Source organism: Nuphar pumila, chromosome 8, assembly GCF_984573655.1.
Source record: "Nuphar pumila chromosome 8, dmNupPumi1.hap1.1, whole genome shotgun sequence".
In the NCBI taxonomy this organism is placed as follows: domain Eukaryota; kingdom Viridiplantae; phylum Streptophyta; class Magnoliopsida; order Nymphaeales; family Nymphaeaceae; genus Nuphar; species Nuphar pumila.
The window spans coordinates 20411355-20483443 of NC_143256.1; the positions used below are offsets into that span (position 1 = coordinate 20411355).

Sequence of the window (72089 nt, forward strand, 5' to 3'; positions counted from 1 at the left end):
TAAGCTTTTCTACTATTTTTGCCAACTTAACTTTCATCCTCGTATTTGGATCGAATCCCATATCATACATCTTTTTCACAATTGCGACTATATTTGAATATAATTTTTGAAGCACGTCGTAGAATTCATACCGATTTCTAATTCGAGTCTTATGATTTGATGAAGACCGAGGGCATTATCGCTCGAATTCCATTATGAAAATTTTGAGCAAGAATCATTCACTCTGATACCACTTATTACATTCTAGATGGGCTCAATTAGGTCTAGATTTAGTCAAAGTCAAAATCAGGTAAAGTAAAAACTAGCTTTGGAGGCTAATTAAGAAAGGATTTTGATGCATCTCTGATATAAACTAAACCAAAGGCTTGTTGGGCATCTAGGGATGTGTGTTAGGTAGGGTAGGTTGTTGGAGGTCAGGGATCACTAACATAGGATGTTGGATGGCTGAGATGCCCCAACGATAAAAACTACACGTTCTGTTGAATTGACAGGGTGTAGTTTTGGTATTTTGGGTCCTGAACATGTGTAGGGTCTTAGATAAGATTGAGATCAGTTCTAGAGGTTGTTTAATAGGTCTATGAAGGTCCTAAAGGGGTCTACACAATCAGGTATGGTCAAGGTATGTGCAAAAGATTAAAAGAAGCAAAATAGCCTACAAAACAGGACTGCACTTCTCCTTTAGATGTTGTCTTGGTTTAGATGGCTTAAGCAACCTTGAAAAATGTTAGAGACTGGTCCTAAGGTATGATATAGGTCCAGAGAGTGGTATAAATACTTGAGACATATTCATAAGAAAGGATTGTCAGCAGAACCATGACCAACAAAGCTCCTATGCTGATTTCCAAGGTAGGAATCACTCCACAGTGAAGATACGGGCACATAAGGGATTGGGCCCTTAAAATGAATGAAGGACTAGCTTAGGGAGGCTTGGTCTCACATGAATCATAGAGAGGGGAGAGAAAAATATGAGGAAGGAGAGAGACATCTAGAGAGAGGGATGTCCAAAGAAGGAGATTGAGAAACTTTAATTTCTTATTCCATAATGCATAGGAGAACCCCAAACCTCTATTTATAGATGGAAGGCCTGAGATAGAGTTCATATTCAATCAACTTATTTTAAAGCATAAAGACTTCTATTGAAAAATAAAGACAAACCAAGGACTCTAGAGTTATTTCTCTGATAGGACTCCTTCTCTAAAAGCGACTTCTCAAAAGAACAAATCAACTAAGGACTCTTCCATAATTAATTAACTACCGAATTAACTCTAATCAGCTTTTAGGCTGGGAGACGTCCCTTGAGACTCTTCAGCATGGCACGCCCCCTAGGTGGACCCTGCTCCTTAATTGACTTACCTCTTCTACTTGACACGTGTCTTGCTTCACCTTCTCTTACCCTGGACTCTAGATCTCTAACTTGTCACCCATTAGAGAAGTCATGTCATCAACCTATGCCCCACCTAAGCCTAGACAACTCTCACTGCCTATAGAAAAAGGCATGTAGATCCTGGACCTCAGATTCACACCATCTTCTGAAATTTAGGTCGTAACAAGTACAACCATAATTCAAACAAGCGATAAAGATAAACAATTTTCTATATTCAAAACGCAGAAACAAAAATGACATACGACTGGTGTTTCCATGTATAAACAAAATCGAGAAAACTTAACGTGCAATGTTCTACACACCACCACCAACTGAAACTCACATGCAATTATCCAAAAAATTGATAAAAAAATATTAAAATAGATATTATACATGAAAAACAAGTCAACCAAGGGACATAACTAACACATACAACCAATTAAAAAAAGCATGTTTTTACCTGAAAAACAACAATAAAAAACTATTCACCAAAAAACCTAGTTGTCGATAACCTTACAAAAAAAAACTCGGTTGAGTAAGGACGATGAAGTCACTGTCGATGGGTTTACCAGAATATTTGTAGGAGATTCATCGAAAAAATGGTCGAAGGGAGGCAAAATTCAGGGTTTGCCATGGCCGGTGAACCGTTGTTGATGAACCACCGCAATGAGAGATTTTTACAAAGTCATCGACTATCAGAGTATTCTCCTGACTGTCATTGAAAGACCGTTAGAAAGATTGGGGACCACAAGAACCTTAGGGTTGTGAAAATAGGAAATTCAGATGCAAAAAATGGGTAGAGAAATGAAGCATCATTTATATGGAACAAAATTTTGCAATATCAGACTTTCATAAATTTTTTGTAATTTCGCAATACATCGTGCAATACTCTTTTAGATTTTTATAAATTACGGACTTCTGCAACACTAAAAAGTAAAAAGACAGTATATGGGACAAGATTTCACAATACTGGTGCAATGCAAATAAGTTTTTTTGCAATATCAAACTTTGGCATTTTTTTTGTAATTTCGCAATGCGTTATGCAATACTCTTTCAAAATTTTACAAATTATGGACTTCTGCAACACTTAAAGGTATTTTTGCAACACGATTTTGTTGCAATTTTATAATATCCAACTTTTGTAAATATTTTAGAATTTTGTAATACTTCATGCGATACTTGTTTGAAAATTCGCAAAGTATGAACTTCCACAACACTTAAATGGATTTTTGCAACATGTCTTATGATAGTCATCCATAATTTCACAATTATCGGACTTTCACAAATTTTATAATTTTCGCGGGTTTTCACACAAAACTCATCACGAGTTTTACAAATTTTTTAGAATTTCACAATCTTTTTTGGAATATTGCAACCTCCGATGCAATTTTGTTGACGAGCTTCGTGAGTGTATTATTTTAGCATCATGATGCGCATAAATTTAAAAATTGTATTTGCGAGAAGTAAAAACATTCAAAAAATATTGAGAACTTGCAATATTATCCATTCAGCAGATTTGGTAAATTATAGGGTATTTTTTAAAACACGTCCTTTCTTGCTTTTCTTTATCCATGTCGTGAAGCATTGGAGTGTGCTTTTGTACATTTCCAGTGACAAAGGCATGTGGTTCACTGACAGGTTTTGGATGTGCATCTTCATGATAATGGGGGACCAAACTCAATTTCTCTATGAGCAATCTCCCAAAAAACAATGGGCAGACAAAGTGGGTGAATGCTATCTTAGAAGAGTGCCTTAGACATTATGTGATGGCAAACCAAAAGAATTGGATGACCTTGCTCGACATTGCTTAATTCTGCTATAACCTTCACAAGAGCAGTGCCACTAAAGCAAGTCCCTTCGAGTTGGACACAACAGCCCCTTACACTGATAGATGTGGCCCTTTCAGTGCAGGGGAAGTGCTCAACAGCAGTGAAAGTGGCGAAAACTCAAGAGGAAACCATGGAAAGTGCTCATGATTACTTGGATAAGGCAGTCAAGAGGATAAAAAAGTTTGTTGATCGACATAGTTGGAGTTGGAAGTTGGGGACAGTTACCATTGTTCACCTTTTATGTGCACCAGTTCCATACATAATGAAGCCTTATGACTATGCTCATGTTACAGATATATCATGGATGTTTGCAGCTTTATTGTTTTATCCACAGGTGAAACAAACAGGATTTGTATATTTTAACCAGAAGATTTGGGTTCATATCCATAGTCTTTGTAGGGTCATCTTTCCAATATTTGGGTTCATCTCAGATATCTTTAATGTTTATTCCAGTTGATCATTTTATCAATCACTACTAGCTTCTCTATTGTTAGTTTTAAACTAGTGTTATATGTTCTTTATTTTCTGAAGCCTATCATTTTTAGGCTTTTCACTTTTCAATTTGCTTTAAGTTTTTTTTCCTTGGTTTTTTAAAATATGCTATCAATAAACATATTTCACATTTGTTTTTGAAGATTAAATGAAGAATTTATCACTATAGCCCAATAACGTGGTGCTTGTGGAAGTGATGTCCAGTGTATTATCTGCTGGAAGTGATGCTTGTGGCCACATTCACGATTAGGTGCCTGCAACACTTAAGAGCTCTCATTGGCAGCATCTGCCGGTGAACAGGAAAGGCAGACAGGGTGGGGGAAGCATCAGCCTAGCAAGAGCTCCAGCTGGGCTAATTCCTCCCAAATGCTCCCAGGGAAATAAACGGCGGGAAATGGAAATTTGAGCTCCATCTGAATAAATTATACAAATGTAAAACACGGTTGAAGCTGAACGTGTTGAATTTCTGTGCATAAATTAATCAGATAAAATCTCTGATCATGGAGCAAAAATGTAACAATAAGAACCTGTACACAGAAATTATGGTCATTGGGCACAGAAAGGAGAGAGCCTGTCAATAAATGTTGATCCAGATAAGTATACGAAATAGGCTTCATCTAAGTTGGGATTCTTGTTTAGTCTCTCAAATGGTCATCTCCGTCATCAGGAGATTGATCACGATCACCCCTTCCTGCAAAACCATTCACAAATAGCCAAACAGCATACTTATGCTGTAAATGAAACAAAAATCTATAGGAAATTACAGAAAGCAACTACCACTACGTTCAGCAAGTTGATTGATGAAGCTTTCATCTACTTTCAGCATAACAGACACATGACCAACTACCAGTATCAACAGAATTATTTCTGTTAACTCGATGCAGAGCCTACTACGGCTCTATGAAAGTGAAAACTTATGAAGACAAAACTTTCAGAAATCCATAAACTTTACCTTCAGAATCAATATGATGACTCCAATCAGTTGCTCGAGGATTAATCATATGCATTGTCCGAGGTTGAAGCATGAATCCGCTTCCCGCCATATGATCACTACTCCCTCCTTTACCTGAAAACTTTGATGAATCTGACATTGATCTAAAGCTTACAGGTGTAACTGATGATCCAACCATCGATGACGGCAAGTTGCTAGCTGAAGCTTCAACTTTTCCAGCATGGCTGAAATCTTTCTTTCCATCAATCACAAATGAACCAATAATAACCTGTAAATACTGATCAATTAGGGCTTGTACCAAGAGAGCATGCAGAGAGACCAACGAATTAGAGTTCCCCACAATTGCAGTACCTGCACAGGGCTAGCTGCAATCAAAGGACCACCAACACCACCTCCAACAATACGACCATCTGACCCAGATAAGCACACACTAAGTCCACCAGTTCTTGATGATGCTCCACCAATTTCTGAGTGTAGGAATGACCCCGATAATGACAAAATCTCAAACCGGCCCTACAAATGACCGGGTAAAACCATTGTGATTTTGAAAGGAGAATCAAAACACCAACCCCTGTAGACAGGGTTACATGGCACTGCCACACATTTGACATAGTGGACCACATTACACAGCACTACCGCGCATTGACATACTTCCAAGGAAAAGGGCAAACAGACATCCAGTTATACAGTTTGGTGGAATATGATGGTGCACATGATGCATAACAAATATCAACCATGTTTCAACTAAAATTGTGAAACCGAAACAAGTTGGAGAATGGCAGCTAATTCCAATTTATGATGGAGAAATTAGAGGAAATCAACATACAAATATGAGAGGCACATGAAAGAGAAGATGAGCAGTCAGTGAGAAACAAGAATAGACATGAGATAAACAAACTACCAGACGGTTGGGCTCCAAGCCTGCATGGTGATATTCTCTGTCATGATTGTCAGATGAGAACAAAAGCAGACAAACTTAAGATATGAAAGGAATCAGGAAGTGGGAAGCCATGTGAAGAATCACTTCATGAGAAAGAATATTTGACAACATGAAAGAGAAGAATAATGGATGGATGGAAAATAAGTACCTTATTGGAAAAAAAAATTATTAATCAGTAAAAGCAGATGGTGACTAGGAGTCAACCAAATATAGCAAAGCTCAAATAGTATCAGAGTTACAGGTTCCTATTCTAGATATTCTGATTGAAGGTAGGCTTGAATTCAACCAAACCGATTTAGCACAGATATAGAATTTCCATGATATTGGACGAGGTATCCTTGAAACAGTTCCTTTTCAACCACTCTACCCACCATGCCGGCATCAGTCACCACTTTGATTTCCTGAGGGTCACTGGTCCAATTAAAAATTCTCCAAAGCAAGACATAGGAGTCCAAGACATTCCTCCATATCAAATTCAGGCCATGCATGATTAAATAGCTTCTGGAAAAAAGAACAGAACCCTAGTGCAACGATTGGCCAGACAGACTCCCAATTTCTTTAAATTAACAAATGTGTGTAATCTTCCTGAAGATCCAGGCAAAACATCCTAGTGCACGGTGAACACCTCCAACACCAAGCAGGATGCTTAGGGAGTAACTCCATTCCTGACCCATGCCTGCCATGTAAAATGATGAGATCTATGTCATCTGGGTACAGGTGCGGGTATGACAATTCCAAAAAAAGTGGGTACGGGGACACGGCTGTATATATATTAAATATCACATAAATACAAAATAAATTGAATATAATCTAAATATATATGATATATCTAAAATATATATTATATACTGAAAATATAAAGTTACAAACTGAAAATATAATTATGAATTATAAACTAAATACAAACTTGTATGTACAGAAGCTAAAATGGCGTGTCGACGTGGGGATACACATGTCAACAAGGGTACGGAGGGAAAAATGGAGTGTCCGGGTACCATAGGATGAGATTGAAAGGTGCCATCCTTTGAAACCTACCACCACAGGTCATCACTCTAATTTGACAACATTCATATTGACACTTTCTCCATAAGACAGGCAGCTTTCATATTCCTTACCTTTGAGACTCTTGGGAAAGGTTACAAACAAACCTCCCTTCATGCATCAGGCAATGAGATAAGGTACAATCAGGTCTCTTGGCAATTTGGAGTCATGCTGGAAATCCACCAATAATGCCCTGTCTTCCAACCACTTTACATTTTTCAGATTTCACTTTTTTATCTGTTACAATTTGCCTAGACTTTCCCAATAGTCTCCCAAGAAAGACATTTTTTAAGATCTCCCAGAAAACTGCATTACCAATACTGGATATTGTAATATGTGGATGCATAGTAGTACGGCAACATGTTAAGAAGATGATGGGTTCACATTTGAAAACCAATAGACATAAGACGAAAGCTTCTTAAAAATAAATGGATCAAGTGATAAGTTGCTAGATTAAATATGGAAAAAAAATCATAAGTTATCATGGATACTTTTTCTAAGTGTCTAGTATTCATAGATGTGTAAATGCAGATACAAAAACATTTCACTGGTAATGATAAGGAATTTTAAGGGATTTCCACCTCATATGTCACAGTCCCTCCTGACATTGCTGGTTGGCGAAGACTTGCATTAGATATTGATCCATTTGCTGACAGGATACAAATAGCACGCTTGCGTTGCTGCATGAAGGACATAATTTTCTTGGAAACATCCTGTTCATAAACACAAATCTTAAAATCTAGAAGTGTGATAGAAACTCATGTGTACCAACAGAATACAAAATTAAGTTACACAAATGAAACTATCAACATTTCAGTATTCTAAGTTGATAAGCATGAATATAGGAAGATCAGCAGATTGCAACCATAAAGCAGCCCATGTAAACAAGCAGAACAATTTCTAAAACTCAAGGATAAACGAGGAACATATCCATTAATCAAATGAAAGTAATTAGGGACAATGTGTGGCACGATCATCTATAATGGCTGAACTTCCTGCAGAAGGATATTGAAGTAGTTTTGTAAATTACAGTAAAGATTCTACAATAAGGGATGTGTGACCTGTCAAAATGCTTGAAATTTTTGGAAAAAGGAATCAATTACTTGAACCATTTTTAAAATGTTGTACAGCTCAAGCATGCCAAGGAAGCATACAAACAACTCTTGAAAATGAAACACCAAGAAATGATTTTAACACAATCTTATTAGTTGAAATAATGATCATCAAAAAACATACTACGATCAAGAAACATAGTTCACATTGAGAAAAGAAATGAAATTTAATCTCAAAATATAATCTACATGGTTTCAGTTGAAACCAGCAAGCACACAAGAAGTTGAAGTAAACTTGACCTGGTTGAAGTTAGTAGATTTGACCCAGTTGAAGTAAACTAAATAAAGAGAACTAAACTTTCAGAACCAAGGTAAAAGATCTATATGATCCAAAAGTCAATGCAATGGATTAGTACACCCAGGACCCTGTGATAATGCACAAGAACCTCCAAGTCCATACATTAAAATACCTGAGCTAATTCAGAACATCGATTTCAAAACTGAAAAAAGTCAAAGTACAAAGAGTAGAGATCTTTCATCATGGTTGCTATAAGATCATTTTATTATTGATTCTTTTTCAATGTGCAGGAATCCATTGTCACCAAGTGGCGTGGAACCCAACATTCCAAATCATAATCCAAATGCCAAATCGAAATGCATTTGAATACTAACAAGATACAGACTAATATAAGTTTTGTGAATAAATGATTTCATTCATAATGAAGAATAAAATACATAAAAATAAAAATATAGATTACATAAAAACCTCACTACAAAGTATGCTCAAGAACACTCAAAACACCTAGAACTACCTATCACTCTCTCAACCACATTTAAGTACACACGCCCCCATATATATACGAGGTAGTCCCAAATAGAGCTGTTGGAACAGTCCAACAGCTATATTGGATTAGTCAACTCTATGTTGACTAGTCCAAAAAGAACCTAAATATAAGAAAGAAAAAAGAAAAATAATAGTTACAACTAGTTACAATATTTACATATATAATAATATATGTATACACATATACAAATATGTATACATATAGATACATGTATATATATATACATATATTGCACATATACATATTATATATATATACATTTTAACAACATTTATCTTAACACCCCCCTACCTCAAACTTACAGTGTCTCACTGTAAGTTTGCAATTACAAAAGAACCCTTTACATAAAATGTCTTCATTGACTCCATCAAGTTCTACATAGGAGGTGCTCTCGATCTTCAATACAACAACAACAACAACTACGCCTTCATCCCAAAACAATTGGGGTCAGCGATATGAACCAAAAAAGAAATTCATTTTGGGTCTTCCACATGAATCCTTTTCCTCCAATCATTTCTATCCAACGCCATGTCCTCGGTGAGGTTCAAAGCATTCATATCCTTTCCTATCATCTCCATCCAAGTCTTCCTAGGCCTACCCCGACCTCTTTTAACTAATATATTTTCCCATTTCTCCAACCTTCTAACTGGAGCATCATTAGGCCTTCGCCGAATATGTCCAAACCACCGTAAACGATTCTCTCGCATCTTATTTTCAATGAGTGCAACACCTACCTTCTTACGTATCTCTTCGTTCCGAATCTTATCTTTTATTGTATTTCCACACATCCATCTAAGCATCCGCATCTCAGCTACACTCATTTTTTGAATATGATGTCTCTTGGCAGCCCAACATTCCGTACCATATAGTAAAGCGGGTCTAATAGTCGTCCTATAAAACTTTCCCTTCAACCGCAATGGCATTCTACGATCGCACAGCACTCCATTAGCACTTTTCCATTTCATCCACCCAACCTTTATCCTATGATTTACATCTCCATCAATTTCTCCATACTTTTGAATGATGGATCCCAAATATTTGAAATAATCATTCACCGGTATATCTTGCTCACCAAGCTTCACTACACTCCCATCACTACTTCGTTGCTTACTAAACCGACATTCCATATATTCAGTCTTACTCTTACTCAACTTAAAAATACAACCCAATTATACACGAAGGGTCTTTAGGATCTTCAATATCATCAATACTTGAGAACTTTCAAATAGAGTTACAAAACAACCCAATTATACACGAAGATATATATTATAAAACATAAAATAAGATTTAAAAAATAACTATAGATTTATTAGTTATATATTATGGAAAGAGGATAGTCAAACACACCAAAAAAAAATACAACATAGAAAATATCAATAAGGTGAGTCAAAAAAATTCAAAAGCATTAAACATAAAAAAGGTTTAAAAAAATAATTTTGGAAAAACAAAATCATAAATAAGAGGAACATACCTCAAAGATAGTCACAAAAACATATATTTCAAGAAAACATAAATCCTAATTAGAAAATTTGTCCACAAAAATTCAAACAAGCGTGTGTATTTAGATAATCATGCATGCATAACATTCCAAGGTTTTAAAAAAATAAATCATTATATGCTCTATTATACAAAGGGTCTTTAGGATCTTCAATATCATCAATACTTGAAAACCTTTAAATAGAGCTAACAAAACAACCCAATCATACACAAAGATATATATCATAAAACATAAAACAAGATGGAAAGAGAATAGTCAAACACACCAAAAAAATACAACATATAGAAAATATCAATAAGGTGAGTAAAAAAAAATCAAAAGCATTAAACATAAAAAAGGTTTAAAAAACTAATTTTGGAAAAACAAAATCATAGATAAGAGGAACATACATCAAAGATAGTCACAAAAACATATATTTCAAGAAAACATAAATCCTAATTAAAGAATTTGTCCACAAAAATTCAAGCAAGCACATGTATTTAGATAATCATGCATGCATAACATTCCAACAACAACAACTACTACGCCTTCATCCCAAAACAATTGGGGTCGGCGATATGAACCAAAAAAGAAAATCATTCTGGGTCTTCCACATGAATCCTTCTCCTCCAATCATTTCTATCCAATACCATGTCCTCGGTGAGGTTCAAAGCATTCATATCCTTTCCTATCATCTCCATCCAAGTCTTCCTAGGCCTACCCCGACCTCTTTTAACTAATATATTTTCTCATTTCTCCATCCTTCTAACTGGAGCATCATTAGGCCTTCGCTGAATATGTCCAAACCAACGTAAACGATTCTCTCTCATCTTATTTTCAATGGGTACAGCGCCTACCTTCTTATGTATCTCCTTGTTCTGAATCTTATCTTTTATTGTATTTTCACACATCCATCTAAGAATACGCATCTCAGCTACACTCATTTTTTGAATATGAGGTCTCTTGGCAGCCCAACATTCCGTACCATATAGTAAAGCAGGCCTAATAGTCGTCCTATAAAACTTTTCCTTCAACCGCAATGGCATTCTACGATCGCACAACACTCCAGTTGCACTTTTTCATTTCATCCACCCAACCTTTATCCTATGATTTACATCTCCATCAATTTCTCCATACTTTTGAATGATAGATCCCAAATATTTGAAACAATCATCCACCGGTATTTCTTGCTCACCAAGCTTCACTACACTCTCATCACTACTTTGTTGCTTACTAAACCGACATTCCATATATTCTGTCTTACTCTTACTCAACTTAAAACCTCTTGCTTCCAATGTCTGTCTCCATAATTCTAACTTAGCATTAACCCCAACTCTAGACTCATCAATCAAAACAATATCATCAGCAAACAACATACACCACGGCACATTTTCTTGAATTGATCTCGTAAGCTCATCCATCACTATAGCAAATAGGAAAGGGCTTAAAGCAGATCCTTGATGTAACCCAACCGTTATAGGAAAATTGGTTGTCACCCCTCCACAAGTGCGGACATTGGTTACTACTCCTTCATACATATCTTTAATTATACTAATGTACTTGAGATAAACACCTTTCTTCATCATTGTCTACCAGAGAACGTCCCTAGGTACTATATCGTATGCCTTCTCCAAATCAATAAAAACCATATGCAAATCTTTGTTCCTCTCTCTATATCTCTCAATAAGTTGTCTAAGAAGATGTATAGCTTCCATAGTTGATCTTCCAGGCATAAAACCAAATTGATTCTCCGATATCACGACAACCTTCCTCAACCTATACTCAATCACCCTCTCCCAAAGTTTCATAGTATGACTCATGAGTTTTATACCCCGATAGTTTGTGTAATCTTGTATATCACCCTTATTCTTATATAAAGGCACCAAAGTACTCTTCCTCCACTCATTAGGCATGCTATTTGTCCGCCAAATCTTGTTAAAAAGATTTGTCAACCATTCTAAACATTTCTCACCTAAGCATTTTCAAGCCTCGATAGGTATACCATCTAGGCCAACTGCCCTTCTTGATTTCATTTTCTTCAAAGCCTCTGCAATTTCTTTCTTTTGAATCTTGCGCATGAAGTCATGATTCATCTCATGAAAAGGAATGGAGAAGTCTCCAAGATCCTGAGCATGACTTCCATTAAATAACTTATCAAAATAATTTTTTCATCTCTCCTTAATCTCCTCATCTTTGACTAAAACCCTTTCGTTTCATCTTTTATACATCTAACCATACTCAGATCCCTCGATTTTCTATCTCTCATCTTTGCAAGCCTATAAATATCCTTCTCGCCTTCTTTGGTATCCAACTTGTCATAAACCTTTTTATATACCTTATCCCTCGCATTTCAAACTACTTTTTTAGCTTCCTTCTTTGCTATCATATACTTTTCCAAATTCTCATTATCACGACTCTTACTTAGATTTCTATAACACTCTCTTTTAACCTTAATAGCTAATTTGACATCCTCGTTCCACAATGATGTATCCTTACCTAGCGGTGCACCGCCTTTAGACTCACACAATACCTCCTTAGCCACCTTTCTCACGCCACCCGCTATCTTATTCCACATTGATTCTGAATCATCCTCGATGCACCAATCAGCTTCCTTAACTACCTGCTCTACAAACATTCTTTGTTTAGCTCCTTTCAGTGCCCACCACTTAATTCTAGGATTTATCCTATATCTATCCTAAGTCATACAAACTCTGCTAGGGAGGTGCCGCACCCGAGTCGACACGCTCCGACACGGGTGCGGCTTCGGACTCGGCCTGGACTCGGTCAACGCTGAGTCAGACTCAATCAACGAGTCAAGGACGAGTCTGTCCACATTTTGGACTCGGTCAACTTTGACCGAGTCCAAAAATGTCCATTTGTCCCTAAAAAACAAATTTTTATATATTTTTTATTTAAAAAAATATAAAGAGTCACAGTCACAGTCACAGTCACAGTCACAGTCACAGTCACAGTCACAGTCACAGTCACAGTCACAGTCACAGTCACAGTCACAGTCACAGTCACAGTCACAGATTGTGTTGTGTTGTGTTGTGTTGTGTTGTGTCTGTGCACTTTTTAAAAAAATAATAATAATAATTGTGACCGTGCACAGGCACAGGCACAGGCACGGGCACGTACACGCACACGGACACGGACACGGACACGGACACAGACACAGACACAGACACAGACACAGACACAGACACAGACACAGACACAGACACAAACACAAACACAAACACAAACACAAACACAAACACAAACACAAACACAAACACAAACACAAATTGTGTTGTGTCTGTGCACTTTTTTAAAAAATAATATATATATATATAGCCGAGTCCCTGTGTCCAAAAATTTTAAAATTGCACCGCACCCGTGTCGCACCCGCACCCGCACCCATGTGACATAGTATCTATCCCTTTTGCGGCATTGTCTAATTCTAAGATCTAAAATTAAGACTCTATATTGTGTAGCTACACTTTCTCCCCTGGTATAACCTTACAATCGATGCAACAACCCCTATCTCTCTTTCTAAGTAGGAAAAAATCTATCTGACTCGTATTAACCCCACTTTTAAATGTTACTAGGTGAGACTCCCTCTTCCTACACTAAGTGTTTGCTAAGATCATATCATAGGACAAACCAAAATCTAAAATCCTTTCTCCACTTTCGTTTCTTTCTCCTATACCATAGCCTCCATGGATACTCTCAAATCCATCTCAACTAATGCCTACATGTCCATTAAGGTCACCGCCGATGAAAAGCTTTTCTCCATAAGATATCCCTTGTACTACTCCATCTAAATCTTCCCAAAATTGACGCTTAATGGAATCATCTAAACCTACTTGAGGTGCATAAACACTAATAATATTAATAATATCCGTACCTAATACTAATTTAATAAGTAAAATCCTATCACCCTTCCTACGGACCTCAACTACATTATCTATAAACTCACGACTCATAGCAATCCCAACTCCATTCCTATTTCTATTTATTCCTGTATACCAAATCTTATATCCTCGAGGTTCTATCACTTTTGCCTTCTCACCTACCCATTTGGTCTCTTGTAGAAATAAAATATCAATCTTTCTCCTACACATAACATCTACTAACTCTACCAACTTACGAGTTAAAGACCTTATATTTCAAGTGGCTAACCTAATTTTATGGTCTTGGACTAACTTCTTTACCCCCACCCGTCCAACAAAGTGAGGGAACCCTTGCCTATTTGACACCACGCTTGGGCGCCGGTGTGACACGTCGCTTCTGGGCGACGACCTAGCAACCCTTACCCATTTATCACTGCCTCCAGGCCTATAGAGTACAGCGCGTCGCTCAATAGGGAATGCCCCAACGAAATTCTCATATTGGTTTATATTCATAGGGTATGACTAAGTTTTTATGCTGGCTGTCAATGGCCTACCGCAACCCTCCTCCTTTATCCGGGCTTGGGACCGGCACTGCATAACATTCCAAGGTTTTAAAAAAATAAATAGTGTATCATACTAAGCAAATTCAACAATCATGCATACAAAATGTTTTAAACTTTAAACACAGCCCACAAGAGGAGAAGACTAAATTTACACATATATCCAACATGTAGTTATATTTAACACATGAATACGAATCTTTAACTATCAAGAACAAGATCTAAAGAGAACAATTAAACAAGACAACTCACCATGGAGTTAAATCCATACGAGGAAATAAAATATTCATGGAAAGGGTTTTTCAAAGAATAATCATTTTTCTTACAAATGTACAAGGGAAACAATGAGGAAATTCAAAATCTCACATACAACAAAAACAAGAGAAGTGATACTCTGCAACAATAGTTTGGTTAGATAGATATTTTATACAAAAATGATCACAACAATTTAAATTTCAATAATAGTAACATCACTAAATACATTCAATATGTATCAACCTATGAAATCAAGGCATATCATAATGCACGCTAATGGATCATTCAAACATAATTATTTCGCATATAAGGGTAAAGGGTAGTGGAAAGATTAGAAAACACATGAAGAGATTTTTAAAATCCCACATACAACAAAGTTTAATATCACAAAAGGAGAAATGATATTGGCAAATCCCAACAATAGTTTGGTCACCACAAGTAATCACCTCATTAGACCTCCAACTCAAAACCTCAAAATTGAAGTGTATCAGCTCATAGGACAAGAGATCAAACACAAATGTCAGCTATTACCAAACCGGTGACCATGCACCAATAAACTGGTAATCGAAAATAACAACACCAGCTACAACCACAAGAGATGCATGTGCCTCACCTCATAAATGATTATAAAATTGCAAATACCATCAATGGGTCCACATAACTCACCACATTGATAAAAAATATCTCTTGTCTAACAAAAATAACACCCAAATAAGAGATATGAGTGAAGAAACCAACGAGATAAAGAGAGCTTGTAATGAAATCAAACTAATGTCATCAAGAAGACAAGAAAAAAGATTTACAAATCAAAGCAGGGATATTAAATTTTACAAACTTTCGAAACACCATAGTTTCAAAAATAGATAGTCATCGTGGATAAACATAATTATAAGTATTCATCATAATAACAATGGCCAAATATACAAATGAGTGATAAAACACATTTACAGAATCAGAGATCAAACAACCGTAAGTTAGGGCCAAACTATATGCTGACAATCTAAACTGACAAAAACCGAGGTGCACACAACTCACCCCAACAAACATCTCTGGTTCAAAAAAAGCAATATTCATCCAGAGGCCAACCAACTATCATTCAGACCCAAGATAAGTGTCAATACGACATTCATAAACTTGATAATTCAAACTGATAAGATGACTTGAAGTGCACGCATAACTCACCTCAACGGCTAACTTCGACCCAACAACAAGGCCAGAAAGAAATGATGCATCATATAAAATTTTGTGATGGACAAAACAAATGTCATAAGAAGGCGATATAAGCACATGAAAACTGATTTCCAAATAAGAGAGTTTATACATAAGAATCAATTTGAAAAACAAAATTCTCAACCAAACCCAATATAGATAGATAAATCATGTGCACAACAAGATATCAATTGATAATTTTTCATAAATCTTTTGCAAGCAAAGGCAATCAAGATTATATCAATAACATGGTGAATGATCATGACCAATATAAGCAAGCTATATAGAAAGATAGCTCAATTTAGATCATAAGTCTACTATGGGACAACAATGACATGTAACATTAAGGAAAAAACACATATAGAGATTCTCAAAGAACCATATATAAATCTAAGAGCATACATAATTATCACCAATCATGAATACTGAAAGCAATAAGATAATCTAATAACTTATAACCGCATTGCTATACAAAAGCTATGAATTTTTATACCATATACTAAATATCACTCACAATGCATCAAATATAAACCTTCTAAGGGGCACAAGCACAAGAACCCACTAAGGGGCAAAATACAATCCATAATGGGAAAGCAAGTTAATATTATGTCACACAAAATGCATTCAAATATATGTGAACAAAGCATCCAATGCAAAAGTCATTTTCAATACGAATGACAAAGAAAAATGAACACAAAATCCAAGATCATTCTCAAGCATAATCAATCAAGGATGTTTTCAAAGAATTAATTTTGCACAATGAGTGCAACATCTTAAAGTCAACCATTGAAGCCACATAATCATAAAAATATGGGACATGAGCATGTTGATATGAGAGCATAAAAAATATCCATGGTATTACCAAATAATTTAAAATCATGATGACTCAAGGTATATATCATACAAGAATCTAAAGTTCTTAACGAACACATTTTTGACATGAAATTGGCATAATATACCCAAAAATCATGCTTTGACACATGCTTACAGTCACCAATGATCATAACGATAAAAAAAAATACAACAAAAATTAGTATTTTGCAAACAACATGAAAAGCATAGTATTTAAGAGTTTAAGAAACCACATAATGTAATATCTCATAATTTTTCCTATATTTTCAAGTTTATAAATACAATTTTTAATTAAATAATTATATTTTATATGTCTAAAATTGAAAATAATATAAAAAAATACATGTTCATATATGTGGGCTGACGTCAAGTGAATTTGGACCTGGTCCAAGACCCATTGACGAGATCCATATAAATATATATGGGGGTTGACGTCAATATGGATCTGGATCCAATCCAGGATCCATATTGGCTAAGACCCTTGTATATGTATATATATATACATATATAGGTGCTGACATCAATATGAATCTGGACATGGTCCAGGGTCCATATTGACTAATACCCATGAATATATCTATATGTATATATGGGCTAAATCCAAACAGATTTGGACTAGGGTCATGGATCTAGCCCAGAGCCATAATCCATCCATAAACTTTTAAAATAAAGAGGAATTTAAAACTTGAATTTTAAAATAAATATATATATATATATATTAAAAGTAGTCATGATAGGGAAGAGTTCTACCTTTAGTAGAACTCTAACCCAAGTCTGTCTAGAAGGGCGCGTCACCCCCTAAGAAGAAATCTCTTGAATTATAAGAGAGAGGCTAAGCTTCTCTCTCCCAAAAACGTCAAGTAGAAAAGAGAGAGAGAGAGAGAGAGAGAGAGAGAGAAGAACCTCTTCAACGTCTCCTCCTTCTTCCTCTACATTTTCGCAAATCTAAAAGCAAGGTACAGGATCCTCTTACTTGATTCGATAAGTGTCTTAGGTTCGCATGGGTCAAATCAGACATAGTGATTTGATGATTGTTGATCATGTCTAGTCCATCGAAACCTATGCTTTTACTGTAGTTATGTGTCCGGTTCGATAAACCTTGTGGCGTGTGTTGCGTGCACATGAGAATCAGGCCAATGGTGTGTTGTGCACACACACATAACCTTTTTTTTCTATGTTGAAATTAATAGCTAAATCAATGAAACTTAAATCTTTTATTTGTTTCTCAATTATCTAACTATGGATGTAATGTTTCCTTCTCCTCTCATGATTATCGAGTGTAGGATCGCTAGTCAGGGAAGCTTATTAGGGAAAGCCATAGAGAAGGAGGTTTCTACTACATGAATTTTTTTAAAATACCCAAGAATATATTTTGTTGTAATGTTTATAATTTGGATTTGGATCTATGGCATAAGAGACTTGGCCATCCTAATACATCCAAGATTTAGTTTTTTTAAAAGATGTAAAAATTTTGTAATTTTGAAAATTTTACATGTGAAAATTGTATTCTTGGTAAAATAAAGAGATTACCATTTCAAGAAAGAACCTTTGTTTCTTTCCGACCACTTGAGTTAATATATTCAGTTATATGGGGACCAACACCTGTTATATCAAAATGTGGTTTTATGTATTATGTAATCTTTGTGGATGATTTTATGAGACACGCTTGGATTTATTTCCTTAAACAAGTCTGAAGCTTTCTTACATTTTCAAATATTTCACAATTTAGTCAAAAATCAATTCAAGAATGATATTTCCATTTTTCGCACTGATTCAGGAGAAAAAATTTTATCAAAAGAAATTACCTAGACCTATACGGTATCACACATCAAAAATCTTGTCCTTATACCCCTCAACAAAATGGTTTAGCTGAAAGGCAGCATAGGCATATTATAAAAACAACAAGAACTTTGCTTATTACAAACCAAGTACCTAAAGATTTTTGGGTTGAAGCCGTATTAACTGCAGTTTATCTTATTAATAAAATGTCATCTTCTTCTTTAAAAAATGTATCTCCTATTGAAAAAAAATTAAACAAGTCCCAGATTACTCTAGATTGAAAGTTTTTTAATGTAAGTGTTTTGTTTCTACATTGCCAGTAACTGGCCTTTTCATGAACGTACCAAGCATATTGAGATAGATTGTCACTATGTTCGAGAGGAGTATCTACATGGCACTATTGATCTTCCATATGTTACTTCCGAATATCAGTTGGCAGATTTCTTCACCAAACCTTTCGCTGCTCCTAGATTTCACTTTCTCTTGGACAAACTTTCGATTATCCAACCTTAAGTTTGAGGGAAAATATATGTATACAATGTATATGCATTTTGTACATACATACGTATACATATATGTATATGTACTAAGGTTGCCTGACTAGGAAGCGGAAGCGGGAAACGATATGGGAAGCAGAAGCGACAAGCAATGCATTTTAAAATGTATAGGAAGTAAGAAGCGATTAATTTTAAAAAAAAAGCAATATAAGAATTGGATGGAAATCAAAATAAAATGCAAATAAAAACTAAAATAAAAGTGACTTCTTAAATTTCATGATTTTTTAGTGTAAGAATTAAATTTTTAACAAAATCGAAAAAAGATGACTGCCAATTTAAAGAAAGCACATGGAAGTGAGTGTGAAGTGTGGGAGGAAACACGTAAAAAACATGAAAAGTAGAATGAGGAAACATATAAAAGGAATAGATGAAGCATGTAGAAAGTATAAGAGAAGCGTAGGAGAATCGAAATTCTCAAAGTTTCAGAAGCGATGAGTATCACGCTTCCGAAGCGAGTTTCCGAGAAGCGGGCTTCCCACCTATCTAAGAAGCTTCCAGTAACTCTAATATGTATATATATAAGTAACTAGGTTTGTTTAGGTTTTTAACTTTTTTTTTCTTTTTGGTTTGATTTCAACTAGTCAACAAAGGTTGACTAGTCAAACTTAAAGGATGTTGGGAGGGTCGGCCTCTCCCAACATCTCTTTGGAGGCTCTTTGGAATGTGTATATAAAGGGGTGAAGCCCCCTCACTAATGTTATGCTTCTTGCATGGATTCCACTTGAATAAACAATATTTTTATTTGTGAGTGTTCCTTGTGTGCCCATTGAGTGGGTTTTGTGTGAATGGTTTTTTGTGTCTTCATCTTGGTGTTTTCGTGGATCTTATTGTAGCTCTTTTGTGTATCCACTTTGGTGACTTGGAGAACATTATTGGAGGTTCTCATTTCCTTACACTAGGTACCATATCCATAGTTCCTTACAACGAATTTTCCACTTGAAACAGTTTTTATTTGAATCTCATCATATTTAAAATACTGCAAAGTTGCAAACATTATCTTACCTACACTTTGTGATTATTTAGAGATTTATGTTAGGCAGACAAAGTAGGTTTGTTGCCTCTTATAGGCTTATAGCTTAATGTGCATACCCATGTATGAATTCTCAGTGGTACAATCATTTTAGCCTATTAGGGTTCAACTTCGCAAGTGCTTCTGGTTCTAAATCTCAAACAACTTTACAAAGATGATGCCTTGCAGCACTTTTGCATTTTTTATTTTTTCTAACCTTGTTCAACCAACTAAAAACACAACTTTTGTTTCTAATTATCAATCAATTAGTTTCTAAGGATACATAATGCAAAAAGAAAAAAAGAAAATTTGCTGGATGCTAAACTAAAAAGTGCAAAAGCAAGATAAAGAGTGTCTAGCAACATAGCATTATGTACATATCATTACCAATTGAGGTGAACCAGACCAAAATTTTAAAGACATTGTCTTCACCAAAATAAACAAATAAAAGCTGCAGAATGCAAACTTACTTGAAGACACCTTTCAGTGGGACTCTTTTGAATGAATTAATAGTAAATCAGATTTAATCATAAAACATCTGTTTACTAAGAAAATCGAGGAGTTTTTTTAAGAGAATTAGGATCAAACTGGTGTTTGACCGGGTTAAACATTTGACATTGACAGAGAAAATCAAGGTTTCTTATTTTGACACAGTACAAAGAACGTTGATGCAAGCAGTTTCACAATCTCAATCAAAATACAAGAATACAATTACAACACTGATACCCACTTCTCCAGCTGCAACCATGACCACATGAGGTGTAAATCCTTGCCCAGCATTACCTGCATTATAATTGAAAGCAAGATCAGCACGGTTTATTAATTTTCAACTGTCACATCCCAAAAGCATCAACAAATTACATTCCCAAAATACCTCTACTAATGATGCTAGCTAAGCTTCCTTTGACATATTTATTTGCTATTCTTAAAGGTTGTCTCAACATATGTATCTAAGGCTCTAAGCTATAACCACAGATATTTGCATTAGCAATTTACTAATGAATCAATCTATTAGGAGAAATAAAAAATAAACAATGTTCTCAAGATAATCTTAGTATTGTTGTAAATAATAAAGGAAAATTATGAAACTAGAGAAATCAAGAAAATAATTCTTATTAGCGTTTTCAAAACAAGATTAATAAAAAAATGGAATTATCAGTGACAAAAATAACAAGAAAAAGAAAGATATCACAATGTTACAAATCAAGATATTTTGAGATCTTCTTGTCATGATATTGTTGCGACAATATTTTCAGAACAACATACAAATAAGAAAACATCTAGTTTTTATCTTCCAAAATTAGTGGGATATTTTGAACAAGAATATGATTTAGCTGTATGCAATCTCTTCTTTTCTCACTTTCTGCAGCCCGATACTGAGCATCATAAGATAGCTGGAGTTAACACAAACTTATAAAGCCTCCCTATCACATAATAGACAACCAGTTTGTCTCCATATCATCCATCTAATACAAAAAACTGTTAATGAAGTTGCTATAAATCCACAATTCCGTTACAAAATACACCTCACTACCCATGGCTACTCCACTGCAGTACTACAACCCAACACGCTCCTATAATACATGTTATAGTATCGATTGTCTCATACATATAACAGGAAGTATTCTAGGAACCTTTCTTGCAACATGGCCAGAAGCTTTTATATCCACCATCCATGAATACCTTCACCTGGCAGAACCATATTCAAACTCCATCCCCATTAAATAGTTGTTACTAATGACTGCAGATGAAGGAAAAAGAAAATAATGTGATTCGTTAACAATATTACAGAAGTTTATAGATGCTTGTGCAGATTCTTTTACCAAAATTCATTACTGCACAACAGCCCGCAGAGATGAGACCACATGCTAAGAAACAATCTGTTTGTTTTTTACAATGGAAATTGATCTCCCGATCAGTCATAGATCCTTAGTGATATAAACTGGCTTTGTTAAATTCAAAAAAACCACTGCATAACACATAAAACAAGTCATCCAATTATTTTGCAGGGCAGAGAAAGCCATTTAATTCAACCCTACACAACCGAAGGGAAGATAAGTGATGATAAAGGCATCATTCTGAAAAGTCTTTCCATTACATCTTCATGACAGAAGGAAGTCGTGGAACAGAGGGGAAAAAACTTGATAAGTAATACCTCCACTGAACAGAGTCAATTCGACATTTCTTGGGACCGTCCACAAGAATAGACTTCTGAACACGAATTCTCTTTATTTCTTTGAAAACTTGCAAGTAAAGTGAACATATATTCCCTTTTCAAAAAGTAAGTGCGCAAATGAAATGCACAAGCGTTCACTGCCTCCAAGCCACATCATGACGCTCTGAAGAGGAAGAAGCTTATGAAGACACAGGTCTCAAAACTCATTCTCTACCAACGAAATCATTTCTTAAGTGGATCAATATAATTGCAGACACTCGTATGGAATACTACATTTCTTCAGTAAAAACAACCAACTCAACAAGTTTCATGTAACGCGACAATCAGAATTGAAAAACGATATTTCCTGCAACTTTTCCAACAAATACTCGATTTGTTCAACAACCCACACTGCGCAAGAAAACGATTCCTCTGAAAAGTCCTCAAGCCATGCACGATAATGAACCATGAAGGTATCCATTTCATCTACCAACAACCAAGTGCTTGAAGTCAATCGAACAAAGAAATACATAAGCCAATGCTATTGTCAGCCATGCAAAGGAAATTGATAGAAGCCAAAATTTTCATCACCACATAGCAAAACTCTCAAAAACAAGATAGGGGTTTCAATAAGCTTTCACAAAACAAGAAATGAGTGTTGAAAAACTCTAAAAAAAATCAATGGGTTGCCCCCAGAGTGAACGAAAAGCGTACCGAGAGCGACCATTTGAGCCTTCTTAGCGGAAGAAGGCTCTTTCTTGCGAGCAACGGAGGAGAGAGGAACACCAACCGCGGCGGCGTGCCTCACGGACCCATCTGCACCGGGACCGTACTTTCTGGGCCGACCTCGTTTCCTCCGGACGACCTCCGCAACGGTGGTGGTGGGTCTCCCACCAGCCGAGTGAGGGAAGACAAGGGCAGCCCCTTCAGAATAAGGGGAGGAGGAAGAAGCATTTGGGTTGGAGGCAGGAGACCCAAATATGCCATTGTTGGCTAATGGGCCTACCTGGTAGTAAGAGTTGAGGCCGCTCTCATTGCCCTCCATGCATGGAAGAAGAGAGCTATCTCATTAAAAAAAAGAGGAGCACCAGAAATTGGGGGCAAATCCTTTTCTTAGTTATTTATTATACTCTCTCTCTCTCTCTCTCCCTCTCTCTCTCCTCATTTTTTGGGATTGTGAAAGAGAGTCTCCCTTATATTTTTTTTTATTAGTAGAGGAAGGATAGAGAATGTGCATGTTTGGGGATGGTATTCTTTTATCACTAGATATTTGTTTTTATTTGGTGAGTAAAGTGCTGGTGCATTATTTTATCTTGAAAGGGTGGCATGGAGGGCATCTTAGGACGATTGGAGACATTCCAAAATAGGAAAAGCCTTGGTTGGGTTGCCATGGCTTGACTCCAAACAATATCCATCTTCTTGAACTCCAAATTTTCTTGCCTATCAAATTCATGAACTTGGATATTTTCAAGATTCTTCTTTAGTGACCTGGATAGTGCATCCAATGCCTAGACTTGATTTGGATTGTTGATTTGCACTGTGGATGAGAGAGAGAGAGAGATTCAATTATTTGTGATGATCTAAGTAACTGAAAAAAGGTTGGTTATCGATATTATTTTATTTTTCCAATCTTGATCAACTATCTCACTTAGTTAAAGGCTAAGAAAATCATGTCATAACCAAGCGATATAAAGTATAATCAGATTAAATCAAGGATTTTTTTTTTTTTTTGTAGAATCTAAGGGAAAAAACCCCTCTTCACCGACCACATATTGCCTGGGCTTCGGCAGCAAAGAATGCTGCATGTAGGTTTCGGACTTGTGACGACAAACCCAATGCACTTTGTTCTTGTGCTTATGCCATATATAACTTCTTAATACACCTTTTTTTTTTCAGGATAATTACAGAAAACTATCTCAATCACTCGCCAGCTCATTGGTGTAAAAGCACCAGGTCCCTTTACCAACCAAAGAGCATAGTACCCAATTTAGGCTGGAAGGGACCCACACCTGTGGGTCTTGAAATCGTAACATCCCTTTGACTTGGTGATGTGTTGGCACTCAACAAGATAAGTGGAGCCCTCACGGCAACTTTCCAATAAACCAATTGCATTATACATTTGCATTGTTTTTTTTAATATGCATTTCCATGCTACCTAGCCTTGGTATACACGGAGAAACCCAAAGCCTGGTAGTGGGTAGATCATAGACGACCCCTCCCCCCAAGGTAGGGGTGGACTCCATAGTGGGCGTCAGCTTCTTTAGGAAGGTGACACCCACAGAAATTGAACCTTAACCACCCATATGATAGCTAAGCCCCCAGGTATGGCTAGGGATGGCAGTGGACCGGGGGAAAGCGGGGCCTTGCCCCGCCTCGCCCCGTTTGGACCGGGGATGAAGGGTATGAAACAGGGATGGAGGCGGGGACGAAGGTTAAAATCCATCCCCGTCCCGGGGTGAAGGCGGGGATGGACGTGCACTTTTCCCTGCCCCGCTCTGCCCCATCCCCGCCCCAACCACTTTTCCCGGCAATATCCCTGCCCCGCTCCGCCTCATCCCTGTTTGAACTGGGGATGGAGGACATGAAACGGGGATGAAGGCGGGGGTGGAGGATAAAATCCATCCCGGCCGGGGATGGAGGTGGGGGTGGAGGATAAAATCTTGAGGTGGGGCGGGGGGTGGAGACCTTGTCCCTCGCCCTGCCCCGCCCCACTGCCATCCCTAGGTATGACAGTCGATTGGGGGAAAACGAAGCCCCAACCCATGTTGTCCTGTTTGGACCGGGGATGGAGGATATGAAACGGGGATGAAGGCTAAAATCAAAACTCGTGCAAGAATGGACTTGCGCTTTCCCCTACCCTCCCCCGTCCCCAATCCCCCTTGTTAGAATAACTAAAATACTTTTAGGGATTGCAGTGAACCCGGGATGGAAGACATGAAATGGAGATGGAGGTTAAAATCAAAACCCATGCAAGGATGAAGGCGGAGATGGAGGGCAGGATTTTGAGATGGGACGGGGGTGAAGACCTTATCCCCCTTCTCCGCCCCCTGTCCACTGCCATCCCTAAGGCCCCCGTCCCCTTAGGCCTGGCCTTGGTATATGTTATTTTCCTAGAGTTTAACAAGATCCATAAATTAGAGTATTTTAGAACTTCAATCATACCGTTATCAGCGCTACAAATGTAATGAACGACAAAGAAACACAATTTTTACTAGTCATGGTCTGCTTCAATCTCTAAAATCATCAATGCAAGATCTTATAAAACATTATAAATCAGTGATCCCTAAAATTTGACCAAGCCTGCTTGGGTACAATGCTAAGAGGTTCAAAACCTTTCCATCTTGGTCAAAGTTGGATTAAAGCCTTCCTGTTATAAGCAGAAGACTTGGATTATTTTTAGTTCTAGCAGACAAACAATTGTCATACTTTTTTTTGAATTTATAATCCGAAGAAATTGCACCCGGCACGAAGACCTGGTCGCACTGACTCGGCCTGCCGTACCTACGGATAAAACTCCAAAGCTAGGACCCCTGCCCCAAATTGGTAACAGACAAATGAGAATGAACGTTGTATGAATTAATTGTTTCTCTATCAAAAGGCATTATCTAGTGTATAACTTAATGTGAAAATAAAAAATAGTTAAGAAAATAAGTGTGAAGCAAGTGGATACTTCAACAAACATCACAACTGGATTAATGTTAAGCACATATGGAGATTGGGTACTGATGCTGTTCATGAAAGTTTGGTTGTTCATTCTACAACGATCATTAAATGCAATATTTTCTAACATGCACATATAGGCCAGAACATTTAAAAGAACCCATGAAGGGGCATTTGGTTGCACATCATGCATAAGTATGTCCCAACATACGTGCTATATTTTCTATAAAATTAGATTATACCTAACCCTTTTTTTTTGCTGTAGTTTTGTCCCCCAAAAAAAGAAATCTATGCAAAAACTAGGAAAAACTTGCCAAACACAAAACTGATAAGACAAGATACACTTTTTAAATACACATTTTAAGGGTTTAAGCCATAATGATCAATACAGGAAGCTAGCATGAGAACCATTATGCAATCTAAAGTGGTAAGCTAAGGTCTAAGAGAAGTGCTAAAGAATGAAACACGATGCACAGAGTGTAATTGTAAAATGTTAACAGATCAAGAAAGAAGTAATTAAGGCTCTTTTTGGAAACCTTGCACAGATATGGAAATAAAAATTTCCATGTGCTGCCAATTAGTGTCAAAAGTGGTGTTGAGGATGGAGTTGCCAATAATATCCTCCTGAGACTGGTGTTAGGGCTAGAAATGCACAAGGAACCAAGCCGGCTAAGGCTCCAAATGAGCTAACGAGCTGAGTCCGATCAGACGATCGAGCTCGATAAGGCTTGATCGGCTCGATCCTCGTAAATGGGTTTTTTGAACCTGTGAACTCGCCCACCCCACTAGGCCCAGGATTTAAGCGTTAACCTTGTTCGAATTAGGGGTTTCTTCCCCCTCTGTGTTCTGCCATTCACAACCTCTCTCCACTTGCAACTCCTCACCCCTTCGACGGCTGACCCATGCTCCCGGCCCCTCGCATGAGTCACCTGCCTTCGTCGAACATCCAAACATCGCAAATATCTCAATTACTTTACATAAAAAATCTTAAATTTACATTAAAAAAATTGCAATTTTTTTTTAAAACTTGAACTAGCAAATCTTACAAATACTTGAGTTACCTCGCATAAAAAATGTAATAGCGTCATAAAAAATCTGCAAAAAAAATTCAAACTTGAACATTCTCACTGCGCAAATACCTGAGTTATTTCATGTAAAAAATCTATGAAATTTATTAAAACTTGAACCGACAAACCTCGTAAATACTTGAGTTACCTCACATAAAAAATTTATGAAATTTGCATAAAATAAATGCAAGCGAACTTTCTTTTAAACTCGAACCTCTAAACATCACAAATACATGAATTATTTTGCATACAAAATTTCTAAATTCACATAAAAAACTTATGAATTTTTTTAAAACTCAAACTGAGAAACTGCGTAAATACTTGAGTTTCTTTGCATAAAAAATGAAATAATGTTGCATAAAAAATCTGTGAAATATGTTTTAAAATTTAAAATGCATATTTTTTGTTGTGATTGAGATGCCAGTATCGTGTTTCGATCAGAGTTATTTTTGTTAGGGTTATTTTCAACCCAGTACCAACATCTTAAATTTGTTGCTTCTTTTAAAGAACAAAATCTAGGGCTTTTTGTGGTTCCCAACATATGGTTTTCAAAATCCCTTCTGCACAAATTTTGAGTTTCTCTTATCTCCATTAACTTTTTCAATGATTCCAACGAGGTTGCGGCATTCTTCCCATTGACTTCTCTTATTAGATTGAAAGGTTAGTTCTTTGTGGTCCCCAACCTATGGATCCTAAAATCCCCTTTGCACGTATAGTTTAGGGCTTTTTTTTTTAAAGAATATAATGTTTGTTTTGAAAATCTGTATTTGCTTTGAAGATGTTTTATCACATAAAAAATTAATATTTTTGCTTCTTTGAAGATACTTGCCCATTATTATATGATTTTTTATTTTTCTGTGTATGTGTAATGGGACTTGGGTTGACCGTGCACAAGGTGTTAATGTGGGTAGTTGGTTTTGCAAAGTGGTTGTTGTATATATTTTATTCTCAATAGATGTATATTTCATGTGGTTGGTATAGGTAGTTAAGATGACTTCAGTAACTGTTAAAGTGCACTATCGTGACACTAATGATCATAGTTGAAAATCTTTAGTGGTCCAAAAAAATATTAGCTTTAATGAATTAGTGGCTAAGTAGTTTCGAAAGACAAGACAGAGTGAAGAGTTAATGAGCCTTCGGTATACATATTCATTGTCCATAGGTGATGAACCAGGCTGGGTAGTTATTTTTTACGATGATGATGTAAAAGAGATGTTATTTAATGACAACGTTTACTTAGTGATTCATATAGTGCAACAAGAAGCAGTTGGAAGAGATGTAGAACAATCTATTGAGGTTAGTGTGTTGTAGAACATCAAACTGCCCCAAGCAATGAATGATGTTGATGAACCAAACATGCAATTGTCTTAAATAATAAACGATAATAATGTTGTACAAGTAGAGAACATGCATTTGCCTGAACCAATTAGGAATATAGATGTTGGACCTATAGACAATGAAGAACTTCAATGAACAATTGAGGGTGTACATCAATAGAGGATCACTAGAGAGGATGTTAAACTACGTGGGTACCCCAGTTCTAGTGATTTGCATCCTAGCAATGATGCACAAATGACATGTGGGAAGCCTAAATGTTGGTATGTTGTGTGAGTTTTATGAGCATTTGTTGGGCTTTATAAATGTTTTAAGTTTATACTCTAATGCTATAAGGTTTATTAGATTCTCAATGGATAGGTTCTCTTTTGCAGAAGAGCAATTGGCAATCTTTGATGCAGAGGCATCTCAGTTGTATAAATAGTTACGTAAGAAAAGACTAAAGGATTACGAATAATTTCAATGGCTAGCAATAGAGTCCAACGATCAAGAGGTTGCTATCGGCAAAAGGTTTAATGATGTCAAGCATTGCCGTGAATTTTTTAAAAATCATATGATTAGGAACAATTATAAAACAAAATTCAAGAAAAGTTGCAACACAGAGTAACTATCGTATGCATGCAAAAGAACTTGTAGACTAAGATTGATTGCACCTCGAAGATCTATTGCACAAAAGTCTGGGAAGTAGCGTTCTTTTCAGTGAAAAAGTCTTAAAGCGATTATACATACGATGGATCATTAGGCAACCTAGTAGCGGAAAATGTGTCTTTCAAGTGGGTTTCATGTGTTATTCATGGACGGTTGCACAAAAACCCGGTGATGACTCCAAGAGAAATCATGAATAATATAAGTTGGGAGAAAGGTGTGGAGCTTAGTTACAAACAAACATGGCATGGACAAAAAGTAGGTAAGATGGAGATATATGGTTCATTTGAAGACTCCTTCAGGTTGCTTCCCACCTATTGGTATCATTTAAAGATGAATAACTGAGGATCGAGGACGATCATTGAGACTGATATGTGAAATCAATTTATGTACATGTTCATATCTTTTCATCAATGCATCAATGAGTTTATTAAAGGATGTCATCCAGTTCTTCTGGTAGATGACATATTCCTAAAAGAAAAATACATGAGTATATTGTTGTCAGCACATAGTATTGATTATTGCAGTCAGATATTTTTGGTTGCCTTTGCAGTTGCAGATAGAGAGTCAAAGGATTCATAGGCATGGTTTTTGTCACACATAAAGTGATAATTTGATCGCTACAACATTGAGAACCTTAGAGCTAAACAACGGTAGACAGTCATCTCAAATAGACACCTAGGGCTACAATATGTAGTCCTGTTTATATGGCCTGATTGTTATGTTGGATATTGAATGAAGCACTTGACGAACAACTTTAAAATTGCTTTTGGCTCATCACATGTACCGCTTTGGTGGAGCACAACCAGAGCATCTACGACAATATAGTATATATACTTTCTTGACGAGATCAACTAGCAATGCAGAGACATGTACACATATGTCACAGAAGATGTTGCAAAGAAACATTAGGCTAACAATGAGTTTTCAGCTAAGAGGTACATATGCTTAACCTCTAATGAAGCAGCGAGTTCCAATGCGTGGATTCTTACAATACATGACAAGCCCCTGATTTCTCTTATTGAAAAGCTTCGTCTCATGTTAATGAAACTTTATGAGCAAAGAAGGAATGATGCCCAACATAAAAGAAAAGCTTGAGAAAGGTAAGAGTATGTGTGCAAGTAGTGCATTGCCTCAAGCACCGATATGAAGCCCACAACCGAGATTTTGGTTACACTGTTAATTTCATGAGTCAAGAGTGCAACTGTAGAGAGTGGAAAGTTAGTGGGATTTCATGCAAACATATGATCACATTCATTTTGTATGAAGGCAAACAACCAGATGAATATTGTGACAAGTGGTACATTGTTGATTCATATCGTGCTGCATATAATAGCTATCCATTTATGCCAATGGTGGATAATAAGCCACACTTCATTCCTCTGAACTCTATTCCTCTCTTACCACCAAATATGGGTCCCAAACCAGGGCTTCCTAAGAAGAAGAGACGAATAACAAACAAGGATGTTGTGCCATACAAGTGCAGTATTTGTGGTGAGCTTGGACACAATAGGCAGAATCATATTAAATCATACATTTATTCTTTAGTTTATTATGTCATCTGTATTCATTAGTTTTTTCTTTAATGAAGTTTGTTTCTTTATATTTATGTAGTCTTTATTGATGAACAATTTCAATGTCTTATGTGTTGTATGTATATCTTAAGTAGTTTGTAATGAGTATAAGGAGAGCAACATGGAAAAGGTGACATGGCAAACATCAATCCTATAAAGCCCCATCCCCAACCCCAGTTATTCTGCTCGAGGTACAAGATGTGCAGAAGACTGACAAGGATCCAAAATAATTTGATTTTGATGAAGAAACTTGGATGAGAAGTGATGCAAGTATGAAGTTTGCATGTTCATTTGTTTGTTCTTTTGTATGTGTACTCATTCGAATATAACATACATGTACCACATATATAGCATTTAGCAAGATTCATGGAAAGACTTCAAGTAAAACATAATCATCTCATGAAAAATGAAGAAAATCTGCCAAAAATGATTTACCTTACTCCCTATTTCTTTGTGAGTAAGCACAACCTTTTGTTTTTGTTGTATTACTACTGAAAAACAAAAACTAACTTGTATATGTTGGCTGGTCACAACAATTGCTCACAACTCCCAAACATGAAGAGGAGATAGTTATATGCTTAGACGATAAATCCTTGCCTTACATTTGGTTTGAAGCTGACAAGGTATATGTTTATAATATTGTTGCATAAGTACCAAACTTAAATTATGGGTGCCCAAGTTGTTTTTTAATCTCAAATTATTTTGTAGTTCTTATTTCCTACCAACTAGAACAATAATCATTGGGTTCTTTGGCAAATAGACGTGCAGGCGAAGGACTTTACGCTATGCAATTCACTTTGCACCACAACATGCATAGATGATAACATCATCTACATAGTAAGTTATGATTACTAACAATAGTAAGATTGTTTTCTCGTACTCAGTAGGTTTAACAAGTTTAATGTTTTGCTGCAGGGTCATTTTTTTACGAGATGTATGGGCTATGATTGTTTCACACTTGAGGATGATATCCCTCAGCAAGATAACGAGTAAGTACTTTGTTTATATATTTGTTAATTCAATTAATTTTTTTACATGTTATTGATTTGGATTATGATTGTTATAGGAAACACTGTGAACGTTTTGTGATCGCCTACATGTCACTCTTGTGGCAGGGAACATAGGAGAATTTCACCCAGGTACATGTTTAAATGTTCATGTTTGTGGTGAGTATCAAAATGCTAATAGTTGTTTTTATAACAAACATAAACCCTTTATCAGGTTGATATAATGGATGACATAAAATAAATGATCACTTACTACAAGCACGTTAAAGAATTTGAGTTAGCAAAGGTAGTTGAAGCAGAAAAAGCAAAGGGAACCACAGTAACACAACTATTGGGATCAAACAGTGCAAAGCCATAGGAAACCACAATCGTGCAGCCAGCGCGAAAGGTAGCGCTATTGGCATCGCTAAAAGAACACACTCTGTTGGTGGCAAAGGCAGTGTGAACAAAAGCTCCGCGGTCTGCAAAGGCAAAGAAAGTATAAATTGAAGCTCTGATAGTAACATTCACACAAAAGAGAGCGGTTGAGGAGGAGGATAATAACAAATTGTGGGGGCAAAATTGATAATATTTTCAAATGGAGATATTGAGATAAAGTAAAAGTGAATGTATTTTAAATTCTGGATGATGTTTTAAATGTAAATTTGACAGATTTTATGATATTTTTTAAATTCTAGATGTTCTTAGGTTTGTATGTTTAACTTCATTCCAGGTTTAATGTTCAGTAACAAGAACATGCACAAAATGTAGGAAATTAGCATATTAAGGAGAAAAATCAGAAATATTGGTTATTGATCATAATTTTTTTTTGCGGACTTTCTTATCATTGTTTGTAAATGTTTTTTGTGAGGTTTGTCAGTTCGAGTTTAAAAGAAATTTCGCAAAATTTTTAGGAAACATTATTACATTTTTTATGTGAGGTAACTCAAGTATTTGTGAGGTTTGTCGATTCAAGTTAAAAAAATCGCAGATTTTTTATGTGGTTATTATATTTTTTATGCGAGGTAACTCAAATATTTGCTAAGTTTGTCGGTTCGAGTTTAAAATAAATTTTGCAGGATTTTTATGTGACGTTATTACATTTTTTATGCAAGGTAACTCAAGTATTTGCAAGGTTTATTGAATCGAGTTAAAAAAAATCACATATTTTTTATGTGACGTTGTATATAATTAAACGATGTTTACAGAGAATGTGGAACTACATAACCAAACTAGTGTTATTGATGTTCACCATAATATTGTGGATAACATTCAGCCTTTCAAGGTGGATGACATAACTAGGTTTGTTGATTTGGTTCCACTGGTCATAAATTGAAACTATTTTGTTATTGACAGTAAAAGGGGGTAATCTTCATATGTTAGCTGTATAACCACATATGCTTGACACGAAACTTTTGGATAATATTTTTGGGATCTTTTACTTTTGTTTGTCTTCTTTGGTTATTAACTTTTGTTTTGTTCTCTCATCCACGCGCTAGTGTACTGCTAATTTTTTTGTTTTCTTGATTGCTCAGTTTTAGGGGCTTGCATTTGGATTAAACTTCATTGTTTCATGTGAAACTTGTCACCTGCATGATAATGTTCATCTATTCTAGTTGTCGATGCACATGTAAACCCCATAAATTTTCGATATTTTTTATGATGAATAAAGGTAAATTTAATGCTAAAATGTTATTTGAACTTAAGGTGAAATTTAATTATAATTTGAGATTTAATTTGGATTTAGAATAAATCTCAAACTAGGACAAACAACAACAACAACAACTACGCCTTCATCCCAAAACAATTGGGGTCAGCGATATGAACCAAAAAAAGAAATTCATTTTGGGTCTTCCACATGAATCCTTTTCCTCCAATCATTTCTATCCAATGCCATGTCCTCGGTGAGGTTCAAAGCATTCATAAATCTCAAACTAGGAATTCATTTTAAATTGGGTTTTTATTTTTAATCGGATTTAATTTGGATTTAGGTTGGACTTAATTAGAATTTAATTTGAGTATCAATTTAGTCGGGATTTGAATTGAGTGTGCATTTGAATTTGGAGACTCGTTGAATTTTGATTTTAATTTCTAAAATTTAAATTTAGATTTGGATTTAATTGAGATTTAATAAGTAGAACTCAAATATTCTAATTGGATTTGGATTTGATTTAAATTTTCATCTAAACTATAATTAAATTGAATATCAATTCAAAATTGAAATTATACAAGAATTTGAATCTTTATTGAAATTAAATTTGGATATAACACATAATTTTTTAGAGTATTTTTAATAAATATAATAATTTTAATCATGATTTTTATGATAAAGAAATATAAAAATACAAATTAGTGTAAGTTAAATGTTAAAATATATTTTATGAACAATTATTGATGATTTTAGTGAAATTTGTATTCAAAATTGAATTTATAAAAAAATAGAAATTTAATAGAATAATTGATAATTTTTGTCAAAATAAAGTCAAATAGGATTTCAAATAAAATTTGATTTAATTTGATATGTATATAATATAATTGTATTAAATTAGAATTGGGTTTTTATGGATTTGAAATCTAAATTTTAAAATAATATAAAATATTAAATATGGATTTTATGGAATGAAAAACTTAAATAATCTAAGTTAAATAAAATGGTAATGGTCCATAGGGTGGGGCATCCTCCTATGTGGGCCATTCCTATGTGGCATCTCATGCTGAAATTTAATTTAAAAGTGTAAGTTAAAAACCTTAGCTAAAATATATTTCTAAAATATCCCTAAAAAGAAAACAAGTAAAGAGGAAAATAAAGAAAAATAAATTTAAAACTTACCAAATAAGTGGTGTAGTAGTGTTTGGCTAAGTGGTTTTGGAATTTGGAAAGTTTGGGCTGTAAATTGAGGAATTTAAAAAGGTTTGAAAGAGGGAAGAAACTCTATAAAGGTCATTAATTGCCTACACCAATCACACAACATTTCATTCATCAAATAAAAATATCATATAAAAAAAGGTCATCCATATAGCCTTTATATACTTAATTAACACAACTGCATACACCAACCACTCTGATATGCGAATACTGAAAACTATTCACTTCAACCCTAACCCCATTGCCCTTATTGAATGCTTGTGCACAGGCAACCCTAACCACATTACCCCAAAACAAAACAACCAAAAATTAAATAACAAACAAACAGACAAACAAATATAAATAATCCACGACAACAACCAAACATAAATACTATAAGACCAATATATATATATATATATAAACAATCATCAACATAGTCAATTCTAAATGTATAATCCGGTGTCAAATATTAAATAAAACACAACAAACAAACGTAAATCATCAACGACAACAACCAAACACAAATACTACAAGGCTAATAAATATATATATCTACAAAAAAGAAAAGCTTAAGAATACAAGAAAATATATAGAACTTACATTTCATCCTAAGTTTTTCGGTACCAAAAGAAGAGAAAGTTGACCAAAAAACTGCCTCAACCTCGCCAGAATGCTGCAACATGAATTGCACAGAAATCACTGCAAAGAAAGATGAAAAAGGATTAGAGTTCTAACGAAAAACAAATAAAAGACAAAAAAAAAAAACAAAACTGCCAATGACTTTATATATGAATAAAAAAACATGCAAAAGTAAGAACATTTGCAAAATGACATTGCATTAACGAAAGCTTCACATAGAGTATTTTTGATATTTACACCATACATTAACAACTTGACTTTATGCGATTTTAGTTAAAGAAGGATCACATGTTATATGCATGAAGGTCAAGAACATTTGCAAATAAGTGATGTGAACCAGTCGAGTTTGAATCATATAACATGTGAAAGTAAGGATGTTCTCAATATGTGTTTCTGAATGTCAAAACACACATTTGCAGACATACGTCTAGACTTTAAGCGAATAGTTAACTAAAGGAGGTTTGCATAGTATCTATGCAAAGATCGTGATGTTTTGAAATTTGTGACATGAACCTGCTCTGCTCAAATAAAAAAACATGTGAATTTTGGGGACATTCACAACAATAATTTTCGAGTGTCAAACATATATTTGCTAACATAATCTTTTACTTTGAGTTTTCCGTTAAAGGAGGTTCACATGACGTCTGCACGGATGTCAGAACAATCATAAATATATGGATCAAACTTGTTGAGCTAGAACTTTTCAATTCTAGAAGGCTCGCATAGGGGTTGTGAACCAGGTTCACAAATTGGGATTCAAGTTAACTAGGTTGATATATGGATAAACTTTATTGGGATTCAAGTTAACTAGGTTCACAAATTTGTTTATGCAAACTTCATCAGGTCCACGCAATGTTTATGTAAATCTCCTTTTTATTGAGATGTTGTGACCTCCAAACAGTTTACATATATATCGCATGAACATTAAGAGGTTAAAAATGTCCTACAAAAGTCAAGAATCAAAAATTTTAAACATGTGAAGGATTTCAGAATTTGTGAGGCATTCTGAAGAACATGCTATTTTACAAGGATAGTATAATCATTTTCGTTGAAATAACATCCTCAAGAATATAGTTTTCAGGCAAAGTTGTGACCCCGCAGGGTCATGGTAATATGTATTACAACATGAGGGGTTGGCATCCTACGTTTCATACCAAGAGTTGTGAGATTAAAATATGATTCTACAAAATAGGGATACTTGGTGCTAGGACTGCACAACAAACCAAGAGGCTCAACTCGTATAAGCATGGCTTGAACTTGTCTGAGAAAATAAGTGAGACAAACTTGAGCAAGGGTGAAGCTTAGTTCATATAAATGAGCCAAGCTTAAACAAATGATCGAACTCGATTAAGCTCGGTATATGTAGTTATATAAGGCATCAGTAATTATATAAGTATATATTATGTTAACTAAAAGAACAATAAAAGAGTTGTTACCCTAATGGCCAAGGCATTCAGCATTTATGTGGGTATTGTCACAGGCTTAGAAGCGAAGGCCCCCGCGACGTAGCTTCGGGTAATCGCAAACATCAAAAGCAAGCCTTTAGAGCGTATAAGCAATGCACAACACACGCGCACGAGCAAAAGCAAGAGTACGCGCATGCACAATCACAAAGAGAGCAAAGAGGCAAGGATGCAAAAAGCTTCTTTATAGATACATGAAAGCAAAGTACATCAAGAGGGGGAGAGAGGGTCTGAATACACAGAGTTCTTAAGCCGTAAGACCTTGTGGGGCACTTGAGAGTGCCAAAGAGGTATATATTAGAACAAAAAGGTGAAAAACATGGTGGTCCAGAACACGCTCTCCCACCTAAGTTGGCACCATCCTTGACGCCAATTGTTCATGGTAGTCTTCTACAAGCTGTCGATGTTGAAACATGTCGCTGGCCTTCTCCCAAGTAGCTTCACATTCTGGCAAACCCTTCCACTGCACTAAGTACTTCTTGACTTCCCCTAGGCAGTTGTTGGAATGGTTGAGGATGACTTTCGATTATCTGCTCGGTATATTGACCGTTGAGGGTGTCTGTTGCGGGATGGGAGCATGTTGAGGCATGCTCCGTTGAGGGTCTTCTTCATTTTCATAGAACGACTTTAGGTTGCATATATGGAATACCGGATGCACTTGAAAGTTTGCTGGTAAGTCTAGCTAGTACACCAAGTTTCACACGCGCTTGATAATGGTGAAGGAACCATCATACTTATGAATAAAGCCTCGGTGGTGGCCTCGAAAGATAGTTATGCGATCGGGAAAAAGCTTGACCAACACCTTGTCTTCAACACAGAATTCTGCTGGACGATGCTTCTCATCTACCCATTTCTTCATGTGTTTGGTCGCCTTGTTTAGGTATGCCTTCTCTAACTCTGTCTGATCTTGCCAGTTCCTAACGAACTTGTATGCAAAAGGCGCTTTGCCATGTCCTTGCACAAGGGAGTGCGGAGTCTAAGGCTGTTGTCTAATTGTAACTTTGAATGGGCTATAGCCAGATGACTCACTCTTTTGGAGGTTGTAGTAGAATTGAGCTGCATCAAGTACATCAACCCAATCCCTTTGGTTAGCACTGACAAAGTGCCACATGTATTCCTTCAACATGCCATTGATCCTCTCCGCCTGTTCATCGATTTGGGGGTGAAAGTTTGTGTTAAAATGTAAGTTTATCCTCATCAAAGCGAAACACTTCTCGCCAAAACTTGCCAGTGATGTGTGCATCACAATCGCTAGCAATGCTATCTAGAATTCTCCAATGCTTGATTACATTCTGCACGAACAACTTTGCGGTGTCAGTAGCTGAGCAGATGGCAGGGGTAGGCACGAAGACCACATACTTCAAAAACATGTCCACAATCACATAGATAGAACTGTAGCCTTGTGCTTTCAGCAAGCTCACAATAAAATCCATGGTTATGAACTCCCACAGACGGCTTGGCACAAGTAGGGGCTCCAGTAGCCCACCGGGTCTCTGATTGATGGGCTTGTCTTGTTGGCAAATCAAGCAAGTTTGCACATAAGCATCTACATCATCGCGCATCTGCAGCTAGTAGAATGCACGTTCTAACAATGCCAAGGTCCTCTATTGCCCAGGGTGACCCGCCCAGGTAGTATCGTGGCACTCGTGCATCAAGCGCCTCCTTAAAGTATCATGACGCAGGATATATAGATGGTTGCCTGCAGCGTGGAGCAAATCGTCCTCCAGCCAAAATCTCTGCATTTTTCCTTCACCAATGCAATCAATTGTCGATCCATCAGGTCACTTTTTGAAGCTTCTCACACCTGTTCGAGAAGATCGCTCATCAGTTAGCTCACACTGCCATCTCAAGCGAACAAAGCTGCAAGTTCTGCCTTCCGACTCAAGGCATCAACAACAACAATTGGTCCTGCTTGGCTTGTACTCGAGGACCATATCAAATTCTGCCAACAAATCTTGCCAACGCGCTTGCCTTGGACTCAGCTTCTTCTAAGTCTGAAAGTAGCTTATCGCAACATTTTCAGTGCACACAACAAATTGCGACCCCAAAAGATAGTGCACAACCGCCATCATCTCACGTTCGTGCACAATGTATTGATGATCAACATCGTTCAACTTCCTACTTTCAAATGTGATGGGATGTCCTTCTTGAAGTAACACCCCTCCGATGGCAAAGTCAGACGTGTCGATCTGTACTTTAAACGGTTACTGACAGTCAGACAACTTCAACACTGGCTCTTCTATCAGGGCATGCTTCAACCCATCAAAAGCCTTCTGGCAGGCATCAGACCATAGCCATGGTCTATCTTTCTTTAGCAGATCCGTGAGCGCAATAGCGATGTGCAAGTATCCCTTGATGAACCATCGATAATAGTTTGCAAGCCCCAAGAAGGAGCGTAACTCAAGAACCTTAGAAGGTGGTTCCCATGCTTGAATAGCCTCAATCTTTTTGTGATCTATTTTCAGAGTGTCTCCTTTCACAATATGGCCAAGAAAGTGGACTTCCCTCTGGCTGAATAAGCACTTTTTCTGCTTGACATACAACTCATGGTTCTTCAGAATTTGAAACACAATCTGAAGGTACTGAACATGCTGCTTGATAGAATCGATATATACCACTATGTCGTCAAGGAACACGATGACAAACTTGTCAAGGTACGAGTAAAAGATCTTATTCATTAGGGTCGAAAAGGTAGAGGGCGTGTTCGTCAAGCTGAAGGGCATGACAAGGAATTCAAATGCCTTATACCGTATTATGTAGGTAGTTTTTGGCTTATCTCCTTCTGCAACTCTAACCTGCCAGTAGCCAGATCTCAAGTCTAACTTAGAGAAGACCTTCGCCTTTCCAAGTTGATCAAACAAGTCTGTGATCAAGGGAAGCAGATACTTGTTCTTCACTGTCATTTTGTCCAGTGCCCTATAGTCGACGCACAAATACTTTGACCCATCGTGCTTCGCCTGAAACAACACTGGCGCTCCAAAGGGAGCTTTGGATGGTTAGATGATCCCCGCTTTGAGCATATCATCCAATTGTTTGCGTAATTTTTGTAGCTCAGGAATTGTCATGCGGTAAGGATCCATTGTGAGTGGCCATGCACCTGGCACTAGTTCAATCTAATGGTCTACCTCACACCTCGAAGGTAGCATCTTCTGCAGTTCGGTGGGCATAACATCGCCAAACTCCGTCAATACTGGCACTAAGGCCTCTAGGATATCTGTGGCTTCTTCTGCCTCACACACAGCACAGATCATGACAAGAAAAGTCTCGTCATCGCTTTTTATGCCTCTCTTCAACTGGAGCACAGACACCAAGCGCTCATAGGGCTTTATTGGTATTATAATAACCATGCAGGGTTGATTCTCACTCTCAAAGCTGACAGCGTTGAGGTGAGGCATCAACACTGCCTTGTTGCTTCTCAAGAATTTCATCCCGATGATGACTTTGAAATCATTCATAGGCGCAACTGATAGTGTGACCTTCCCGAACAGTTGTGGATCCGCACTGGTGCATCACAAATAACATTGTAGATGGCCTTGGCCTCCGAATTGACCGCTTTCATGCGACTCTCTTTCCTTTCTCACTGCAACTCCAACAATTCTACCTCTTCATGCAAGATGAAATTATGTGTGGCACCTATGTCTACCAATGCCTTGGTGAATCTTCTGTTGAGCAGAAGTTTCAAGTACATCAGTTCTTTGCATATGGTCGGTTCTGCGATAGCTGTCACCTTCACTACATTCATCATTTGCATTGTGACAATTGTTGGTGCCTCTGTAGGTTGATACTCCTCCTCACCCTAAACAACATTCACAACTCAGGGTGCACGATTATCTCTATTCCATTGACCGTGATTTCTGTTGGGACATGTATGCTGCCAATGATCTTCGTGGCAGATACGATAGTCGCAGTGATGATAGTTGTCACCTTGAAAGTTATTCCAATTTTGATTATTGTTTTGGCTATCCTGGCGGCCCTGATTCTGCTGGTTTCCACGGCCAGCATTCTACCCCTAGTTATTCCTTTGGTTGTCCCTTCGATTGTTGCGGTCATTTCTCTGATGTCTGCCTTGAAATGTCGCATCATTCTTGTCAAGCTCGACAAGTTTTTCTACAACTACAAGCACCTCAGCTAGCGTTGTTGGGTCATGCCGAATGAATTCAGTGTTTGCCCACCCCTACAAACCATTACCGAAATAGAACAATCGATGCTGATCATCCATTCTCTCGACTTCCACATTTATCAAAGAGAATGCTTTGACATAGTTCTGCACTGATCATATTTGTTTCAGTGCCAACAACCTTTTACAGGCCATTTTCTTTTGATTTTTAGGCAAAAAAGTAGTCTCATAATTTCTTTTGGAGGTCATCTCATGAGACTATCTCAACTAGCCCACGTCGCACATCACCCAGGCGACGTCTCCACCAAAGAGTCGCTTCATTCGCTAAGTACATTATTGCAGTCTGCAACCTATCTGCGTCATCCTCTATTCTCATAACTTTCAAAAACTGGTCTGTCTCATAGATAAAGTTCTCGAGATCCTTTGAGTCTCGCATGCCTTTATACTTTGTGGGCTCAGGTAGCCTGTAACGTGGTCTATCCACGTATGTCGCAGCGCCGCTAGCTGGGGTAGTCCTCCACTACCGCTCCAACTGATCATTCTTTCATCGAACAATATTCAGTTTAGCAACCATGATATTGAACTGACTCAACAAATCATCAAATCTGGTGAAAAAGTCCTCCATCGAGTAGCTAAGTTTAGTGGCAAGACTTTATACAAAGTCTTCTACTCCCTCTAGTATTGTTTTGATCTCTGCATTGAGATCCTTAAAAGCAATATAAGTCCCATTAACCAACTTCTTCATGTTGGTCCCCATCCCAGTCAGCTTGACAACATCATGCGAGATGGCTGGCACCCAATCATTGGCTATGAAATCATCTCCAGGAGGAACCATACTGCCTAAAGGAGTCATGACATTCTTCTTCGGTGCCATTGTCAATCCCAATGTTAACAAGGCTCTGGTACCAACTTGGCATGGGCTTAGAAGCGAAGGCCCCGATGATGTAGCTTCGAGTAATCGCAAACACCAAAGGCAAGCCTTTTAAGTGCATAAGCAATGCATAATACACACACACGAGCGGAAGCAAGAGTATGCACATGCACAATCACAAAGAGAGCAAAGAGACAAGGATGCAAAAAGTTTCTTTATAGATACTTGAAAGCAAAGTACATCAAGAGGGGGAGAGAGGGTCTGAATACACGGAGTTCTTAAGCCGTAAGGCCTTGTGGGCACTCGAGAGTGCCAAAGAGGTATATACATCAGAACAAAAAGGTGAAAAATATGCCGCTCTAGAACACGCTCCCCAACCAAAGTTGACACTGTCCTCGATATCAATTGTTCATGGTAGTCTTCTACAAGCTGTCAATGCTGAAACATGTCAATGGCCTTCTCTCAAGTGCCTTCACATTCTGACAAACCCTTCCACTGCACTAAGTACTTCTTGACTTCCCCTAGGTAGTTATTGGAATGGTTGAGAATGACTTTCGGTTCTCTACCTGATACACTGAGCGTTGAGGGTGCCCGCTGCGGGATGGGAGCATGTTGAGGCATGCTCTGTTGAGGGTCTCCTTCATCTTCATGGAACATCTTCAGGTTGCATATGTGGAATATCGAATGCACTTGAAAGTTTGCTGGTAAGTTCAGCCAGTACGCCAAGTTTCCCACACGCTTGATAATGGTGAAGGGACCATCATACTTGCGAATAAGGCCTCAGTGGTGGCCCCGAAAGATAGCTGTGTGATAAAAAAAGAGCTTGGCCAACACTTTGTCTCCAACACAAAATTATGCTGGATGACACTTCTCATATGCCTATTTCTTCATGTGTTTGGTCACCTTGTTTAGGTATGCCTTCGCTAACTCTGTCTGATCTTGCCAGTTCCTTACGAACTAGTATGCATAAGGTGCTTTGACATATCCTCGTGCAACAAGGGAGTGTAGAGTCTGCGGTTGTTGTCCAGTTGTAACTTCGAATGGACTATGGTCAAATGACTCGCTCTTTTGGAGGTTGTAGCATAATTGAGCCGCATCAAGTAGATCAACCCAATCCCTTTGGTTAGCACTGACAAAGTGCTGAAGGTATTCTTCCAACATGCCATTGATCATCTCCGTCTGTTCATCGGTTTGGGAGTGAAAGCTTGTGCTAAAATATAAGTTTGTTCCCATCAAGCGAAATACTTCTCGCCAAAACTTGTCAGTGAATCGTGCATCACGATTACTGACAATGCTCTATGGAATTTTCCAATGCTTGATTACATTCTGCATGAACAATTTTGCGATGTCGACAGCTGAGCAGGTGGCAGGGGCAAGCACGAAGACAACATACTTCAAAAACATGTCCACAACCACATAGATAGAATTGAAGCCTTGTGCTTTCAGTAAGCTCACAATGAAATCTATGGTTATGCACTCCCACGGATGGCTTGGCATAGGTAGGGGCTCCAATAGCCCATCGGGTCTCTGATTGATAGGCTTGTCTTATTGGCAAATCAAGCAAGTTCACACATAAGCATCTACATCATTGCACATCTATGGCTAGTAGAATGCACGTTCTAACAATGCCAAGGTTCTTTGTTGTCCTGGGTGACCCGCCCAGGTAGTATCGTGACACTCATGCATCAAGTGCCTCCTTAAAGTATCATGCCGTAGGATATATAGATGGTCACCTGCAGTACAGAGCAAATCATCCTCCAGCCAAAATCTCTGTGTTTTTCCTTTCTTCACTATGCGATCAATTGTTGAGCCATCAGGTCACTTTTTGAAGCTTTTCGCACCTGTTCGAGAAGATCGCTCATCAGTTGGCTCATACTATCGTTCCAAGTGAGCAAAGTTGCAAGTTTTGCCTTTCGACTTAAGGAGTCGGCAACAACATTGGTCCTGCCTGACTTGTACTCGAGGACCATATCAAATTTTGCCAAGAAATCTTGCCAATGCGCTTGTCTTGGACTCAGCTTCTTCTGAGTCTGAAAGTAGCTTGTCGCAATGTTGTCAATGTGCACAATAAATTGCGACCCCAAAAGATAGTGTCTCCATGTGCGAAGACAGTGCACGACCGCCAACATCTCGCGCTCGTGCATAGTGTACTGACACTCAGCATTATTCAACTTCTTGCTTTCAAATGCGATGGGAGGTCCTTCATGGAGTAACACCCCTTCGATAGCAAAGTTAGACGCGTCGGTCTACACTTCAAATGGTTACCGACAGTCAAACAACTTTAGCACTAGCTCCTTTGTCAGGGTGTGCTTCAACCCATCAAAAGCCTTTTGACAGGCATCAGACCATAGCCATGGTCTGTCTTTCTTCAGCAGATCTGTGAGCGCAGTAGCGATCTGCGAGTATCCCTTGATGAACCGTCGATAATAGTTTGCAATCCCCAAGGAGCATAACTCAGAAACCTTAGAAGGTGGCTCCCATGCTTGAATAACCTCAATAATTTTGTGGTGCATTTTCAGAGTGCCTCTTCTCATAATATGGCCAAGAAAGTGGACTTCCCTCTAGCTGAATAGGCACTTTTTTCGCTTGACATACAACTCGTGATCCTTCAAAATCTGAAACATAATCTGAAGGTATTGAACATGCTGCTGGATAGAATTGTTGTACACCACTATGTCATACAGGTACACGACGTCAAACTTGTCAAGGTGAGGGTAGAAGATCTTATTCATTAGGGTCGAAAAGGTAGCGGGTGCGTTCATCAAGTCGAAAGGCATGACAAGGAATTCAAACACCCCATACTGTGTTACGTAGGTAGTTTTTGGCTCATCTTCTTCCGCAACTCTGACTTGCCAGTAGCCAGATCTCAAATCCAACTTAGAGAAGACCTTCGCCTTTCCAAGCTGATCAAATAAGTCAACGATCAAGGAAAGTGGATACTTGTTCTTCACTGTCATTTTGTTTAGTGCCCTATAGTTGACGCACAAACGCTTCGACCCATCGTGCTTCACTTGAAACAACACTGGCGCTCCAAAGGGAGCTTTAGATGGTTGGATGATCCCCACTTCGAATATATCATCCAATTGTTTGTGTAATTCCTACAACTCAAGAATTGCCATGCAGTAAGGAGCCATTGCGGGTGGCCGTGCACTCAGCACTAGTTCAATCTGACGGTCTACCTCACGCCTCAGAGGTAGCTTCTTCAACAGTTCGACAGGCATAACATCGCCAAACTCCTTCAATACGGGTGCTAAGGCCTCTAGGATATCTACGACTTCTTTTGCCTCGCTCATAGAGCAGATTATGACAAGAAAAGTCTCATCACCGCTTTTCATGCCCCTCTTCAACTGGAGTGCAGACACCAAGCGCTCACAGGGTTTTACTGGTATCACAGTAACCATGCAGAACTGATTCTCACTCTCAAAGCTGTCAGCGTTAAGGTAGGTCATCAACACTGCTTTGTTGTTTCTTAAGAATTTCATCCCGAGGATGACTTTAAAATCATCCATAGGCACAACTGATACTGTGATCCTTCCCGACCAGTTGTGGATCCACACTGGTGTATCACGAATAACATCGTAGATGGCCTTGACCTTCGAATTGACCACTTTCATACGGTTCTCTTTCCTTTCCTATTGCAATTCCAACCGTTCTGCCTCTTCACGCGAGATGAAATTATGCATGGCACCTGTGTCAACCAATGCCTTGGTGAGTCTTCCATTGAGCAGAAGTTTCAAGTACATCAGTTCTTTGCATATGGTCGGTTTTGTGGCAGCTGTCACCTTCACTGCATTTATCATCTGCATTGCGCCAACTGTTGGCACCTCTGCAGGTTGATACACCTCCTCACTCTGAACAACATTCACAGCTCGGGGTGTACAGTTATCTCCATTCCAATGATCGCGATTTATGTTGGGACGTGTATCCTGCCAATAATCCCCGTGGTAGAACGACAGTCGCGTCGATGATAGTTGTCACCTTGAAAGTTATTCCAATTCTGATTATTGTTTTGGCCATCCTGGCGTTCCTGATTTTGCTGGTTCCCATGGCCAGCATTCTGCCCCTGGTCATTCCTTCGGTTGTCCCTTTGATTATTGTGATCATTTTCATGTTGTCTACCTTGAAATACCACATCATTCCTATCAAGCTTGGCAAGTTTTTCCGCAACTACAAGCGCCTAAGTTAGCGTTGTCGGGTCATGCCGAATGAGTTATGTGTTTGCCCACCCTTGTAAACCGTTACCGAAATAGAACAACTGATCCTGATCATCCATTCTCTTGACTTCTAGCATTATCAAAGAGAATGCCTTGACATAGTTCTGCACTAATACTGTCTGTTTAAGTGTCAGCAACCTTTTATGGGCCATTTTCTATTGATTTTTAGGCAAAAAGTAGTCTCTTAATTTCTTTTAGAGGTCCTCCTATAAGACTATCTCAACCAACCCATGTCGCACATCACTTAGGCGACGTCTCCACCAAAGAGTCGCTTTATCTGCAAAGTACATTGTTGCGGTTCGCAACCTATTTGCATCCTCCTCTATTCTCGTAGCTTCCAAAAATTGGTCCATCTCGTAGATAAAGTTTCTGAGATCCTTTGAGTCCTGCATGCCTTTATACTTTGCGAGCTCAGGTAGCCTGTAACGTGGTCTATCCACGTATGTCGCAGCGTCGTCAGCTGGGGTAGTCCTCCACTGTCGCTCCAAGTGATCATTCTTCCGTCGAACAACATCCAATTCAGCAGCCATGGTGTTGAACCGACCCAACAAATCATCAAATTTGGTGAAAAAGTCCTCCACCGAGTAGCTAAGTTTAGTGGCAAGACTTTCTACAGAATCTTCTACTCCCATTAGTGTTGTTTTGATCTCTGCATTGTGATCCTTAAAAGCAATACAAGTCCTATTAACCAACTTTTTCATGTTGGTTACCGTCCTAGTTAGCTTAGCAACATCACACGAGATGGCTGACACTCGATCATCAGCTATGAAATCATCTTCAGGAGGAACCATACTGCCTGAAGGAGTCATGACATTCTTCTTCAGTGCCATTGTCAATCCCAATGTCGACAAGGCTCTGGTACCAACTTGTCACGGGCTTAAAAGCGAAGGCCCCTGCAACGTAGTTTCGAGTAATCACAAACACTAAAGGCAGGCCTTTTGAGCGCACAAACAATGCACAACACACATGCATGAGCGAAAGCAAGAGTACACACATGCACAATCACAAATAGAGCAAAGAGGCAAGGATGCAAAAAACTTCTTTATAGATACTTGAAAGCAAAGTACATCAAGAGGGGGAGAGAGGGTCTGGATACACGAAGTTCTTAAGCCGTAAGGCCTTGTGGGGCACTCAAGAGTGCCAAAGAGGTATATACATCAGAACAAAAAGGTGAAAAACATGACGATCCGGAACAAGTATAGTGGTGAGTTCAAATCCCACCCATCTAAAAGAAAGTTGTTCAGCCGAAGCCGACCCAAGCTTAGCTTGAGCTTGACTCGAGTCGGTTAAGAACTAAGAGTGCTCAAGTTTGGTTCAAGCTCAAGCTTAATTTGAACACCCAGATTTATTTGATGAGCCGAGCCCAACCAGCCCAAACTCAGCTCAAACCCGGCTCATGTGCAGCCCTACTTCATGCCAAAATGCTTTTTGGAGCACAGAGGACTGAGATGAACCACTACACGCTTTGGAAGTCACGGTTTGAGTGTGAAGTGATTCTTTTAGCTTGCAAAGAAAATGGCTAAAAAGGGGCTTGTGCAGCCCAAGGCCTAAATTTTTGATCCATGATCACCAGGCTGACACTAACTTAGGGCCTGTTTGTTTCATTATCATGAAAGGAAGGGGCTCTCATGAGAAGGGAAACCAATTTGTAAAAAGTCGTCAGCTCAGCCTTCCTGTGAAAGTTTTTCATATTGGGGGAGGCATAAAGAGATTCACGTATGAAAAGGAGGTGATAGGAAAAACTGAAACCCGCTTGTGCCAGCATGATACTTTTCTGCCTTGATACTGGAATGTTTCTTCCACCCATGGTGGGGAGGGAAAGGGATGCCAGCTCAACAATTTTCCATAAAAACTGTATGAAACAAATGGGCCTGCCATGGGGCACACAACCTTGGAAGGCCCAGTAATTTCTTATAGGTGATGTCTTTCCATGAGACAAACATGCCCTAAGGGCCATTTTGTTTCAGAGGAAATGCATTTCATATGAAAGGGCACGCCCATCAAAACATTCCTAACCACAACTTCCCCATGGGGAAACAACCATTCGTATGAAACCACGAGAAACACCTGGGGCCCCACCCTGCATGTACAATCCCATAGGGTGTGTTTGTTTCATCCATAGTAGAAAACACCTACCAGCTCGGCAAAATCCATACGAAATTCTGAATATTACCACACAAATAAACAGGCTCAAGGGTGATTCTGACTGACTTGGGGGAAGAACAAAATCTGGCAGAAGTTCTGAGCCTGCATCATATATTTACTTGTGTTGGACTCGTGATGAGTTTGTGAGCCCAGCCCAAGCAAGGATGTACCCTTAACCAGCCGAGTTCAAACAGCCCAAGCTCAGCCCATTCGGCTCGTTTACCAGCCCTAGCCACAAGTAGGGAACGGTCTTGATTCGGTAGCAGATGTCAGATCTGATTAATAATTGGACCGGATTCAGTGTAAAAAGTATTACACCAAATCCGACATAGATTAAAATACATATACATGTAAATACTGAAATTCTTTTGGATAGGGAGTTGAATCCTGATGAAATTTTAGCATTTAACCCATTTATATCCCTTACCCAGAAGTGGGAAAAGAGTAGTTAATCAGAAAAGGGAAAAAGTGTGAGAAACGAGAACAAAAAAATTCCCTATGGAATTAAATGCAACATTAAAGTCCAAAGCCAATTCATGGCATACCTGTCAAAAGAACATCATAAGAACAACAACAAATTTGGTAGGATCATTGTACATGAAGGTGACCAACACCCAGTCCGTTTGAAGACTTGAGTATAATATATCGAGGTCTTAAAAGGCCTTGTAAATTAAGCATAAAGCGTTGAAACAAAGAGATAGTCTCTCTCTCTCTCTCTCTCTCTCTCTCTCTCTCTCTCTCTGAGTGTGCTCATGCTGTGTCTGCAACTCTTTGGTGAGTGTGCATATTGTATAAATTAGTAGAATCTCATCTGATTATCAATTTTCAGATCAGACCATATGCCATGCATATTTATCGTGGTAGTGACCAATGTTTCACACTAGAATTTTATATGTGAATCTGTATCTGATAGTTGCATTTTCTGCCAACAATAAGCCTTCTTCGCGTACGCAGATAAAGTTTGGGAAACATGTAGTCATCAGTGATTTGGTGTAATCATGAACCATCAATTTCTATTCATACTTAAAATAAATCCAACATTTAAATATTTTTCCACATTTTTCATGGTAATGAAACATATAAATCACTCTCTCCAGCCAGATATACTTAGACGTGCATAAGTAAGATGCTACTCATTTTATTAAATTTTTATTGTGCACATCCCACACCAAAAATTACACACATACACCAGTCCCAAAGAATTTACACACACAAAGAGAGAAAGAGAGATTGCTACTCTAGTATTATGCATGAAAATCTATCTTGACTTAATCATGGGTGGAATCTACGTAACACGGACTCTTCTAACTGAGCACCGCACCCGCATCACATCCCCATCCATGCGGGTGCAACACTTGGATATGGCTTTCTTTGTGTCAGGTGAAGTCAACTACACTAAGGTCCATTTCTGTCCAAAAGTATATTCAGTTAACCTCAATCAAGTCCAGTTATATATATATATATATATGCACCTCCGCACCAGTGTGGTGTTATTTTTTATTGATAAAGAATAGCAATTGTAGATGATATGATAATTGTTTTTATTTCATTAGTGTTAACTTAAAACTGTTAAAAATTGTATATATATTCCCTCCTCGCACCCAAGTTTTTTTTAAGTGCTGCATTGCCGCATCCACACCCGCACATATGTGACATAGGCTCAAACACCAAATATAACCTTGGGATATGTTCAACATAAAGAAAAACAATAGAGAGAAGAACAAACACAATCAGTTAATCGTGGTTCGGTCGATGTGACCTACGTCCACGGTTCAAAAGGCTCACACTCTCACTCTTTATACAGACTGTAAAAAGCAAGATAAAAAACCAAAAGAATACAAGAGGACGATTATTATTTTTGTCCTTGATTATTGCATTTTCCAAAATGGATGTTACTGCACTCAAAACACGCAGGATACATTTAGACATGTTTTGAGCTTTATGAAAAATTTCTGCACGCAAGCGACTTTTCTGTGTTTTGTGTGGCCTGGTTACTGGATCTATACAGTATTTCATGATAGGGTGTCAATCAGATAATGGTCCTGTCTGACATTTATATATTTAGCTTATTGAATTAGCCGATGAAATATATACTGCGATTTTTTTAATCACTGGATGTTTATTAGCAAGATTCTTCATCATTAAGCAATAGCATTTTTTCATCTTTTTAACAAGATTTCATTAAAGAGAATTATGAAATGGAAATGATGAGTAGTCACCACATTAGAACAGAGAATGGATAATAATAATTTAAAAATTGTTAAGCTTTTCTCTTTTTTTCCCTTTGTACCATAGGAAAGTTCACGTGAATTGGGTAAAACAAAGAACCAGTATATCCAGAGAATTAAAAACTAAAAGCCTGATAAATATTTGATTACATAGTACATCCTGATTGAGTGGTTGGCTGTTTCTCTTGGTTATTTCTTAATAAATAATGACACCACCATTTCATAACATATTACACATTGACCAATTCATCGCATTGAAGTACTATATAGCCTAAGTCAGATATTATTTCAATAGATTTGGTTTATAGTTCATTTACAGCCATCATCGTTATCATTACAGACTCCTTCATTCTACTTGATGTCAGCTATGCAAGTCCTATTCCCTGCGTTTTCCATCAATAGACTATAATAAAACAAAATTCTGTTTATTAACTATTCCTTAGTTATTTATTCTACAGTATCCTATCTTATTATTTGGCCCTATCATTCTTTACCCCTTTTACAAACCTTTTTCATTTTGTTCAAGGACTGTTCATAGACATTCCTTTGATTCATGATTCACATGCCTAAGCCTTCCTTGCCTTTTTAATTAAGGAAGCAAGCCTTAGTTGATTAAAGGACTAAACAGAACATTTGCTGCATTCCAAATGCAGGAGGACAAATTACGCTCTGCCATGAAGCATATAACAGAAAAGAGAGAGAGAGAGAGAGGATGAAGTTTTGTGCTTAAGCCATAGTGCTAAGAGTGCAACACTTTAATGGCATGGCTGAACTATGACTCTCAGACCCTATGGAGGAAGACATACCCTTACAGGATCCTTCTGAATAAACAACTACACCATCTCATCCACTATAAGTAGACCCACTAAGAAAATCATTTCAGATGCACCTGAAGATGGGCATAAACAGCTCTGATTCTGAAACTTCCTGAAAAGCGTATTAAATGAGGATACAGAAAGAAGATTTTTTACTCTCGATTATTGAATGAAACGTTGCAGGGAAGGCTCATTGGAGACCTAGACTTTTTTTGACTCGGTATTGGAGACCTAGGCATAAAAAATAGATAAGAGATGATGATAAAAATATAAATCTTTTTTTTTTTTGGTCAAAATGGAGAAAGAAAAACAAGAAACTAACCATTTTGGATCGTTCAATGGCTGGAATATTTGATTCTAGGAAGGTCTAGACAGGAATATGCAGCTAATCAGCACTTTGCATCTACACATTTTATAGAGCTATTCTAGGTTGGATGATATTTCTTGTTAGATTGCACAGATACCATTTGCAGTAGTAATCATCAAAATCACAATAGATCCTTTTTTAGATCAAACAGATGTCTTTTAGATGTATCAGCAAAGTCCTCATACCCTGATGGTATTCATAACCTCTCTTATAAAAATAGAACAGACTAATTAGCGTGTTAATGGAAATTCTGTGATATTGGCTTCAGGATGAATTACTTGGTTGGTTACACACTGATTCATTGAAGAGTTACTATTAAACTAAAACTTAATCAATCACTAAAGAAGATAAACTGAGAAAGTACTTTGACTACAATGCTAACCATGTTACTCAAAGCCTTAAAATATAACCATCTCAGACAGAAACTCCAATTCTGAAATTAGCATCAACCAAGGACCTCTTTTAAACCATTATGTATTTAACATAAATCAGAAAATGAAAATCAAACAGTAAACATTGTCCTTACCTAATCAACTGAAAAATTATTTCAAGTATTACAACTCCAAAGAGAAACCATTATTATTCTTAAAACGAGCCCAAGGTAATTTGGATTAGAGGACAACAAAAACACCAATGGACTGAATCATAGCCCATATATTACTAGAAATGCAACTGGATCAGCTCTCTCGCTACATGGATGAGGACTAATTTACATTTAGGAACCTATGAAGGTAAAGAATATCGAGTTGAGTGAAATTGTCTGAGCATTGGATCCATTATTGTAGGATTAGATATATTGTTGAAATGTGTATTGTGAAGTCATCAATATCCAAGAGGCTGCATCACTTAAACAGGCTCAGGTGATGCCTTTCTTACCCACAAGAGTGAGCCACCCAAGGAAAAATCTAATTTTCAACTGAAATATTGAGTGAAGGCTTTTATTGACTGAACTTGGTGGTACAGCAGGCACGACCTGTAAGAACAGGTACCTATGTGATGCCCACAGTACTTACGAAGGAGGAGACAATATTGCTGGGGCTGTATTCCTTCAGTTCCTACGATTCCCAATGGGGATATCGTGTGTTGTGGATATTTATTTATAGTCACAACAAGCCACTTGACAAGAGGCAAACACAAATAGGAAACTATGCACAAATAGGAAACCACACAAAGAGGCATACACATAAGAAACCATATACAAATAGAAAACTACAACACGTCAGGTTCTATGTATGCTGGATCTGAATATTGGATATAAGTATAGATATGGATCCAATATCTAGATCCAACTAGTGTTATCTCTTAATAGCCTCCCTTAAGTTGAACATGGTAATCACCAAGGACAACTTGGATTTCAAGTACCAAAATCTTTGCTTTGTCAAGCCTTTTGTAAAGAGATCTGCTATTTGGTTTTCTAAACCAATGAATCTTGCTTAAATTTTGCTTCTAATGAAGTGTTCATCAATCTCTATGTGATTGGTCTTTCCATGATGAACAGGATAGATGGCACTTTGGTTGTCAAAGAATAAAATTGACTTAGGAATTGTTTCACCTAGCTCATGTAGTAGACTCTTTATCCACGCCAACTCTGAGGCAATTGCTGCCATAGCTCGGTGTTCAACTTTAGTACTTGATTGAATTGCAACTCTCTGTTTACGGCTTGACCAAGAAACTAAATTACCCCTAACAAATATACAAATACTTGAAACTGATCTCCTTTCATTGGGTCTCCTGCTTAATCAACATCCGAATAGGCTATGAATATGAAAAGATTTTCTCATTGATCGCTTCTCTTATAAAACAATCCATTACCCAAGGTGCCCTTCAAATACCTTAGAATCCGCTTCACTGCTTCCATATGGATAGTTCTTGGTTGGTGCATGAATCGGGACACTTGGTTTATTGCATGCATAACATCAAGTCTTGTGAAGGTGAGATATTTCAACATTTCCACAATACTCCAATATTCAGTAGGATCATTATATAACTCTTCATCATTAACACGTAAGTGTTGATGTTCAGGAACATGTGTCAATAAAAGCTTACAATCAGATATACCTGTTTTGTGCAAAAGATCTCATGTTGAGTCAAAACCAGACCATCTTTCCTTTTATCAACCTTAACTCCCAAGAAGTATTTCAACTGGCCAAGATTCTTATCTTAAAATGTTTGTTTAGCACTTCCTTTACTTTCTAAATATGTTTATTTGAACTTCCTATAATAATGATGTCATTCACGTATATAAGCAAAACAATCATATATCCCTTACCTTTGTGAATGAACAACAAATGATCGAGTGAAGATCTGTAAAAGCCATGTCTTTGTATTTTCAAAGAAAAACTCTCGAACCATGAATGAGAGGCTTGTTTTAGCCCATATATTGCCCTTTTAAACTTGCACACATACTTGACTGGATCACTTTTACTGTGTTCCCGTGGTTGCTCCATGTAGACTTCTGCTTTCAAGTCATCATGTAAGAATGTATTCTTAACATCAAGTTGGTTTAGAGCCCAACCATGATCCACGGTTAGGGATAAGATGATACATATTGTTGGTATTTTAACCACAGGGTTGAATGTCTCTTCATAATTCGTCATAATCTTGAGTAAAGTCCTTTGCAACAAGTCAGACCTTACCTTTCAATAGTCTCATCTGGTTTATACTTAATCTTATAAACCCATTTTGACCTTGTGACATTCTTATATGAAAGTTTTTTAACCATTTTCCATGTATAGCTGCTATAGCACTCATGCTGTCACGGGCCTATTTCCTTCAATGGGCCAGCGCGGCGCGACGGTCCTTCCTTACCGCCGCAAGCCTACTCGTCGGCTCGCTTGCCGGTCGCGGAAGCTTATGATCAGAGTGCAAGAGAGCAAGAGAGAATAGAGGGAGAGAAGTTGCAATCACAAGAAGCAATCACAACGAGGGTGAACAAAAGAAAGCTCAACGCATTTGATTCATTCACAATTTTGCCCGCAGGCTATTACAGTTCAAGTATACGGGCTGCCCCTTCGGGGTATTAATTCACCTGAACCGGGCAGCTTACATCAGACTCAACAAAAGCAAAACAGACTCTAAGCGCAACTGTACACTGTAAGTCGCAAGGGAACATGCTCCCCCCTTCAAATCATGCGCCGTCCTCGGCGCCATCTGTTTCGTGGTAAGCCCTGACTTCAGCCGGGTAGCGGCTGTTCATTCGAAATGCAGGCTCCCACGTTGGTTCCGCTGTTTCCTCCCACTGCACCAAGTATTTCTTCGCTTGCCCCAAGTAGTTGACCTTGTGGCGAGGGATCTGACTGAGGTGCTTCTCGGCCCGTTGTGCTGCCGGGGCCCTCTGCATGATGGGAGCGCGTTGCGGCACATTGCGTTCCGGGTATCCATCATCTGGATGGAACTGCTTGAGGTTGCACACGTGAAACACGGGGTGCACCTTGAAGTCTGGGGGCAACTCCAGCTTATAGGCTAGCTTGCCCACCTTCTTTGTGATGGTGAAGGGTCCCTCATACTTTCTGAGTAGTCCGCGGTGCCGCCCGCGGAAGATGCCTGTGCGACCAGGATATAACTTCACCAACACTTGGTCCCCAACTTGGAACCCTGCGGGCCGACGGTGTTTGTCCGCCCACTTCTTCATTCTCTTTGCCGCTTTGTGTAGGAATGCCTTCGCCAACTCATTCTGCTCGTGCCAGTCGCGAACAAACTGATAGGCAAAGGATGGCCTTCCCTTTTCTTGTGCGGCAAGCGTGTGCAGGGTCAGTGGCTGCTGCCCCGTGGCTATCTCGAACGGGCTGTGGCCTGAAGACTCGCTCTTCTGCAGATTATAGCAAAACTGTGCCACATCAAGGAGCTTCACCCAATTTTTCTGATTGGCACTAACAAAGTGCCTGAGGTACTGCTCCAAGATCCCGTTGATACGCTCTGTCTGCCCATCAGTCTGCGGATGAAAGCTAGTTGAAAACAGCAACTCAGAGCCAAGTAGCCGAAATACTTCACGCCAGAACTTGCCCGTGAAGCGAGCATCGCGATCACTCACAATGCTCTTTGGTATGCCCCAGTGCTTCACCACATGCTTTACGAACAACTCTGCAGTCTTCTCTGCAGGGCACTCCTTAGAAGCTGAAATGAAGGTGGCATACTTTGAGAAACGATCCACCACGACCAAAATAGAACTGAGGCCCTCTACCTTTGGCAGACTAACAATAAAGTCCATGGAGATGCTATCCCAAGGACGTTCTGGAATTGGTAGAGGCTCAAGGAGACCGGCAACCTTCTGGTTTGTCCCCTTATCTTGCTGGCAGATGAGGCATGTCCGCACATACCCCTCAACATCGTCTCTCATCTGCGGCCAATAGTAGCCGCGCTCAAGGAGTGCTAAGGTCCGCTCCTGGCCAGGATGGCAGGCCCATAGTGTATCATGGCACTCCTTGAGTAGCTCTCGGCGGAGGCTTCCCCACCGTGGTACAAAGATGCGCCCCCCTTTTGTTACGAGGAGGCCGTCTTGTAGCCAAAATCGCCGAGTCTTCCCTGCCTGTGCCAGCGAAACAAGGTGTTGTGCGGTCGGATCTTGCTGCGTACCCTCGCGGATGCGGCTCAACAATGCACCCTCCAAATGCACTTCAGAAGACTCCGCACGCACAGCTGCCAGTTCAGCCCTACGGCTCAGGGCATCCGCCACAACATTGGTCTTTCCAACCTTGTACTCCAAGGCAAAGTCGAACTCAGCCAAAAACATCTGCCATCGAGCTTGCTTGGGCGTCAGCTTCTTTTGCGTCTGAAAATAGCTCGTGGCCACATTGTCCGTCTTGACGACGAACTCGACACCCAAAAGGTAGTGCCGCCAGGTCCTGAGGCAATACACAATGGCGGTCATCTCACGTTCGTGCACTGTGTACCGCCTCTCTGCATCCTTCAGCTTACGACTCTCATATGCGATCGGATGCCCGTCTTGCATAATAACTCCGCCAATGGCAAAGTCTGAGGCATCAGTGTGGACTTCGAAGGGTCTCGAATGATCAGGCAGTCGCAGCACTGGCTCTCTCACTAAGGCTTTCTTCAAGCCCTCGAAGGCATCTTGGCACGCTCCTGTCCAGAGCCATACCCGATTTTTCTTCAACAAGTCTGTGAGGGGCGCAGCAATGAGGGAATAACCTTCGATGAAACGCCGATAATAATTTGCCAAGCCGAGGAATGACCGCAATTCTGGCACTTTACTTGGCGGAACCCATTCCTGGATGGCCCTTATCTTCTGCCCATCCATACGCAGCACACCACGCCCCACAACGTGGCCAAGGAAGCTGATCTCCTCCTGCCCGAAGAGACACTTCTCTCGTTTAACACAGAGGTCATTCTCCTTCAGCACCTGAAGCACTGTTCGCAAGTGCCCGACATGTTCCTCCATGTTACTGCTGTAGATCACGATATCATCCAGATAGACTACCACAAACTTGTCTAAGTAAGGGTAGAAAATCTGGTTCATTAGAGTCGTGAATGTGGCTGGAGCATTTGTCAACCCGAATGGCATTACTAGAAATTCGTAAGCACCATAGCGGGTGACACAAGTTGTTTTCGGCTCATCACCTTCGGCAATCCTCACCTGCCAGTAACCCGATCGCAGATCTAGCTTGGAAAAGATACGGGCACTGCCTAGCTGATCGAACAAGTCTGCTATCAATGGCAATGGGTACTTGTTCTTCACCGTGACCTTGTTCAAGGCCCGGTAATCCACACATAACCGTTTAGAGCCATCATGTTTCATCTGAAAAAGGACTGGGGCACCAAATGGGGCTTTTGATGGACGAATAATGCCTGCGTCCAACATCTCGTCTAGCTGCCTGCGCAGCTCCTTCAACTCTGCTGGCCCCATACGGTATGGAACCATTGCGGGAGGCTTTGCTCCCGGGGTCAACTCAATCTTGTGGTCGACCTCGCGTCTTGGCGGAAGACGCTTTGGCAATTCCGGAGGCATCACCCCCCGAAACTCCTCCAATAGAGGGGCTAGGGTCGGCGGCACTGCTGCTTCTACCTTCCCTTCATCTGCACGCACTGCAACTAGGAATGTCTGCTCCCCATGCTTGACACCCTTCTTCAGTTGCATTGCTGATAACACTGAAGACTTGCCTTTCTGCGTGAGGCACTGCACTGTGTGGGACAGGTCTGATCCCATGATCGTCAACGTGTTAAACTTTGGCAGCATCATCACATTCTGGCTTCGCAGAAACTCCATACCCAGAATCACCTTGAAATCGTCCAGGGGCACCACAGAGAAGTTGACTTTGCCGACCCAACTCCCCACTTGAGTAGCCACATCTCTTGCTTCACCAAGAATGGGCTTGGCCTCAGAGTTTACTGTTTTGATAGTCCTCTGCTTTGGCCCAGTTTTCAAGCCCAACCGCTCTGCCTCTTCCCGCGAGACAAAGTTGTGTGTGGCCCCGGAGTCTACCATTGCCGAAGTAGACTTTCCATTCATAATGACTTCTACGTACATAAGTTCCTTACTGACCTGCATGTTCTTAGCTACGCAACTTCTAGCTGCGTTAATCGATCGCATGGCGCCCATCCTCGGTTGCATGGTCTCAGTGTCACTGCCTTCAGTGTCGCTGCATTCTTCCTGTGCAGCATTGGCTTGCCCGTCGTCCTTTACAAGGCGCTTTAGGCATTGCCGGGCGATATGTCTATCACCACAGAACCAACATGTCACAACCGCACCCTTGTTGCTGTTGTTATGCTTTGTGTAGTTCTGTTTCTTTTCGGGTTGATGGCGTGTCGACGCCTCACCTTTATCGTTGCGCTGCTCATCCTTCTTGCCTCCGTGGTCAGGCTTCTTCCCAACTTTGGTTGATGGGGTGAAAGGTTTGCGCTGAGTATCAACTAAGCGCTCTGCCGCCACATATGCATCTTCCAAAATACGGGGGTTGCTCCTTTCCACTTCGGACTGTGCCCATGGTTGAAGTCCCACAATGAACCAGTTGAGCATGTCGTCCTCTGGCATGTTAGGTATCTCCAGCATAAGCTTCTGGAACGTTCGGACATAGTCTTGCAACGAACCAGTATGTTTGAGTTCACGAACCATCCGGTAAGCCTGTCTCTGCGCATTTCTTGGCATGAAGTAGTTGCGCAACTCTACTTTGAAGTCGTCAAAGGTGTCTATCACACATTGACCCCTCTCCATGTCATTGCGCTTCCGCCTCCACCAAGCGATAGCATCCCCATCAAGTAAGGCCGCTGCAGCCTTGATCCTCAGATCTTCAAGGGTCACGTTTTGGATATCCAAGTAGTCTTCTACTTGGAACAAGAAGTTCTCAATAGCCTTGCTGTCGCGAGAACCATTGAATTTTGCGGGTCTAGGTACATCAATCCTTGATGGTCTCTCACCATTTCCGCCATTCAGGGTCACCGTCCGCTGCAACGTACGGTTCTTCAACTCAAGATCGGTCACTGTAGTCGTCAACGAAGTGACCTGCCCCATTAGTAAGTTCACCTGCTCTTGCAGGCTCGCCACCACATCATTCAATCCATTGAATGATTCACATGCGCGTGAAATCGCTTCATCATGCGAAGTCACATCTTCCACCAACTTATTAACAGTTGCAGCCAACTCTTCTTGGCCCCGAGGTGAATCCATCTCCTCAGCTTCGGCAACTGCCTTGCCTCTGGTGTTGCGCAAGTGTTGATAAGGCGCCACGATGTCTTGCTCACAAATCGCAGCCTGTCGGCGTGTCTGTCGACACCGACTCCGGAGTCCCTTCCCCAGCACGAGAACGGGCTCTGGTACCACTTGTCACGGGCCTATTTCCTTCAATGGGCCAGCGCGGCGCGACGGTCCTTCCTTACCGCCGCAAGCCTACTCGTCGGCTCGCTTGCCGGTCGCGGAAGCTTATGATCAGAGTGCAAGAGAGCAAGAGAGAATAGAGGGAGAGAAGTTGCAATCACAAGAAGCAATCACAACGAGGGTGAACAAAAGAAAGCTCAACGCATTTGATTCATTCACAATTTTGCCCGCAGGCTATTACAGTTCAAGTATACGGGCTGCCCCTTCGGGGTATTAATTCACCTGAACCGGGCAGCTTACATCAGACTCAACAAAAGCAAAACAGACTCTAAGCGCAACTGTACACTGTAAGTCGCAAGGGAACACATGCAATGCCTTTATTTAATCATTCATGGCTTTAATCCATTTCTTATTTCGGATGGCTTGAGAATAAGAGATTGGATTTTCTTGTTTTTCTATCTGCATAAGAAAAGCCTGATGATATGTGCTAACATTTTCATAACTTACCCACCTTTTAATAGGATGTCTTACCCTGTTTGATCTCTTGAACTTTGGTTGTGTTACCATTTCATCAAATTGGGTGACCGTATTTTCTACATTTTTTGACTCCTGTTTGACCTCATTACCAGCTTCCCTTTGTTCCCCAATTTCAAAACCAGCAGCCCTTTTATTTCTTCTGGTATATATCTCATCCATAGCTGCATTTTCTACAGTAGCCTCTCTTTCCTGCATGTGGTTCTCTGGGACACGTTATGGTATGTAAACATCATTAGGCCCTAAAAACAGTTCATCTAAGCATGACCAATAATATTCAACGCTGCCCTCCTTTATTCTCCAAACCTATTTTGCATTGGAGTCGGACTCAAAGGAACTCTCATCAAACACCACATTTCTAAAAATACGAATACATTTATTCTTGACATCATAGCACCTGAATCATTTATAATTTATCAGCATAACCAACAAATTTGCAAATATGAGCTCTAGGTTCAAATTTATCTCTTTGTGACTTATCTATATGAATATAAGAGATGCACCCATAAGCTCGTAAGGAATCATAATCAGGATACTTTCCAAACAGGGCATAATAAAGAGACTTGTAATTCAAAATCTTCATAGGTTATCACTTGGGTAGGTGTACAGGTATGAAGGGTACAACACAGCAATTTCAAAAAAATGAGGGTACAAGGACACGACTATATATATATATATATATATATATATATATATATATATATATATATATATTCTCAATGTCTTTGTGTTTTGAGGGTCCTCACTTGATCCTTAATATAAAAGGGGCTAGGTCTGGATCTTACGTGGATCCATGGATTAAGGTTCAAGTTAGGACCCAACCCCTTTTATATTAAGGTTCAATATAAAAGGGGAAGGGGTATTTGTAACTCCTTTCCCCACCCTCTCTCTCCACGAAGGAGAACGAGAAGATGAAGGAGGGGCCAAGTAAGGACCCAGCCCCACCACCTCTCTTTCTCTCTCTTCAGTACATTGGAAGAAGAAGAAGAAGGTTTCAGGTATGCTCCCTCTTCTCTTCTACTTTTTCTTCATCCTCTTTCGTCTTCTTCTTCCTATTCCTCTTTCTTCTTCTTCCTTTCCGCCTTTCACCGACATAAAAAAAAAGATTTGGGTATGTGTTGGACTCGATCCGGCACAGTGCGTGACCCGACCCACGATGTACACACACTACACCCGATACCTGCCCCCGTGTCGATGTGTGTCAACACAAGTACATCGACTACTTTGGCATGTCTTGGTTACATAGTTCATAGGCAACATATTTATAATGTGAACAACTGAGTGAAAGGCCTCTATCCAAAGACATAAAAGAGTTTTTTCAACATACAACATTGATAGGGCACTTTCAACAATACGACAATGCTTTCTTTCTGCAAGCCAATTTTGCTGGGGTGTGTAAGGGCAAGATACTCTTCTATGGAACTTTATGAATATATTGAACACTTCATATTTATGTTTCATAAAATATATTCACGTATAACGAGAAAAAATATCAATAAAGAAAACATAATAACGACTACCAGAAGAAGCGCTGGGTGTTGGCCCCCATACATCATAATGCACAATTACAAAATGTTTCAAAGCTATTTCATTCAAAGAATTAAAAGAAAGAACATGATTCTTTGCAATTTGATAACTTGAACAGATAACACTGTTAGGACTAGACTCGGGAATAAGCTTACTAGAGACCAATCTTTCAATAAAACTATGACTACAAAGAACAAGATGATTGTGCCAAACATTGGTTTTATTTAAAACAGAGGAGTTAAACAAGACAAATGGACCAGATGATTCTATACTAAGTTTCAAAACAGAACCAGCTGATTTGGATGTAGGATCTTCCTTAAAGATGTATATATTTCTCGATCTTTTTTTAATATCCTCCATGTGTAAAGATCCTTGACACAAACAAAGGACAGAGTAAATTCCATACATGAATTGGTATTATCAACAAGTTTAGAAATTGAAATAACTCCGCCTGTGTATAACTGTTTAGTTATACACTGCCGATCCCAAGCCCGGATAAAGGAGGAGGGTTGCGGTAGGCCAGTGACAGCCAACATAAAACTTAGTCATACCCTATGAATATGAACCAATATGAGAATTTCGTTGGGGCGTTCCCTACTGAGCGACGCGCTGTACTCTATAGGCCCGGAGGCAGTGATAAATGGGCAAGGGTTGCTAGGTCGTCGCCCGGAAGCGACGCATCACACCGGCGCCCGGGTGTGGTGTCAAATAGGCAAGGGTTCCCTCACTTTGTTGGACGAGTGGGGGCAAAGAAGTTAGTCCAAGACCATAAAATTATGGTTAGCCACTTGGAATATAGGGTCTTTAACTGGTAAGTTGGTAGAGTTAGTAGATGTTATGTGTAGGAGAAAGATTTATATTTTATGTCTATAAGAGACCAAATGGGTAGGTGAGAAGGCAAAAGTGATAGAAACTCGGGGATATAAGATTTGGTATACAGGAATAAATAGAAATAGGAATGGAGTTGGGATTGCTATGAGTCGTGAGTTTATAGATAATGTAATTGAGGTCCGTAGGAAGGGTGATAGGATTTTACTTATTAAATTAGTATTAGGTACATATATTATTAATATTATTAGTGTTTATGCACCTTAAGTAGGTTTAGATGATTCCATTAAGCGTCTATTTTGGGAAGATTTAGATGAAGTAGTACAAGGGATATCTTATGGTGAAAAGCTTTTCATCGACGGTGACCTTAATGGACATGTAGGCATTAGTAGGGATGGATTTGAGAGTATCCATGGAGGCTATGCTATATGAGAAAGAAACAAAAGTAGATAAAGGATTTTAGATTTTGGTTTGTCCTATGATATGATCTTAGCAAACACTTGGTTTAAGAAGAGGGAGTCTCACCTAGTAACATTTAAAAGTGGGGTTAAGACGAGTCAGATAAATTTTTTCCTACTTAGAAAGAGAGATAGGGGTTGTTGCATCGATTGTAAGGTTATATCGGGAGAAAGTGTAGCTACACAACATGAAGTCTTAATTTTAGATCTTAGAATTAGACAATGCCGCAAAAGGGATAGACATAGGATAGATCCTAGAATTAAGTGGTGGGCACTGAAAGGAGCTAAACAAAGAATGTTTGTAGAGCAGGTAGTTAAGGAAGTTGATTGGTGTCTCGAGGAGGATTCAAAATCAATGTGGAATAAGATAGCGGGTGGCATGAGAAAGGTGGCTAAGGAGGTATTGGGTGAGTCCAAAGGCGGTGCATTGCTAGGTAAGGATACATCATGGTAGAAAGAGGATGTCAAATTAGCTATTAAGGTTAAAAGAGAATGTTATAGAAATCTAAGTAAGAGTCGTGATAATGAGAATTTGGAGAAGTATATGATAGCAAAGAAGGTAAAAAAGTAGTTTGAAACGCGAGGGATAAGGTATATAAGGAGGTTTATGACAAGTTGGATACCAAAGAAGGTGAGAAGGATATTTATAGGCTTGCAAAGATGAGAGATAGGAAATTGAGAGATCTGGGTATGATTAGATGTATCAAAGATGAAACGCAAAGGGTTTTAGTCAAAGATGAGGAGATTAAGGAGAGATGGAAAGATTATTTTGATAAGCTATTTAATGATAGTCATGCTCAAGATCTTGGAGACTTCTCCTTTCCTTTTCATGAGATGAATCGTGACTTCATGCGCAAGATTCAAAAGAAAGAAATTACAGAGGCTTTGAAGAAAATGAAATCAAGAAGGGCAGTTGGCCCAGATGATATACCTATCGAGGCTTGAAAATGCTTGGTAGAGAAAGGTTTAGAATGGTTGACAAATCTTTTTAACAAGATTTGGCGGACAAATAAGATGCCTAATGAGTAGAGGAAGAGTACCTTGGTGCCTCTATATAAGAATAAGGGTGATATACAAGATTGCACAAACTATCGTGGTATAAAACTCATGAGTCATACTATGAAACTTTGGAAGAGGGTGATTGAGTCTAGGTTGAGGAAAGTTGTCATGATATCAGAGAATCAATTTGGTTTTATGGCTGGAAGATCAACTATGGAAGCTATACATCTTCTTAGACAACTTATTGAGAGAAATAGAGAGAGGAACAAAGATTTGCATATGATTTTTATTGATTTGAAAAAGGCATACGATAGAGTACCTAGGGACGTTCTCTGGTGGACAATGATGAAGAAATGTGTTTCTCTCAAGTACATTAGTATAATTAAGGATATGTATGAAGGAGTAGTAACCAATGTCCGCACTTGTGGAAGGGTAACAACCAATTTTCCTATAACGGTTGGGTTACATCAAGGATCTGCTTTAAGCCCTTTCTATTTGCTATAGTGATGGATGAGCTTACGAGATCAATTCAAGAAAATGTGTCGTGGTGTATGTTGTTTGCTGATGATATTGTTTTGATTGATGAGTCTAGAGCTGGGGTTAATGCTAAGTTAGAATTATGGAGACAGACATTGGAAGCAAGAGATTTTAAGTTGAGAAAGAGTAAGATAGAATATATGGAATGTCGGTTTAGTAAGCAACGTAGTAGTGATGGGAGTGTAGTGAAGCTTGGTGAGCAAGAAATACCGGTGGATGATTGTTTCAAATATTTGGGATCTATCATTCAAAAGTATGGAGAAATTGATAGAGATGTAAATCATAGAATAAAGGTTGGGTGGATGAAATGAAAAAGTGCAACTAGAGTGTTGTGCGATCGTAGAATGCCATTGCGGTTGAAGGGAAACTTTTATAGGACGACTATTAGGCCCGCTTTACTATATGGTACAGAATGTTGGGCTGCCAAGAGACATCATATTCAAAAAATGAGTGTAGCTGAGATGCGTATGCTTAGATGGATGTGTGGAAATACAATAAAAGATAAGATTCGAAACGAGGAGATACGTTAGAAGGTAGGCGTTGCATCCATTGAAAATAAGATGAGAGAGAATCGTTTACGGTGGTTTGGACATATTCGGCGAAGACCTAATGATGCTCCAGTTAGAAGGATGGAGAAATGAGAAAATATATTAGTTAAAAGAGGTCGAGGTAGGCCTAGGAAGACTTGGATGGAGATGATAGGAAAGGATGTGAAGGCTTTGAACCTCACCGAGGACATGGCATTGGATAGAAATGATTGGAGGAGAAGGATTCATGTGGAAGACCCAAAATGATTTTCTTTGTTGGTTCATATGGCCGACCCCAATTGTTTTGGGATGAAGGCGTAGTTGTTGTTGTTGTTGTTTGTTTAGAAATTGAAATGACATTAGAGAGATTTAGAGTACTGGATTTAGACAAAGGAATAGATACATTTCTAGTAATGTGTGATGAGTCTCATCTCCAATAACAATACTATATTTACCATGATAAAAAACCAACGTTAAGAACTTACCCTCATCACCTGTAATATGGTTGGCAGCTCTAGAATCAAGATACCACACACCTTGCTCATATTGCTTTAAATTGAGTCTTGCAAGAGCAACAAGTAGTAATTGTTTGTCCATTGGAAGTTGACCCTCTCCATCTACTTTGACCTCCAGATTGGACCTTGCCTTGATTTTTGTTCTGTGTTGTCCCTTGATTATATCTGGGGTCATCCTTGAACCAATAATTCACTTTGATATGGTTTGATTTCTTTGAATAAGGTGTCGCCCCTAGGCAACAATAATGAGGAATATTTGCTATGGGCAGAATACCTCGACCTCCCTCCCTGTTTGATTCCATGATCGCGTCCCCTGCCTCTTCTAAAGTATCCACCTCTTTCACGACCTCATGAAACATTAGTGACCAAAACTTTCCAAGTATCATTAGAGGCATCATCATCAGCCGTAAGGATCATCCTATAATGTAACCATTTGGCCCTTAAATTTTTAAATGTGGGAAGAAAATCCAAGTACTATAACATAGTAGTTAGGGCTGAGTCCACTGAGAGCTTGTTGAACCATATTCTTACTGAAACTTCATAGACCACCATAGCAAGTTGATCAATGATGCTCTTCATCTTATTAAGATATTCCATTGACATGGAACCTTAAAATTCTGAAACTCTTTCTTCAAAAACATTAGCCTGGATTTTAAAATATGAGAATATGACTGGACTAATCTAGTCCAGAGTTGAAGAGCAATGCAATTGCCAGACACCCCAATGAGAATCTCCTGCGACAAGGTGGAGATGATGTATGTAAGTAACCAATGTTTGATCCCTCTTTATCTATAAAATGAAGTCTGGGTTTCTAACATGAACAGAAGAGATTACATCCCTTTTGTCATCCTTTTCCTCTTTGACAACATACTCTGGTGGAGGGCCGATAGACCCATCAAGGTGTTCAAAGCATAGTTGTCAATCGAGTGAGCGGGAAGCGATTCGAGAAGCGGAAGCAAAAAGCGAGGTACTTTAAATTTTTAAAAAGTGAGAAGGGCAGGACGACTTATAAGCGAACTGGGAATCGTCTCGAAAGCAAGAAGGGAAGCAAATCGAAAGCTACCTAGGAAGCAAACCAAGATCCGAAGAGGGAACCAAGATGGAAGCGACCTACGATTCGAGTGGGAAGCGAAAGGAATGTGAATAGGAATCGAAAGGAAAGCAAAAATGTAATTATATTTTTCTTAATTTACCAAAATATAAGATTTGTGTTATATAACTCAGAAAAATCCAACCAGAAATATAAGTTATATAACCCAAAAACAGTTATAAAATGTGTTATACAATCCTTCTCTAATACAACAAGCCACTTGATAAAGAGTCGCACACAAATAGGAAACCACATAAAGAGGCATACACAAATAAGAAACCATATACAAATAGGAAACTACAACACATCAAGTTCTCTGGATGCTGGATCTGAATATATTGGATATGGATCTGGATCCAATATCCAAATCCAGTTGGTGTTATTCTTAATACGACCCTCTTCTAGACTACTTATGATCCACTGAGGCAGCCTTCTACAGTGTTTCAAATTCAGTTGAACTGACTGCATAAGAAAGCGGATCACCGAACTTCCTTTCTGAAAGTGGCCCTCGAAAACATATGATTGAGCAAGCTAGGTTTACTATTTACTTATACACTCTCCCGAAAGAAAAAGTTTCAGTTTAGAATTGCACATTTAGATCTAGCTTTATATCTGAAACAGAATTGCACATTTCAACTACTACTTATTTTCTCATTTAGAATGAAATAATGCTTCCATACCTTTATGATATTGTATCCGGGGCAAGAATTAGAAAACTTTGTCACAATGACACTTAGCACGTGTATCCTGTGTCGACACGAGAGGATGCTTGAACACTTCAAGGACACAACCAACCAGTTTCACACACAGTCAAGATTGTGTGACTAACTTTGCTATTTGCTTTTACAACCTTATTTACTTATTTTGTATTCACTTGAGTTCTTTTTCTTTTAAAAATTGTTCTTAATTACATTATATTTCAATTTCAACTTAGTTTCATTATTTGATGTCCCTAATTATAGTGATTTAGAATTGTTGCTTCACGCACACACACACACACATATCTATGTGTGTGTATGGCTGTGTTCCCATGTCCTAATTTTTGAGAATTATCCCATTTTGACAAGCATATCTGCATAGTGTCCTGTTCTAGCATCTGTATCCATGTGAGATAGAGTACACTAAGTGGAGTAAAAAATTTATACTAGTCAATGTCACATGAAGAAGTTGTTTAACATTTCCTAGGGATTGAAGTGTCTTTTGTTTTCATTTGGAAGACACTGATATAGAAGTGGTCAATTTCATATGTAGTTGTTCGATATTCTTAGGTTGTATCAAGCCTTTGATTCACACTAGATTCCAAAAGCAAGCAAGAAGATGAAGAGGCAATGAGGAGTTGAAGGCTGAACGCTTTCCAACATGGGAGATCATGTGAAAATCCTTTTAATATACTAAAACTGATATATAACTGTACACTGACAGAAATACCCCTGTATAAACACTTGTACAACACAATATAAAAAGGGGCAGCAATGGAATACAAAATATAGAAACATAAAATACATGATCAGAAAAAATAAAACGCGAGTTGGATCAGTATATGGATCTGATTCAGACCCAATCACGTTCCAATAGCCTCCCTCAAGTTGTACATGGTAATTACCATGAACAACTTGGACTTTAAATGCCAAAATCTTCCTTTGGTCAACCCCTTTGTAAAAAGATCAGCTATTTGATTTTCTGAGCCAATAAAATCAAACTTCTACTCTTAGGTCATTGACCAAATTATTTCTAAAGGCGACCTAGCTTCTGATGCCAAACCAACTCTTAAGCATCATGATTCCATTTTCTTGTTCATGAATTTTGCTGGTAATTGACATGCAACAATATATATCTGCAGATAATGCTAAATGGTCGTGAAGTGTTGCCAAATAGCTTTGGCATTGGATGAGCTCATCAAAGTGATACAACACGCAGAGTGATAGCGATGGATATAGGCATGCAGCCAGCAAGCATTATCTTGTGGCACATGGTTAGTAGTCAAAAGCAGTGCCTAAGCACCGCCTATGCCACCTAGGCAGGCTGGGGGCAGGGCTACCGCCTAGACTTATGGGTCTAGGTAGCAAGACCTTGTTTTATCGCCTAGGCCTTAGGGACATGGCTGCCATTATCTTTTTGTTATTTTTTCTCTTTTTTTTTCTTCTTCTTCTTCCTCCTACCCCCAAACCCTTTCTTTTTTGTTCTCTCCTTTTCTTCTTGTTCTTTCTTTCTTTTTTTCTTCTTTTCTTTTTACCTTCTTTTTCTTTTCTTTTTATCTTCTCCTTTTCTTCTTCCTCCTTTTGCTCCTCCACCTTTTTCTCTTTTTTCACCTCTTCCTTTTCCTTTTTTCCCTTTCTCTTTTTCATTCTTTTTTCTCTTTTGAAATTTTCTTTTTTTTCTTCTTCTTCCTCCTCTCGCCCCTCCACTCTTCTTTTTTTCTTCCTTTTCTTCTTTTTTTTCTTCCTTTTCCGTTTTTTTTTTCCTTTTTCCTTCTGTTTTATTTTTGTTCTTTACATGTATGCCCATGTTTTCCACACACACACACACACACACATATATATATATATATATATATATATATATATATATATATATATATATATATATATATATATATATATATATATTCATAAAATTGCATGTGTGGGAGGGTGTTGGGGGGTGTTATGTGTGTGTTATGTTCAATGCTATGCAATTTTACGAATTTTACACTGAATTACATATGTATGCTTAATTCATAATTACAATCACATCTTTGTTACTAAATTTAACTGTTTATTGTAATGCTCATGCTATTCTTGATATTTTGTTTTCTTGGTCCCGCCTAGGCCTACTAGTCTCACCTAGTCCCTGACTAGTCCTTTTTGGGGTAGTCCATCTAGCCAACTAGCGTTTTTGACAACTAAGGGCACATGTATAATGAATATATGTTTCCATTTCCAGCTGAGATTAACCTTTGCTACCACTTGGCCTGATTAAGGGAACAACATCAACAACTTCCATGTCCATCTGCCACCTAATGGCTATAGGATTTTGGATGAACTTGTGTAACGCCCCAAAAATCCAGGACTTGTAACTTTTTTAGAATAGTTTAGAAAGCTTTGAAATCATACAATAATCAGAGTTTAAATAATACTTCAGCGGAAAATGATATTTTTAAAACCACAAGTCAATGGACCTTGAGCGCATTACAGCGTAAACTTTCCTTTTGTCAAATCCCGCACAACCATTGAAATCAAATGGTTTAGAAACGAAGTTTCAATAATTAAGAATTCGTTTGTTGAAACCAAGCAGAAGCTTACTAAAACAGTTTTATTAACTCACGGTTTAATAAAAGAGAAATTTTGAAACACACTTTATACCAAATTTACCAACATGTCCTCAGGAGCGAAACGTCAGGGAAAGAGCTCTATCTTGACCTCATCACGCCATCGTGCCATCGCAGACTGTATTACCTATCCAAAACCTGCCATAAAATGGGTCAGTTTCACTAAAAACTGGTAGATGCACAAACATGACAATATTGAACATAATTAAGCAGAATAATTTAATATGTCAGGTAGACAGGCAATTATATAGCAATTTAATTTCAACAGATTCACAGAGCAACTATCATGAGCACAATGCTAAAATTATTATAAGCATTTTACTGGCACAAGTAAGCTAACTATTACAAGCAAAGCACTGCACAAGAAAGTTAACTAGCAAAATACAATGCTTCATCAACCACACACATAATTCCATAAGTATTGAACCTGTTGTACCCTATAACTTTCATACGTGCATAACTGAACACATTGCGATCGGATTTAAATTATGTTTCGATATTAACTGGCCAAGCGGGTACGCACAAGGCACGACTCTAGAAACAACCTAGACTGATCCGGGGGTTTATTATGCTATGTATTTTATGATAACCCGGATAGCTGACTGAGTCCGCACCTAAGGGGACGGTCGGTGACCAAGAGAGAAATCCCCAAAGCAGCATAAACAATGGATGCATCCCAAACATGGAGAGCTACCACCTAGGATAATTATGTTAGTCCCATTCCCCTAACTCCGATGACTGGGGAAGCCGAGTCTTTTGCTCGTAACTGCCATTAATGGCCTGTCCATCAAAGTTTTGTACCTTTCTGTCCTCTCTCCTGACAGGAGTCAGCGATTCGAATGAGTATATCAGGGGTAGTTAACTGAAGACACATTCTACATACTCTGGTCTTTCGACCAACTCGAGTATCTTGCCGGTGAAGGCGAAAACATCACTTATTTAGGTGATCACAACATTTTGTTATTTGCACCCATCGAGGTTGCCACAACCTACTCATCCAATCATCGCAACGTAAGAAGACATACTTGTCAAAAAGTACAGTCGTACATGTCATAAGTACGACTACGATGAAAGGGATGTGGTTCCACAAAAGAAACCCCAACAGATATTATCTGCAAAAGAATTAATACAACACAGCCTGACAAGATAAGTCTTGAATTCACTTCAACAACATTTTTCATATTTCATGATGCAAGGTCATCTCGGATCTCTCGTCCGATCAACAAAGTACTTAACATGTTGTGCATGTCTAAAAGTACGCTATATTGAACAAGGGAGGTCTGTGGGCTTCTCAAAAGGAATACCCAACACACAACTTCATAACAATTCAAAGAATATAGGAGTGCTCATTTGGCATGATTCATCCTTAAAAGCCATAATGCCACATTAAGTCATTCACACAAGACACAACACTATCAATCTTACATCCAAAATTTATCTTAGTATCGACATGTGACACTAGATTGATACATAAAGAATGGGTCCTTCAACAGAACCCCACTCATTCATATGCTCATGCCCCTGATCGGGGTTATTCAAAATGAGCCGCAACTTGAATCAAGGTTATAAAACATTTCTCCCAAGTGTGTGGACTTGGGAGGGGCCAAATGTGACTTCGCAATCCTGCAAGACTTAATCATACTTTGCAAAAGTTGTGCATTTTGAAGAGCCCTGGGTTTGCAGAAGGAAATCCTCTTTAAAAGAACTATAGTGCATAAGTGCAACTTCTAGTGTTTTGAAAACAAGTGATAACAGGATAGGCACAAGACTACATTTATGTAAGTACATATTTACCATGAGTGTGAGCATATGCAGGTTATAACATGTCAACAAACAACTCTCGACTTGCGATGCCGCACATCGAGGGAAAAACACATAAGTAATACACGAGATACCAAAACCATACATTGACCACTTAGATAGGCAAACACATAAGGTCATAAGTAATACATGAGACATGAAGTCGTACCTCACTCAAAGGAAACGTGCAGGCAAAAATATATGCAAGCAAATGAGAGCATAGGTATTGCACGAAGTACGAAACCACACCTCAAACTCATAAGCAACTATGCAAAATAATGATCGAAGAATGAAATTGTACCTCGACCCATGAGCATACAAACATGATAATACGCAATGCAAAAGCAATATAACTCTAAGCATATCTAGCATGGCATCTTAATCATTTCAACTTAAATACGTTCATCAATTGCCCTTTGTGCGACTTTACCCTACCTCAGAATGTTATACAACCGCGTACGCATATGCGTGAGGATAATACGAGAGTCGGGCCACGGAACACGAACGGGACCTGTTGCAAAAATCTGCAAGAGTGTGAAATATTCAATTATGCTAATATAATTAATGATGAGACAGGGGCAAGGGTAGGATTAGGCGGCCTGGAGTGATCCCCCGACTGCCGACGGCAACATGGCGGCAGAGAATGAGCCATTGTCAAACATAGCGAGGCGGCAGGGGCGAGCCCCTGTAGACAGTACTGAAGCGGCAGGGGTCGCACCTCTGCCGACGGCACTGAAGCGGCAGGGGTCGCACCCTTGCCGACAGCACTGAAGCGGCAGGGGTCGTACCCCTGCCGACGACAGTGAAACGGCAGGGGCTAGCCCCTGCTGACAGCAGTGAAGCGGCAGGGGTCGCACCCCTGCCAACAGCACTGAAGCGGCAAGGGTCGCGCCCCTGCCGACAACATTGAAGCGACAGGGGTCGCACCCCTGCCGACGGCAACGAAGCGGCAGGGGGCTAGCCCCTGCCGACAGCAACGAGTCGGC

The 72089-nt window shown here is 38.7% G+C and overlaps 1 protein-coding gene across 1 annotated transcript; it reads right to left on the bottom strand.

Annotated features, from left to right (window-relative positions):
* Positions 1–4127: 4127 nt before the first annotated feature.
* On the bottom strand, positions 4128–23396 carry LOC149829739 (AT-hook motif nuclear-localized protein 10-like). Its single transcript, XM_090016076.1, has 6 exons — positions 22957–23396; positions 20818–20870; positions 7199–7330; positions 4988–5149; positions 4637–4904; positions 4128–4375 (listed from the first exon to the last, which is right to left on the bottom strand). The coding sequence occupies exons 1-6, from the start codon at positions 23285–23287 to the stop codon at positions 4320–4322; spliced, it is 1002 nt and encodes a 333-aa protein (XP_089872202.1). The 5' UTR covers positions 23288–23396; the 3' UTR covers positions 4128–4319.
* Positions 23397–72089: the final 48693 nt, after the last annotated feature.

Excerpts from the sequence above, each read along its gene's own strand:
- LOC149829739 (XM_090016076.1), bottom strand. The coding sequence starts at position 23,287 with ATGGAGGGCAATGAGAGCGGCCTCAACTCTTACTACCAGGTAGGCCCA. Across the intron at positions 7,331-20,817 it reads TCATGGTTGCAGCTGGAGAA|GATGTTTCCAAGAAAATTAT; the intron begins GTGGGTATCAGT and ends GTTTATGAACAG. Across the intron at positions 4,376-4,636 it reads TCATCATATTGATTCTGAAG|GAAGGGGTGATCGTGATCAA; the intron begins GTAAAGTTTATG and ends ATGGTTTTGCAG.